At 38.0% G+C, this 67836-nt stretch overlaps 1 protein-coding gene and 1 long non-coding RNA gene across 2 annotated transcripts; both read left to right on the top strand.

The window, feature by feature from the left end:
* The first annotated feature begins 34044 nt into the window (after positions 1-34044).
* Positions 34045-55976, top strand: LOC108751290. The gene is made up of 3 exons (XR_001939476.1): positions 34045-34056; positions 42545-42548; positions 55905-55976. It is a non-coding gene; the product is annotated as an uncharacterized LOC108751290 (long non-coding RNA).
* A 778-nt stretch (positions 55977-56754) lies between these two features.
* LOC108751289 (protein NPC2 homolog) lies at positions 56755-60408 on the top strand. Its single transcript, XM_018491385.1, has 3 exons — positions 56755-56909; positions 59691-59992; positions 60317-60408. Exons 1-3 carry the CDS (start codon positions 56831-56833, stop codon positions 60401-60403), a joined length of 468 nt encoding a protein of 155 aa, XP_018346887.1. The 5' UTR covers positions 56755-56830; the 3' UTR covers positions 60404-60408.
* The last annotated feature ends 7428 nt before the right edge of the window (positions 60409-67836 follow it).

Below are 67836 nucleotides of genomic sequence, written 5' to 3' on the forward strand. Positions count from 1 at the left end.
TGAAGGAATTATATTTTGAGGATGCAAATCCACACCGTCGGTGCGCGCGCGCGAAACACCGCGGAATGTTTCCACCGCGGATGTAGAACGAGAAGAGGAAAAAGGGGGAGGAGAGACCGGAGGGAAAAAAAGATGGAGAGGAGAAGATATTCCGAGACCGCCTTCTATTTCGAAATGTGGCGTAAGCGCTCGGCATCAAAGAAACGCGTGGAAAGCGTATGCGGGGGAAACAAAGCCACGGGGAAACCAGAACGCCGAGGGGAAAAGTTGGAAATTATACGATTACCTCGCAGTCGCTGCACAGGTTCAAGCACTTCCGCCTGTTCTCTCTCACTTGGAATTGGATCCATAGGAAAATATGTCTTATAACAATCACTCAGGTTTATCTGGAAAACGATCAGAGATCGGAAGCGTCTTCGATCATGTCCGATCATCAGTGCATTGTTGCGACTGCTGCACTGTCCAATCGTTCTTTATCGATGCTTTATCGATTGCCATTAACTGACTAATTGATAGATTTTTATCTTTACTTAATTAAATTTTTAAAAATGATTAATGATATAAAGAATAAAAAGTTGTTGGCCCACACAAATGAGAACTGTGGCAGCTAATGAATCAACACTGCGATATCTGCATTTCCATGATTTTCTCTTTATGTAGAAAAGACACCGTAAATGATACTTCGACACCCTTTGGCGATTTTGTTATCGAGATAATTGTTCTACAGTTGTTGACGATAGCGTCGGATGGTGATGGAATTAAAGTCAGTACTTCATATTGTCAAGCATTGTTCAAAGTTCCGAGTTAATTATCAAACTTCACAGTATACTTCTATCATTTGCTACAAGCGAGGAGACGAACGACCTTTGAATGCAAGTTCCGAATTTACTAAGGTTACCAAGTGACTTAATTAACTCGTTACGGTACTTAGTTACGCTTCTTTGAGCTTTTGCCCGCGAGAGAGGCGAGAAACGAGCGAGAAACTTGAAAATTAAAAATGGAATGGGAATTATTATTTTTTGCGTTCGCGCACAACATGAATTGTCTCAAAAAAAGATACCTGTTACACGATTCATTATTGAAATGTTATATACAATTGAAATTACTTTAATATAATGTTTTTTTAATAAGATTTTATCAAATTATATCGCGTAGCATTGTGTCGGCTATTGCAATTTTTATTTGATTGGATGTAGAAACCAAATATTAATTCCCTTTATCGAATCTCAATAAACCAGAGGCAAAATACACTCCTCGTCAATTTACAGCTGGTATCACCGATTACCCGTGAACGTGTACGTTTAAATGTACGCAAAGTTTAGCAACTTTTACCAACTTTTGTCAATTACAAACATATCGATGTTTCGCGATCTTTCACTCAAAAATCCAACGAACCGCAAACGATAATAATTCATCTAGCCGCTTAAAATCTTTTTTTTTTATCTGTTTAAAATTTTCATCAGTCGTTGAATTCTCGATTACTGTCGAACAATATTTGATTCTCATTCATGCACTTTCGCGAGGCGCGCCCGTATGCACAACGTGCGTTTTACGCTATCCAGCACGATAATTCACGCAGGGATTTTCGAAACGAGAATGAAGGGTACGACTAGAGTAAGAAGACAGCGAGAAACGTACGCTGGAAGTTGGCTGCGCCTCGGTAGAACCAGGCGACAAAAAACTGGCGAGTACCGTCGGAAAGTTACGATTTTTCCGCAGCCTAGCCAGCTCACCGCCAAGAGTATAAATTTATGCGGCAACTTTCGCCAGGAACCAAATGCAGAGAGATCCGGATATTATATATCGCCCGTAGAAGTCAGCGAAGGGGTAGTTTATCCTTTGGCGGACACCGTAGAGGTGCTTATGGTCGTTTCTAGAACGTAAGTAGCGTCTCTTTCTTTTTTGACTCTATTTTGAAATTTACCAACTCATATTCCACGCCAAATTGTTCCTGAATAATCTAGAGATCCTCAAGTAAGAGACTGGACACAGTTTAAACAACTTCTAATTGGTCCGCTATATTTTTCACGGCTCGCTTTAAGGTAAATGTATAAGATAGAATGAGATAGCGTGAATATCTTATTCTATCTCATGTATAACCTAGCTCATTCTATTTTAAGCCTAATTTACATTGGTCGTATCGCGGCGTCGCAAGCATCGTGCGACTTTAAAGGGTCCTCTACATAGAAGTCGTAGACGGTCGTGAAGTCTTAAGTCATAGGAAACTGACCAATTCTAATCGAGTATTCTCCTTATATTTGATTGTGATTTGGTTGATTTTCTATGATATTCCCTTAAAATTAACGCATTGGATTGACTGATGCAACAAACTTGCGACTTGTGACGCCTATGATAAGATTAATGTATAATAGAATAAGTCTTTAGCAGGTCCTACAACATATGGCGGACTAAAAACGATGTCCAATCTCTTACTTCGGGATCTTTAGAATAGCCGAGTCTTCAATCTGTCTGTGAAAAAGCGACAGCCAAATCCTGATAGGCGCAAAATCGATTGGTGTATTAATGATTCTGCCTAATTTATTACGCACTTTGACTAATATCCATTTCTACCAATGTAGATTAACTTTAATCTCGGTTTGATTTACTCTTTATCCTTTTCCAATTCATAAAACTAGAAAGGATAAAGAGTAAGTTAAATCATGCAAGATTAAAGTTAATCCACATTTGTAAAAATGGACATAAGTCTATTTACACTCAATGTTTGTGAGCTTCTATAGCCGTATCAAAGGAGAAAAGATATTTAATTCGTATAACTGAAATGCTTTTAAAATTCCAGTCTGGATGTTTTCAAGAATCATTGAAACGTATCTGATCTTCGTCAATATAAGCAATTGAATTGCTTCAACAAGCTTGCTAATACAATACATTTGTTCTTTTGCTTTAAAAAATGTGAATAATTTTGTTCGACTTTTCATTTTTTTTTTCCTTTTTTCTGTTAACTACGAGTACCTCGTTTATTTAGATAAAACTGTTTCCACGGTAAAACGAAGATATGTACGAAACTTTCCCAGAAATTGCGAAACAGAGGCGTTCGTTATTAAACATGAAATTAAGGGCGGTATTTAAACGTAACAGGAGAGTGTTACGCAGAAAATTAATAAATGTTACATGGAAAAATATTTTCATTTTTTTTTTTTAGGAGAAGAGTTTTTATTCTTACACGCAATAATATAATATAAAGAGGAGGAGTAAGTATCGCATAAATATATTTCCGCGAGATATTTTCTCGAATTTACACGTCGCAGATCGCGTACAATCAACGTGAATGGAATTATTCACAATTTTCGGGTGAGAGAAAGAGAGAAGGAGTGTACAACTGAATACTAATATTTCTCGTCGAAGCCACTCAACGTATTATGAAAATTGCGCGAATACGTAAGTGATTCGTGCCACGAAATTTCTTTGAAAACCCTGGACGTAACTTTTCCGTTCGCGACACCCGGCCGGTCGGTACCGATAAGGTTCATTCATTCATTCAGGATCACGTACGTATTCCGGAGAAATCTGTGAAAATTTACAAAGACCTTAACCCGAGTGCACATCTATGAATTAAAGATCGAATGGAGGATCTCTCGCTGGTATCATTCATTTTGCACTCTGAAACGTGTGTACGTAAACACGTTGTATTCGATCCGTTTATTTAAAAAGAATAAAAGGAAAGGCAATAAAAGGATTGTACGATAATTCAAGGAGAGGGCTAGATCAGAAAATATTTCTCGTCAATAGGGGTAGCAAGAAGTATTACACTTGACTTGATGCGAGTTACGCGAGTAAGATACAAAGAGCGGAAAGAATCTAACGCAGGTTTTCTTTATCAAGAAATTACCTTTTAATGCAAAAGGTCAGATATTACGCTCGTTAACGTTTTCACGGGAGCGGGGGGAGGGGGAGTTTGTAATATTCACGGAGACATTTTAAACGTCTCGGCATTTCCTGAACGCCGCGAATGGATTATTACGGAGTCAATGAACGCTCTCGGTGCTTTTAATTAAAGAGCGTATTGCGGCGACGACGGCGATGTTGATGACGATGCGTCTACCGGGTTGCATGAGCCGAGACAATTACCAGTATTTTACCGGCCGATGAGTAATTTGTTTGCTCGCAGCAGGTATCATTTAAAATGTCCGCCCGGATAATCGGAGAATCTGTTAGAGGAGTCGAACGACGCGAGTGGGATGAGGGTATTTTGAAGGCACGCGGGTTGCGCAGTGACGTGACAACCTACAATCGTTTTACATATTCATGATGTAGCTCCACGGACGTGCGCTGCGAAATCACGGAATTCAGCAGCCTCATCGTCCATTCAGAATTATTCCAGAGTCGCTTCCGGTTGATTCGTGTCATCTAGTTTTTTTTAATCGTTTCAAGAGATTCATCGGAATCGTGAATTGCATCTAGTTCGCGTAAACAATTAAAAGAGAGAGAGAAAGAGAGAAAGAGAGAGAGAGAGAAAGGGAAAAACGAGAAAGATTAAACGGGATGCGGAAATATGCAAAATGTCGTGTTTAAATTGATGATGGGATTGGTTAACACAGATAGAAACGTTGAACTTTCGAGCTACATCAGTATCTCATTCGACAGCAATTCGCGTAATGTCGCGTTGACTTTGGGCGTGCGCTATTCGTCGTCGAGACGTACACAAGATTAATGAGAGAGGTATCGAATGCAAGCGAGAGACTGGAGCGTCGCGGAACCCGGTTCCGTTCAACCTCAAACGATCCGGATCGGGAGAGCGAACGGAGGTATCGATTCCGTTCTTAAAGCGTGGAACAGGTCGTCGACTTTCATCCTTTCCCATTCGGCGCTCGGGAATTAGGGTCGACGAATCTTTTCCGAACGAAGGACCCGAGTAGGGCCTGAAAGCCAAGAGGACCCTGGGGGCTCTTTCTTACGATAAATTTCACTGAGTGCCGGGTCAATCTTTCTGTCGACCCCTCCGCCTGTATTTGCCTCTCCCACGATCCGAGTGAGTACGCTTTAGCTGCGCTCAATTATTCCCGGCTAACGGGAATACTTGTTCTAATTACACGCGTTCTTCTTTCGCCTTTTCTTTTAAGTGAGACAGAGAGAGAGAGAGAGAGAGAGAGAGAGAAGAAAAGATGAGAAGAAGGGGATGAGATCGCGAAGCTATATATTCTAGAATTTATAACGCTCTCTTTTATTCGAACGTGCATAATTTTACTACGAATTTCGGATACGTGTTCAACGATCCTACGATGGCGCGGCAAATATTTGTTCGCACAATACTCGTAGTATATCGAACTTGGAAATTCAATATCGCACAAAGAGTGCAGCCGCATAGTGTATCCACGCAATTCGCCCTTTCGCTTTTCGTATACTCGGTTGTGTGAGAAAGAGGTATCTTGAAGGTATCGGCGTGGTTTACGTCACCTTTTGCTCCCGTGACGTACAATGGACTAAATAGCGTGGGATTCTAAAGAGATGCCGCGCGCGATCGGCTAGGATCATTTTAAGAAAGCGCGCGTTTATCCGAACAGGTGCAGGTGCTGTAGAGTAAGAGCATCGTGGGTGAGGGTGGAAATGGAGGGCGCGCGGAGCGCGGCGGACAGTGAAGAAGAATGATAAAAGACGAAGATAGATGGATAGGTTGAAGGGTCGGACGGAAGAAAGATAGGTGGTCGGAGAAGCGGAGGAATAGAAAAGCAACAAAAGAAGAGCCCCGCGCGGGTGGTGCATCTCTCCCTTTCAAAGTATTTCTATGACGTTGCCGCGTTTCGTGGTTCATTAGCGAGAAAGGGTTCGTTCTTTGTTGACGCGGGCGATACGGCGCGGCATGGCGAAATACGGCCACGATTCTGTATCGCGCCAACACGGATTTCGTGGGCTATTAGCCGATTATTCGAAGGCCGGCCTTCCTCCGCTGCCATCACCGGCCGCGCGCTTCGTCAGACGTTCGGGCGATCCACCGCCGACGATAACATCGCCGCGATAACTGCATTCAGTCAGGGCGACGCGACCGGAAGTCCGCGGGGCGAACACCCGACGAGGGTAATTAATCTTATCGAGACTGCTATTCTTGCGCTGGGCGTAAGCTCCGGATTAACGTGCCGCGGCGTAATAATTACCGCGAACGTGACGGAATGAGTACATTCGCGGGAGAAATATTACGCCCCTAACTTCGGCGCGTCTCCTCTTTCTCATGACTCAAGGATTAAAGTTATACCTCTAGTTTCATAGATTTACGAAACTTATAATTACTTTCTCATTATATTGTACGTTCACCGAACGCCGCCGCGACCTCGCAGGCGTGCATTAGTCGTGCGATTTTTGCGCTCCGTCTCACGTTGAAATCGCGGCGAGAAATTCAGCCACGTGAAAAATTTAGAGAAATGCAAAATCTAGAAAAGAAGACCGAGAGACTGGAAAAAGAATCCAGTAATAACTATTAAATGTTAAGTAAAATAATTTCAATTAAATGTTTTGCTAATATAACCAAAAATTATTTTATTTTTCTGAAAAAACATTTAGTATTATCAAACATAAATAGTATAACTAATTATTTAATAATAATTACTAGATATTTGAAAAAATAAAATTACCTTTGGTTATATTAACTGACGTTTGGTAACATTACAAGACTTTTTTTCAGTGAAGGAATATCGAGGCCGCTCCGAATTTTTTGCAATTAGTAAAGTGCCTGGGCCAACGGTAGGCCCATCTGAATATAACCACCTCGCTATTGTGCAACATGGCGCGTTTTACGCTCATTTGCGATCATTTCTAATTCCGTGTACGCGACGGGCTTCATTTCTATTCGCGCGATGCCAGGAGTGGCCCAACGATATCGCGAAACGACGTGAAAGATCGCCGAAACGTCGGCGTTGACATTCCGAACGGGCGCTTTCACGAAAGCGTGAAAGCGCGACAATGTGAGATTGGAAAAGTCAATGGAAGAAAGGACTTGAGCAGGAGAGAAACTCCGAGAATAGGAACATCCTCACAGTGCTATCACCTGAGTGTAGAAGCGAAAAAGAAGGACATGACGCGTGCGCGAGAAATATTGTCGTCCGTGAAAATCTAATATCAAATTCAGAAAGCTCTTTAAATTAATTTGAGAGAACGCAAATGAGTGAAGAGGGCCATAGTCGGTCAATAGTGTATCTTAGTATCTAATAATATATGTATGTGTAAATTTTTACCATTTCCAATTCAAATTAACTGCTGCTGTTCAAACAAACAAGTGCAGTTTGAAACTAGAAATTGTATAAATTCACATAATATAAGCTAAATATAGTGGATATGATTATCCAATTATTGAACGAAATAATATACATTTTAAATATTAGACTATTAATAATACGTATTATTATAATACGTATTAATAATACGTGTGACTGTAAATAAATTCGTCATTAAATTTTTATAAGCAATGAAGTTATTTATAGTTGTACACGTTCATTAAGCTTAGGATAACTCCGGTATATACGCCGCACCTATCAAAAACTTAATTTATTAAGTATTATTTACTATGTTTAAAGTAAACGAACTATATCGGTAAAAACTTTGTACTGTCTATTATTATAAAAAAAATATTGGAAATCCGAAATATTTATATTTCGTATTAAAAATGAATTTTTTGAAACCCTTGTATTTTTGCCCATAGGGATGGGATATATGGCTACTCATAAGGGGGAGGGGGGAAATGTACGGCTCATGAAAAATTTACAAATAATGCAATAAATAAGTCGTAAAATGACACAATAACTTATAAAATGCGTTTATAAAGTTCTATTAAGGAATAAGAATGATAAATATGTATATGAAGTAATAATTACAATCTTCTCACATGTATTACAAGTGTAATGACTGAGCTACATATTTCATGTAATGTGTTTATTGCATTTAGTGCACTGAATTCAATCTGTCCACTTTGTATACTTTGGGCATAAATCCCACCCGCTAAAAATGCCGTATATCCCAAACAGGTGTTATACAAGACAACAAACTAAACAAAGAATACGAAAACAAAACACCTATATTTTGCTACACGACATGCTTTACTATTCCACTACACGTATGTATCACCAAATAACCACTAAATCTTTTACACGCTCTACATTAATCATTTTATGTGGGTTATCATTTATGATGGCGTTATTTATTACAGTGACAAATCGATTCAACTCACAATAAATTCATCAATATTAATAGTAAGAAACTGAAATCATAACACAATACTAATATAACATAAAGGCATATAACAAAGTAGAGTTGCGAGAAAATTACTCTCCTTCTATTTTTCTTGACTTCTGTAGTAAATCCCAGCGCGGCGTATTTGCAGGAGTTACCGTAATGTTTAAAACGTTCAATTGAACTATATTCACTAACTAGTATATTTACCTTATTATTAGGTATTAAGATTCGTCTCTTTATCAAGTATGGCCTTTTTCACTCATGTGTGTTAACTATTTCTCCATACATTTTCACTTAATATTGTTTAATACGAGAGAAAATAAGATAGGAAGAGAAAAAGAGAGAGAAATAGATTTTTCAGGTATGACGATTAATTAATGAAAGACTTTCGTGGCGAGTGTCGATCAAGCAAACCACGAGAGAAGAGGACGCGCAAAAAAGCCGTGGATTCTTTCAAACCGTCGCTTTCGGCATCTATCCAATCCATTTGCGGGCATTTCGGTAGCGCTCGGGCAACAATGGACGCCACTTTCTGGTCGTCGAGTCGTTTCGGGCCGAGTTAATCGGAACTCCGTAAATCGACCGGAGAATTAGGAGAATCCATTTGTCGATGCCGGCTGAGATTAGAGCCAACGCTGTATAAACAGGGGCAAAACGGGGTGTAAACGATGCCAGGACGTCTGCGTAGCGTCGCGCCCGACGCCCCATCATTATTTTACGTCGGTGTGAACCGCCGTCTATTAATCTACTTATGAAATATCGCGGCGCCGATGAACGGTACTAAATTAATTATAAATGATAGATAGAGAAAGCGCATCTGTGTTACTTCTATTATTTTTATTGAGAGTGACGGTATCTGTTAATCAAACGTTAATTCTCTACGAACAAATATTGCGTATTTGCAATGTTTACTTTAAAAGTAAATTCGAAATAAATTCAAAATAAACTCAGAATCTGTGCAGATTATAGATGTACTCAAGAATTGAAAATAAAAATGCATGTAGCATTGACACTGAGAAATATAAGTATTTCTAATCGCCAGAGAAACACTTTGTGCTTATTTCGATAGAATTATATAGCAATAGATTCATTTACAAGATATTTTTCAAGAAAATTAGAAAATTTAAAAGATATTTAAAAAGATTTCTTAATAGCACGATATCTTAGGAGTTAATATCCATTAAAAAGAAACCCAAACTTAACACTCTGCTATTATTATTTTCTCAAAGCGAAAAAATCTATTATTATACATATATCTTGGAAAAGTCAAACAATTCAAGAAAATTAAGTTATTAGAAATGTTGATAAAATTATTTAATATTGCTATAAATTATTCAATTAATTTTAATGTAGCAAACAAGAATGTCAAATGACATTCTGACTGCTTTAAAATATAACTTTATTTGCTAAAATTATGACATCGTCAAATATTTTCGGGTAATTTAATTTTCTCTCTATTTTTGAAAACCAGCTGCAACGAGCGAACGTCTGTATATGAATTTGCAATTTGCTATAAATAAAGTATTATATAATTATGAATAATGTAATCTACAATCGATTCGATGGATGTTGTCGGTTTTAATGTTATAAAACTTAAAATACTGGCCGTAACAATATTACGATACAACGGGCTAGTTAATTATAACTTATTCAAGTAGACGGTGAATGACCGGTGGTTTGTACAACTTACTTAAAAATGCATCATCTGCATCGATCTGTATTTTCTATGATTATCAATGTAATATAAGATCTTTATACCTCGACTTATATATTTTGAGATAAATGTCTTTTTGTATTTGACTTTTAATGTAATCGATAATAAATGTTGTTATTATTAGCAGTAGAAATGCATACATAATTTTCAATAGAAACTTCACATATTGTACAGTTTAGCCACAAACAATTTTGTCAAAATTCTACGAAAGAGGAAGATATTTATACACAATTATAAAGTATCTTAACTTTAACTTGTATCATCTCATTCTACAATCTTAATTAATTAAAAATTATAGAGTGAGATAATAGAAATTAAAACGAAATAGTATATAATAATATTAAAAAAACTTTATTGACGTGCAATGTGCATTAAAGTTTCAGCTTATAACCATGAACGCGATGTAATTTTTGGAGTAACATTTCAAACGATAAAAGCATCAGCAGTGTTGTTTGTAAATCTAGACTTTAATACAATATTATTTATAAATAACAAATATATATAATAGAGAGAGAAGCGTTACAATAGAGTAGAAATTTTGTACTTGTAATGATACAATAATATAACACAATGTATGTGAAGAAAAATATGACAAGATAGGTACGTGTAATGAATACTTTTATGTATGAGAAAAGAAGTACACCTCTTTTTCTCATAGAATTTTGACAAAATCGCTTGCGGCCAGATCGCTCTATTATAGTTTTCAAGATTTTTAGTTTTTACTCATTTCAAACTCCGAGACGAATCGACAGTGCGGTTTATACTAGCTATCGCTTTCTGATTCTCGCAAATTTCCGTAAGTACTTTTCCCGAGAATACAAGTTCGTATGTATAGGGCAACGAGTAAGTCTCTCAGCCAGTTCGAAGGATGTATTTAACTACGCGCGTTTGGAAGAGGAATAACCCTATGAATATCCATGAAAGTGATCTTCCCGATCGGATATTGCGCGGATAGTTTGCCATCGTATTAGAACGCATTTTGCTAAACTATCGATCGATCGAGTCCTCCCTCTCTGTCTCTTCTAGAGCTTTACGCGAAGTTATTACTCCAACGGTTTGATGGAGCTTGTTAATTGCATACTCCAAAAGTCAAATAACTCATGAATATCCATGAAAGACATTGGCTGAGGCTGAAACTTTAAGTTTTTTCAATCTCTCTTCTTTACCGTCTATTATCGTTAGTTATGTATACTTGAAGGAAGTGCAATAGTGTTTACTTTATCGTTTACATTATTAAAATATCTTGTAATAGCAAAAGACAGAGATTCCTCTTTTTTTTTTTTAAATATAAAGTACTAATATAAAATAAGTAATATAAGTTTTTCCGGGTAAAAGTGAAGATATAGTTTCATAAAGATTAATACTGAATCGATTCCGAGAAACTCGGTGGGTGGATATTAGGTATAGCGTGTATAACTAGATTACCGAGTGGTATTTTAGGGAACTCGCGGTGCCCAAATGACGTCTAATCGATAATATCGTCTGGAATAAAGTCGGCCCTTTTGACACGAGAACGACGACTCATAAATATGCATCGCTCGTGCAGGAGCCAATCTCTAAGTAAGCTAGCTTTAACGCGGAACCAGCTGAGTTTTGACGTAGATGACCTCCGCGCGATCTTTGCTCCATGGATGCTTCGACAAGATTGTCGTTGCTCTTCCGGTCCTTATGGACACCATTATCTAATAATATCGATGTCCTTCCGTGACGTTATTTTTAGATGATTCTCTTTATCTTATGTTTAAATAACTTTAATCTTATACTTATGGATCCTTCATTTCCTAATGTGACTGAACCAAAAATAAAGAACGTTGTGAATGGATCTATAAAATTGACACTAAACGAGTCAGGATTTCTTTCAAACTGAAGTATAACCTAAATTTTATTTTTAATCTTTTTGAAAAAATAAAGGAACCTGCAAATTTTACTGAAATCAGAAAAAGCTTATAGAAGACAAAATAATAAATTAATTATGCGCTTAACTATCTTTACTTCATGTATCTGTTTTAGGATTAAAGATTTCATTGACGTGCAATAACACAGAGAAATTCGATCATTTTGGCTTACTGAATTACTCACAGGTGTATGAATGCACGATAAGCCATCATGCCATGATCTCATGACACTGATTTATGTACTGTGTAAGGTATTTCTTATTAATATGTTATTATATCGATATAACGCGCTAATTACCCGGTTAACATCGTTTTGCTTCTATGATGGAGCATGTCTGCCGTCTATTTTCGCGTTTCATCCTCACAAGCAAACTTTAGAGAACATCAGACGTCGATTTTTCTCAAATTTTTTTAAAGTTGTTTTTTATGTCAAAGTATGAAGAAATCATTAATTTTAGTTTAAATTTAGTCTTTTAATTAAAAACAATTTTTTATTTTACACAAATACCTGATTTTACAACACATTTAAAAAATGTTTTGCAAGTGAAACCATTTTTTAATTATTATTTTGATATTTGTATGTATATAAAATTAAAAAACTTTTTTTAATTGAAGAACAATTTAAACTAAAATTAATGATAGATTTTTTTATATTTTGACATAAAAAACTGTAAAAAAATTGAGAAAAATCTGCGTCTAACGTTTTCTAAAGTTTACTTGCTAGGAACAGATTAGGTTTGCAATATCGTTGCAAATTGTGTGTCCGTATTTATTAAATTAAAAACGATTACAACAATAGAGTGAATCTGTATGTTGCGTATCTCACAGGCGTCGTATTTTTCTAACGCACCCATTCGTCCGGCGGTAACGATTGCATATAAAATCATCCATCTCTCTCTCTCTCTCTCTCTCTCTCTCTCTCTCTCTCTCTCTCTCTCTCTCTCTCTTTCTTTTCTCGCTCTATTTCTATGCGCAAAAGTCATCGCTGCGCGGGGCGTACGCAGAAACGCGACGAACATAAAAATATAAGGACGTCGTGGGAATAAAGGGATGAAGAAATCGTAGCGCGCTGTGCTGAGAGAATGCCGGTCCACCTCCGCGCACTACACCCTCGTACTTGCATATGCTTTTGGTCTCGTAACTTATGTATGTGTCGCACCTGGATATGCATTTCGCAGGCGGGAGTTGTGAGTATATCGGAAGGTCCGGTGGCAAGCGATAATGGCACTGCGACCTACTTACTTTTCCCGGCGAAGAAGGCAGAATGATATATTTTCATCGGGGGCGGGGAGCGAACGATTCTAGTCGCGGAGTAGCAACGGAGTGGAAAACGGCATATAGGAAGCACCGACGAAGAATGAAGACGATAGAACGCGTGCTCAGCTGGTACTGATAAAAAAGAGAGACGAGAGGATGGTGCCGATAAATAATTACCTTTTCCATATGATTTTCTCGAGAGATTTTTAACCTTTAAGTAGATAAATGGAGTGTTCAAAATATCCCAAATTCTATTTTCATAGTTATATATTTTTCATAATATGTACATTGAGAAAAATGATTGGATTAAATAATAATTTTGATGGAAAATGGACGAATCAGAATTTTCTGGTTAAATTTATTAGAATTCTAATGGAGATAACTAGAATTGATTGATATAATTATTCTGATAAAAATAAGAATTCTAGTAAATTTTACCAGGAATATTGTATCAACCAGAATTCCGGTTATCTCAACTAGAATTTTAATAAATTTAATCAGAAAAATCTTGACTCGTCCATTTTCAATCAGAAATTTTCTTCGGTGTATAAAGTTAAATTTATATTATTTATATTCTTACAATTAGAGGAATGTAAAAATGATGTTTAAAACTTCTAGACAATTTATTTTCTACTTCGGAACAAGGTTTTTTTAAGATAATTATGTATAGAGTGCTGAGCTGCCTACCTACTTAAAGATTAAGTAAGGAATTGGGCATAAGTTTGACCCGCCATATTATTTTCAGGATCTGTCTTCGAGATAGATTGTGCATAAGATAGAAAGAGATGTGCACGTATCTCATTTTGTCTTATGCATCTATTTCATTCTATCTTAAGCAGAACCTGGGAGACTCACAAATTGTCTAATGGGGTCCCTTACTTGAGGATCATTAATTTTCTCTTTCTTTGCCGTCTTATTCCTTAAATTTTGCGAGTTTCCGCCGGTTTACGCTCTATCCCTTCGACGATCCCCTTTGCGCGCCATTAAGTACAAATGGCACACCGTGTCATGTGTCCGGCTATGCGAATTTTTTGTCGAAACACACCGCCGTTGATAACGACGTTATCGTTAATTGGCGTTAATCGTTACGTGACGATACGCTCGAGCCCAACACGGTGCTATCGCGCGTCCGATCGGACTTTTCCCGGTCGATTCGATTAGCCGATCGATTTTTTCCGGGTTTTGACAGTTTGCGAGAAACCGGCGCTCCGTGAAGCTTCCACCTCTTTCTCTCTCTCTCTCTCTCTCTCTCTCTCTCTCTCTCTCTTTTTAGTTTCATTTGACATCGACGATTCCACAAGCGTTTGAAAACGAGCCACCGGTCGCGGACGGGCGCGCATCCGATTGTCGCCGTAACCGGCGAGAGGGTTATTTGGCACGGGTCCGTCCATGGGGGCTGGTCACGCATTAGTAATTGCCAATTTCCAGGCAAACCCTAAACCAACGTAAACGTAGCGTTGTGCCGCGTCAAGGGAATCGGTACGCCAGACACCGCGGCTGGGCACCGATGACGTAAACACGCGGGGATTCAGGCACTGCCGGCGCCGATAAATTCAATTTCCCGCTCGTTACTCGCGGGATGAAGAACGACGATTACATCGACAACGTGACGCTGCCGCCGGGATTATCGACTGGCCCCCTGCTGCGGCGGTACGTGGCCGGTACGAAATCCGTCCGGGTGTCTTTGCGGACCGCGCGTTTGTTACGCAGTCGAATTGCGAACGTCGCAGATCCGTCGCGGATGTGACGAGATCAGACGAGCGCCGTTGTTTTTTACAAACGCCGCTGATACGCGCGTAGTCGACATTTCGATTTACGCAAAAGCCGTCTTGTAAGAATCTCGGACAACAACGTTATACCACCCGCTCTTATCACGGAACGACCGGCCGGCTTTTATGATTATTCATAAAACTTTGGTCGTGTCGTTGCTCCAAGTTATTTCCGGAGACAGCTTGCAGATAGATTCGCTTTAGACCAAACGGGTTTTTGGAAACATTATAAATACGGCGGGATTCATGAGAGCGGAATTACACGGCACACGATTATAGATGATAGAGGGTAAACGATCCGGTGCATCGTCGATCGCGGAAGTTGCCTCATGGATATTCATAAGTCGCGCACCACGTCCCGGTGTATACCATTAATCCGATGCTTGAACCGCAACGAGTCCTTAATCATGGCGCAAGAAAAAAGTAAACCCAAGAGAAACATTAACTTTCGCACAGCATCATTTATTACACTTTTTTTGAATTTATATTTAATCGCGTTATATTTAAACCATCACTCAGTCATCGTTTGTTAAAGTGTCTTGGCATCATGTTACATATTTTAAGCGTGTAAATTATGATACGCATGGGAGTTATGCATGAGAACGGAAAATTCAAAGCTGTGGAAATAAAGCTGCTATAAAATAATGAAAACATAGAGCGCTGCTTCCTCGCAAATAATTCTCATTGCTGTTTTGTTTAAATAATCAATAATGAATCAGAAAGGGGGCAAAAATTTATCTTCACGTACCTTGTTAAAATATTTATATATATATATATATTGTATAAGGAGATCAATCTTCGAGGATCTTCGGTTACTGACTTTAATATAAGCATTTTAATAAATTTTGTGTGAAGATAAATTTTATGATCTTGTTAATGTATTATTTTTACATGAGAAACTTGCAATCGTACAATATTGAAGCCACTTTTTACACACTTGGATTTGCGTTGAGTGTTGATAAAAGTTAGAAATAACAAAATGTTATTTTACTCGAGGGATTAGGTTATCATTGCTTTGTTTGATATCTAATAGTGCACACTTTCTCTCGAGGGGGTAACCCTTCGAAGCTAGTTGAAATATAATATTGTCCCAGATTGCAAGATTTCATATGATTACAAATAATTTTTTTCACTGTATACGAAGTCATTTGGTAAAATATACGATTTTATTTAATCCTTACTCTACAAGATACAAGTTGATGCCTCATCCATATATAAACAGGGGTCACTAGATCCGTCCGTTTTTTTCACCTATTCAGAATGATTCAAAAAATCTCTAAAAATTCACCAACATCCTTTCAGCTTTCTAGAATAAATATTGGAACTTCATTTTGAAAAATAATAAAATATAGTGTAATTTATAATTACTAAAAGACTCAAAGAAACTTGCACGTACAGGAATTGCTCGTCACTAGCGACCCATCGTGTAGGATAAGGATTAATATTATATGTACAATGATTTCTCGTGGTTGCATATGTAATTATTGAATTATAGAGATTTCACGACTATACATTGAGTGGTTACCTCCTCGCTTTCTCTCCCCAAATATTTTCAACTTCTACACCTATATTATACTTATTAAAGCGCGATACGATATGACAGATCGTCCGGCATGTTTGTAATGGCCAGTGAGAGATGGGCGACAACGGCTCGTATTTATGCAAGAGGGCAAAAACATGGGAGGCCGAACGGGACGAGGATGGAACGAGGCACAATTGTTGCGCGTACGTTGCACGACAGGGGAAAATCTCGTCGGGCCGCCGATACAGTTGACAACGGTTAAGTACCAGGCGTGTACGCGTACGCAAAACCGAATTGTATTAGGAACTTCCCGCGAGCACATGCTCGAATTTGCATAAACGCCGGTGCGCTCGCCTCTGTTACATATTCGCGGCACACGAGCGAGTGTGCGTGTATAATGCGTGTGTGCGTGTCAAGTGCGTTCGGGTAGGTCGCTCGTTGTTACCCCGAAGTGGCTAAATCTATTGGAATGACCCGCGAACACGCGGCGGGATTTCGCCAGAAGAATCGTATCACCAATATCCCCGCGTTCGACGGAACCGGCAAGCGCGACGATTTTACTCTTCTCGTCTTCGTATAGCGATTACAATAAGATTTTAAGGCATAAAACTTAAGCTTTAGGGCTATGGCGTACAAAAAAACTTAAACAGGAAGACGTAAGCAGTAGGGAAATTTAAATTGTTGCTAATACTTATGTTATGGCCTTACCGTTTTTAATATGATTGGCCAATTCAGAGTTGCCATAAATTTCTCATCTTAAAATTCTATAGTTTTTCTCTAATTCCCAAACAAAATTTCATAATTTTCCTTGACTTTCGACAATATTTTGTATTTTCTTCTAGATTTGGAAATATCTACGTTAAATATTTTTGTTGAGAAAGCTATATAGCGTAACGATGTTATGTAAATCACTAGTAATGTTGTTGACACTACTTGCATTTAATGGTTAAGTTAGTAGTGTTCCAAAACTACTCCTACTGCGTAGGTATGAATATTAAACTTCTTTACAAGAATTTGAATTTTCCTGAAAATTTGCAGAAAAGTCCTTGACTTTCTTGATTTCTAGTTCTATAGCAACCATATTATGCTTACACTGAGAAAACATATGTCAATTTTAATAAAATATTTGATTGAATACTACCAACTAAATATTTATTAAATATAAAGATATATTTATTTGGTAGAAGAACCATTAATTTGATTTGATAAACATTCTTTTTATCGAATAAATATTTGTTCACTGTAATTAAATGTTTAATTGGCAATATTGAACTAAATATTTATTAAAATTAACTATATTTTTGTCTCAGTGTATGTTTCATTGTTTAAATTTTTTGTATCGTGGTCTTTAAGCCAGAAAAAAATCAACCAATTACAATCGAATGTGAAGAGAATAATCGACTATGATTGATCAATTTCTTACGGCTTAGAACTTAAGTTTTATGCCTTAAAATTTCATTATAGACTTCACTTACTGATCACTCTCGAGGGACTTCACACACGGCGTCTTATATCTACATAAACGGACATGCCGAAATCGGGGATAGTGCGATAGTTCGTTAAAGTCTGATAGATGGAACGGGTAATACGGTCTTTCGACCTGAGATAATCATTTTCGTGTGGTTTGACCCGCGAGGATCCGGCCCGCACCTTCCAATTAGGACAGGCGATCAAAGCGACGATCAATGCTGTCGTCGGGTATACACCTGTAGACAGTAAACCCCGCATACCAATTAATCTCAAGCGAGACAATCGATTGCTTGCCGCATGCCATCGGCTATCCGTCTTTCCGCGCTACTTCCGGTTTGCGATGTTTGACTATCGGTTGCCTATACCGCGTAGGGAAATATTTTACGCTGCTCCGTCCTACATTTGTCTTCGCTTCTGCAGTACTTAAACCGTGGAATTAATTGTCCACGTCTGAAAATTGAAGTACAAAACGATACTCAGACCAACGACAAAACATTTGTGGCTATTGTCAACTAATTTCTCGACTTAACTGTGAATATATTTTTTTTTCAGTGTTATCCAAGATTTATAATTGTGAGCATCGGCTTGACGTATATTAATGTTCATGTGCCTCTAATTATCTTTTTTTTTTAAATAAAGATAAAAAAGGAAGAGATAACAGGTACGTTGACGTCAAGTCAATGCCCAGAATTACAAATCTTGGATAGCACTACCTTATTTTATGCGGTAAAATATCGTTACTATACAATACGAAAGCGGTAAAAAAAAAAAAAATTTTTTTTTTCTTTTTGAGTCGCCTTTTCGCGTTGTATTGCGATTTGCTAAATACCCTGAGCAAGAATAACATTCTTATCATCAAAATCTATATTTAAAAAAAATTACATTAATTTCATTAGTCAATTTTCTCCAATTAATTTGGAATCCGTTCGTTGATAACGTCGCTGTAATTCTAATCAATCACGTCACAATTGAATCACGAAGGAAGATCTGCAGATGAATGATTTGACCGATGTTCCTTCGTCGTCCTTTTCTCTTTGTTTTTTTTTTTTCTTTTCTCTACATGGACGACCTTATCTGTTGCCTGTGTCGCTAGCAATTCCGTCGCGTTTTCCGTATTTTTGTAGCACGCGATATTGGTCCCGACGGAGAGCTCGATAGTTCGATACCTCGCGATACACCGAGTATTATTGCCATTCCTGTTTACCCCAACAAAACAAAGTGCCCGGGCCCGTGCGTTCCATGGACGAGCGTGTGCCGTGTATATACACGGATAATAGCAAACGCGATGAGAACGTACTGAGGCTGTTTCTTCCTCTTTTAAACGTCGAGTAATTTCGACGGCCACCCATGTATTCCGGAAACGATCGATACGATGGCATTTACCGAGGTTGAAATTAAATTTGGTAGCACACGCCCAAGAGGCATTCCGGTAATATTACAAGCGGTCGAGTCAATAAATCCAGCTGATAGTATTGTACATTCTTGAGATAAACGCTCGTTTATAAGACACGAGAAAAGCTTCGTAGTTCTTTTTTATATCTTGTCGCATTACTGTGAACGTTTTCAAGAAGCTAATAAAATGTGCAACGGAGTCGCATGCTTAACTACGATGGCCGGAATTATCGCACTCACGATTGCTATTTTTCTATTTTTCTATTTTTCTATTTTCCAACTGGTGTTCCACTGGAGATCGATCATTCTCCAGCTAGAGGTTAATAATACTTACACTCAGAGAAAAGGTTGCTTCGATTTAAAGAAATTTTCTTTGCTGTACGGTTAAATAAAAAATTCCTTTGATTTGTGAAAAAATTTCTTTAAACATTATTTTTTTTAATCAAATAAAATTTATTTGATTTAAATCACAATTTGAATCATTTCTTGGATTTGAACATTATTTCTTTAAATCTAATAAAATCTATTCGATTTAAAATAATAATGTTTAATTCAAAGAAATTTTTTCACAAATCAAGGGAATTTTTTCTTTAACAGCAAAAAAAATTACTTTAATCGAAACAACTATTTTTCCGGGTATTCCTTGTATTACTACCAAAATTGTCGAAACTGAAATTTGTTTGTATAAGTGCTATTTCTAAAAGTATCTTTTTATAAATATGAGACCTTCCTACCAGAGACATCTTTAATTAAAAAACGAAGAGAAAAGTGCATGCATTAATGTCTACCTAAAAAAAAGGTTATAAACATTTCCAGCTGTTAGCTGAAAATTTTTCCACGTGTCGGAGAGCCAGAAAATCGGAGAAATAAAACACGGGAGAAGTGACAACTGTAATTCATCATCCTTTAATCTTTTACATCTTTATCTAGAAATGAAAATTACTTCATGTTTTATGCGAGGATCGTGGTGACAAATAAACACATTGAAAAATATATTGCGGTTATTACGAGGCCAAAGCTGACATGCTCTACAGCATCAGATTGCGCGAATGTTACTTATGTCGCGTGCACGTATATCCTACCTGTTCGCAGAACTGCATGACCAATAATACGCCGCCGTAGCAAATCACGTAATAAAATAAACGATGGCGAAATGCATTATCCATAAAATAAGCGCTGGCTACCGGCAGCGCGCCGAGCTATCGCCCTGAATACGACGAGCGACGACTCGCTCGCAGCCTCCTCCCACCGATTTCTTTACGGCAAGTTCCGCTACTTCCATCACGCGCACAACGACATTTGTAGAACATTCGGGGAGAGGGAAAAAAATGCTCTCTCATAAAACTGCCCGTTTGCGACGCGTGTCGCTGCGTCGTGAGAAGGAAACGTATGTAGGGCGTAAAACGATACGTGCGTGTCCATAAAAATGGAACGGGGTGGTATATCTTGGAGGCGAGATCGGTCGCCGCTATGTTATAACATAGCAAACGGGTTCAGGCCGGAATGGACAATCTGTCGAAGTTGACGGTGAAGTCCTCGCAGTTTTCAGAGTTTCCGACATGATGCGATAAAGTTGAAATCGAAATGTTATTTCGCGTATACTTTAGAAGCGGTAAAAAGAAGTACGTGATTTGATTGTTTTACGAGACAGATGCTATGCTTGATAAAGACATTATGACGGAACTTGATTCATGAAATTAATTGGAAAATGAATTTGTTCATGTAAGTATAATGTAAATCATGAATTATCCAGGATTTTGTTCAAGGAGGAGGAATTCTATTATCACAAACAGTAATTTTTTTCCATTAATAAATTGCTTTTTTAGACATTTTAGAGCTTATATCTCTTTTTCATTCCTGATTTTTAATGAGAAAAATATAGTTTCGTAAATCGTAATACTTTTACTTTTTTCCTGAAGAAAACACAGGCAAAATACAGTTATTAAAAATGAAATGTGTGTAGTTATGAATGGAATATTCATTAATATCTCAACGTATATTCTGTTTCAGCTGTAAAAACCTTGCAAAAATTTTCCTTATGTATCAAATATTCTGTGTGTGAAAGCTTTAACTAATAAAGTTTTAGAAATCACTTACATTTTTGGGTAGTTATCCCAATGAGGAGAAAAAAAAATATTTTATGTGACAACAAAAAAATATTCATAGTAAAAGATTGTATTTTTTATAATTAAAAATGAAAAATAAAACAAATATTGGAAGGAGGTGAATCTCTCATTTTCCCTGGATACGCTTATGATGTAAATTCTTACTTATGAATAGCGTTTAAATATATTACAGCTCTAACTTCAGTACAGTTACAAATGCAGCAAAGTTTAGATTATTGTGCTTGTTTGTCTGCAAACCGACATACTGCGTCAATTTCAGAACAATTTCAACGGTGATTTGAGTAACATGAGAGATACAAATTAGAGACGATTTTTTCATATTCATTATTTCGCAAAAGTTTCGCGTATAAGAGAATCGCTATGACAGAAGACAATGGTAAAATTGGTCTTGCGTATGTCTGTAAGATTTTTCTTCTGTTGTTTAGCAAGAAGCTTCAATTGAAGCTCCTTCAAGCGTGACAGTCTGGAGCTCTTTTTATAATATTCTCCCTTTGTATGAGACTTGCGTTAGCCTTTCAATTACTTCCGAGTTTCCTCGCTCTATTAGACTTTAATTTGCTGTACCTCGCTACATAAAGGAGACACTCTTGCGCACGTCTTCAGCTTTGCCTTCAACAAATGATGAAGTTTATAATCTAAATCACGTTTTTAATTTTTCATCCTTGATTCAATTATCAACTGATTTGCAATCCGTTCGGAGGCAACCTCCTTTATATAGATCGATTAAGCATTTATCCTTTAAGTGGGGAGTTTCAGAAAGCTTTTTGTAAAGTAGATTACTTATGAATTACGCATTAAATGCATACTTTCACTCGTACTACTGTTATCTTACTTCATCTTACGTACGAATATGATTTTTGGGATAACACGGGATACAAATGATTTTAAAGTATCTAAAATTTTAACTAGATATAAATCTGAAAATAATTTTGTTTGATCATCAAAAATAAATACGTACAACATTCAAATTAATTCATATTAGATCAGTGCAAAAATTCGTACCCGATTTATTATTAAAAGTTCAAACGGCTGCAATTTTGTTAAAAATAAAATAAAATCTAAGTCTTACTCTATTTGATGAGAGAGTTTAAGAAAATAGATACTTAGATTTTTTAAAATTGTAATAGTTTTGACGGACTTATAAGTAATTTAAATCGACATAACATCGTAATTTATTTATTACCACAGCGAAAATTTGTGGTCCTCAATATCTAATAATTATAATAATCATAATTGCTTGCTGGAAGCATTAATTAATACTCACCGGAAATGCAGAGCTGGGCCATTATATATCGAAATGCGCACGGCAACGACGATTTACTAATTCCGTATACACCTGCGTTTCCCATAAATTTGTCAGACTTTGGACATGTAGCTTTCTGGGCCTAAAGTATGCATTAATATTTCTCTTCGAGCCGCGAGCGGCCAGTTCAGAGGCGGTGGCTTCCGGTACTATCGAACAATGTCCACGTGCTGTTGGTTGTTCGAAGCCAAGCGGACAGAGATGGAGAGGGCAAGAGAAATACAGAAATAGAGAAACACAGAGAGAGAGAGAGAGAGAGAGAGAGAGGGAGAGAGAGGGAGAGACAGAAAGGGTGAGGGAGAACAGCCCGATAGGACAGGCAGTGATTTCGCTGCTTACGCCTGACCCATTTCGCATTCGTACCACTTGCTGGTCGAAATACAGCCTCGTACGCTGTCGTGTGTTTGCGCAGTGACTACGGATGGCCGGTACGGGGTTTGCTAGAGGATGAGGCGGCGGTATGAGGAAAACGGAAGAGGACGGATCGTGGATGTGGAATGTGAGCTGCGAGAGGGAGGGAGAGGGGTGAGCGAACTGGCTCGCGGGGGATGCTCGCAGGACGAGTGCGCCGGATTATATCCGGACCGATTCTACCGAAATGTATCTCCGTCGTTGCGCCTGAGCACGTTCGGATGTGCGTGTGCGTGCCTGTCGCATACACTCGCCCGTGTGATATTGTCGCTATACAACGCGATCCGGAAATAGAGCGTATACAGACGCAGGTAGTAGACACGACGAAAAATCATTGCGTCGATACGGTTAGAAACTCCGGTTGCGAGCTTCGAAGCGTATTTCCTTGCTTTGAATTATATTTCACTCGAAATTATTTTGACAAGATTGAATAATAAAGTCCGAGAGCAAAATATGTTTAAATCATAATTTTTGTAATTGAGTTTTTACGTTTACCTATGTTTTATTCTTTGAATAAATATTAAAAATATAGGTTAAGCTCTTATATGATATTCAGTCACTCGGATGTCAGTAGTTGATGACATATACCGGGATATCAAGTTTCTCTAAACAGATTAATTTATATAAATGTTATGTATATGCTTAAAAGAATATTTTAACGAATATCCCGAGAGAGAGAGAAAGAGAGAGAGAGAAAGAGAGAGAGAGAGAGAGAGAGAGAGCTTCTATATTTTTACCTTAACCAAATTATTGTTCCCTGTTCCATTAGAGTTTAATTTTCGAAATATTTTGATTAAAACGTACATAATCAAAGCGCGAGAATACGCCAAGCAGGTCGATCGAGCAAGTTAGTTAACGAAGTGCCATTCAGTGAAATGAACGGTTACTCGGTGTAAACATTAATTGGCACGATTTAACCTTAAATCTACCAATAACAGAGAGATGTAGGCACATCGAGTTGTGTCAAAGCAAATATGAAATAAATGTCTGAAAAATTAATACTCTAATTTAAGTAGAGACATAATTATTCTTCCGTGCTAGCTTCGATATTATGATAAATACATATGCATCGATAAATTTATTTAAACGCGAATTGTACGTATAATTCAAAAAAGTAATATAAGAAACAATTCCATTTCAATTTCGTTGCAAACGTTGTAATCACCGATGATGAATAAATCCGTAATAATATTTCATACATTTTTCACAGCATTATTTTATATTTCAATCCCTAAATATTATTCTTGAACATAATTTTCTTCTGTATTACGTACGTTTAGCACAAAAAAAGCGGAAATCGAATGGAATTAAAAAAAATATGGAAGAACATTTCTGCACGGACTTTTTTCTCTAACTGCGGTTCTCGGCAGCTGAACTACTTTTCGAGCTGTCGCTCGAACATTTTGATACATGTGTAGGACAAACTGCAGGACGGTGCGCGCGCACGCGCTTACCGAGATTGGCAAGTCGGGTGCGAGCTTTGAACACACTGACAGGAAGTTGGTATTTTGGGGGGTTGGCGCGAAGGATATAGAGAAAGAGAAGGAGAAGGCATACTGTAGAGGAAGAGACGCTTTAAAATTTCACAATCCAGCGGTAAGCGATACTCTGGACTAGGCTCATGAATATTTCAAGGTGTTTCGATACACAGGAAATAGGAACGCCACCTCTCCACCATACGAGCGACAGTCATTCCTTTGTCCCGGTTCAGAGTTTCTCTTTTACGCGAAACGCGGAAGTCATCCTCAAGGTTGGACGAGTGTCAAAGGTATATTCGCCGAAAGCTTTAAGTGAGGATCATCGGATTGCTTTTGGAAATTCTAAAGGAAGATTCATATAGACTAGAAATCCTCACACTGCAAGTGCGTAAAAAGTCACTTCAATGTATATGCAGTGTGATTAGCCTTCTGTATAAAAATAACACACTATACTGCGTACAGAAATAGATTTAAACGTAGGAGTATAGTGCCATTTTTACAAAAAAAAAAAACTAAATCACACGCATATATCAAAGTCACTGCTTACACACTTGGATTTGTAGTGTAAGTAAGAGAATTATACATCATAATGTGTGGTCCGCCATATTTTTCAGGACCCGCTTGAGATAGAATGAGACAGAGTATTCAAATCCATCGCGCATCTCGTTTATCTTATCCACCTATCTCATTCTATCTTAAGCAGATCTTGAAAAATATAGCAGGCCAATCAGAAGCTGCCTAAATACATAGTGTTCAACCTCTTGAGGATCTCCACTATATGCACTGATCGCTAAAATCGACGACCAATCACGCGTATCCCGGTGGATACTGGCTGAAAAAAATCGTCGTGTCGTTTATTTTTTTCCACGTTTCAGTGGTATATATCACGGCGAAGTGTTTTGACATTGGCGCTTGGACTCGATTGCACCGGAAACACATGCGAGCGACCTCTCCCCCTGTGATATGACGACTCCTTCATTATTCATCGACGCTTTCTCTTATCCACTTTATCTTTCCTTTGTCGTCTATCATATATCGATCGGTCGTATGTCACAGGGGTTAAGTTTGTTCGCAAAGCGCCGTATCGATCGTGCCTTGCATCACCGTCCATTGTTTCGCCGCGCGGCGAACAAATTAATAGTTCGACACAATGTTTCCGGCGTCGACGGGGCCTTCGCGTTAAAACACGAGGACGCGTGCCGACATGCGCGCGGAACAAATGCTCATTATACAACGTTATTTATCGCTTTTTATAATCCGGTCGCGCGGATGGAGTGGCTGAGAGGGGTGGGTGGGGAAGGGGATGCAACGTGGAGATATCAGCGGAACCGGAAGAACTCGGGACAAACAAGTGCGCGGGAGGAGTGGGGAGGGGAACGCAAACTTTGCCGTTGGAAATTTAATAATATCCTTCCGCGCCGGGGAATTTAAAGACTTCATAAAGTCGCGCCTTAAATGCCGTCGGCGTGTCTCGACCAGTCTCAAAAATTTCATTACGTTATTTACGACGTTCCTTTCTCGTCTTTCCGTTTTTTCTTTTTCTTCATTTTTACTTTTATTTTCATTTCTGTCGCACGCGTCGTACGCGAGACAGAGGTCCGACATCCGAAAACGGAAGCGACGACGCCGAAAGTGGAAGGAGGTACGAATAAAACGGATCCTTCGCGAGCCATCCGCAGGGTTGATCAAAAATATATTAAAAAAAAAAAACAACATTCAGTTTTTTTTTGTTTAAAACACGTTTTTAATGTTTTATATATGTTTTAAATAGCTTTAGAAAAAAATTGTGTTTAAAAAAAAACACGTTTTAAACACATATTTATTATATTTCATTATAATTCATTTTTACTTTCAAGTATTTTGAAACGTTTCTGAAATACATTTTAGCATTTAATTACACCTACTTCCTCATTTTTCTTAAATATTGTCTTAAATATTTTTCTTAAATATTTTACTCAAATATTGTCAACTTTACAGAAACATTCTAAAAACATTCTTAGAACTCTATGAGAAGAAAATTAACAATTTTTATCTCTTGCAGTTTTGTAAAGTTGATAGTATTTGAGTAAAAAATTATTGAAGATTTCAATTTTCGGCAATTTTTAGCAATTAATATCTTGTTAATTATTAATTAATTATCTATAGTTAATTTTGCGAAAATTGCAAAATGGTAGAGGACTTTTCTTCTCAGTTTAGTCCATTCTATCCCTATGCGAAAGATTTATCATTATTTTCCAAATACCCTGTATACTTAAAGTTTATATGCATACATATGTATGTATATACATTTGTATACATGCACATATTCTGCAATACACTCTACTTTTTTGTTAATTTTGTAACCAAACTACTGTTTTCTAAACAAAACTAACTTTTTAAGACTATTTTTATGGAAAGCTACATTACCATCCATGTTTCTCTTCAATTCGCCATTATGCAATGTCGCCACATTTTTGTTAATAGTGTCCTAAGTAATCAATATTTTGTAATTTTTAAGAATTTTTTTCCAGAATCGATTCAACATTATTTTAATGAATGTAATTGTCAAGTTTTAAACTTAAATATTCATTATTAATCAAGTAAACCAAGTTATCGTGTAAAATGTAACTGGAGTATCACCTTCTTCTCTACTAAATAGCATTAAAAACATATAAAAAGAAATAGTGTTTTAAACATTTGTTTTAAATTGTTTAAAAAAAAAGCATGTTTAATTTAATTCGATGTTTAAAACATGTTTTAAACATTTGTTAAAAAAAAAAAGTTTTAAACGAAACAACCCTGGCCATCCGTTTCTCCCCGCGTCCATCGCGAACTCATCCACCTGAATAATTAAGCGGCGCCGCTCGTTATTCAGTACATTAAATACAAACTCCGAAGTTACGCTATGCATATTGTCCGCCGACTTCCGCCCCTGGGGGTGGCCGAGGTGACGGAGTGCCTCCGACCTTAGGTACCCCGCCAGTCAAGTATAAATGGCGGAATCAGTGAGCTCTACGCATACTGAAGCCAGCCCATCGAGGAGTGGAGGTATCTCAATTCCTAAACAAGGACGCTTTGATGTAAAGAGAGACTTTAATTAATTAAACCTTTAATAAGAGTTTATATACGAGCTGTAATTTTCACTGCAAAGTAGTAATTTTAACAAAATCACGCGAGGAAGAAGGACACATTTACCATTTCTTTCTCTTTCTCATTCTGTTCTATCTTTTTTTTTATCTATTTCTCTTTCTCTCAAGAATTATTAAAATTTAGCGAACCAATCGAAAGTGGCTTTCTTATGTCCAGATTCTTATTATATATATAGAGGATCTCTGATGCATAGATGATACCGTTTTCTTTATCAGGGATGATTGGCTAATGTTGTTTTACTATCACAAGTAGAGAAGAAGTAAGGAATATCAGTAATTGCTTGTTTCCCTTTCTCCGTCGAGCCGCAGTTTTCTATATAGTTTAGTAAAGGAAAAGCTCGTTCCAGTATATTATAGAGCTCACTGGCCAGAATTGGGAACCATCCGCGTTCCCCGTTTGCACGAAAATCGCCATGTATACATAATGCATGCGAAGGGCGGCCGATATTATTTTTCCGCGAGTACTATATCATGCGAGGAAATTACAAGTCCGCTTCAATAAGTAATAAATAACATCACGAGATGGTGGTTGCGGCGAGAGAAAAGGGGAGGGAGAAAGAAAGGGAGAGAAAGGGATGGAGTTGTGCAACGCGAGACACGTACCCTTCCGCCACGGCCTGTCGTCCTACACCCTTATCTTTGCCTCTCTCTTTCTCACGCCCCGCTCTTTCGCCTTCCGCGTTTCGGCCTCTTGTATTTTTCGCCTCCTCCCGCGTATTGTTAGCGTGATGATACATTGGATTTCCCTTAACGTTTTTCACAAGGCAACCCCGAAAGGCATGCACATTTATGCGATACACCGTCATATATGGGACAAGATACACAGAATGGAGTGCGGAATCTTTCGCACTTTCGAATTCTTCCCTCGAGTAAAGAGCTCAATTTTCTCCCAGTTTCTTCTCTCGCGTGTCTCTCCTCCCTTCGCTCGACTTTCACCTTCTATACCGATGCTTCAATGTTTCGCGCTATCCCCGAGAGAGATTTGACGAGAGAACACGATATCAAATAGATAAATATCTACGCAATTAAAAATGAATTTATTGAACGCTATTTCCTTGAAGATAGATAATTTATTCACCGGTTCAAAGTCAATTGTAGATCAGTCGCGAACCTATAGGATTTCTGGGGATAATTTTAGAAACCATAAAAGTAGGAATACCCGAGCAAAATTAATTGGCGTGAAATTGCTTGGAATTCTCTCAGTTTTCCTCAGAGAAAATATCTCGTCTGCATCGAACTATTTGCGAATGCTAAAGCAAAAATGCCAATCAACGGTTCGGCTAAAGAACATTTTTTTCCCCCTTTTTTTTTTTGGTCTCGGCTGTATACAATATGAGAAAGTCGTTGCAAATGGTATTACGGCTGTATGTGTGCCGTGGTAATAATTGCAATTAAATTACAGTAGAAGGTACGAGAGGTGCGGGCGCGCTTCGCGTGCTTTAAAACTCATCGCCGTGATTTATCGTAAAAATTCCGCGTGCAGACGCGTGAGCGAGAACTTTCTTCTTTCCAGTCTCCGTTGCCGATGGTGTACAACTCGATATAACTGGCTGCAGAGCATCCTCCTCGAAGCCGAAGGTGTTGCAGACAGCCAGTTCAATTTCATGGCTTACACTGTTCCTCCATCCGCTGCAGCCTACCACGCGCCATCTTCCTTCCTCCTTTCTTATATCATCCTCCGCTGCATCTTCCCCCGCTGCGTCTTCCAGCGCCCTTTAAAAACTTTTCTACTCGGCATCCTCGAAACTTTCAAATCACTTCCCCGTTTCCCTCGAGCTTTTTAAAAATTCATCCCCCTCCACTCGCACCAATCTCCCCTGTCCTCTTCGACGAATTGCTCGATGGATCGAGCATCGGGGACGACTCGCGACGTGGTTGGCGAACGCTTAATTTGTAATTGAAATGTCAAGGATTTGCGTGGCTTAAATTAAGTTAGTCGTGGCGGGAAAACCAAATGAACAGACTGGCGGAAAGACAAAATCGTCCGGGAGGAAATGATTAAAATTTTCTGTTGAAAGAAATTGGAAGACTGCGTATAATAAATCCCAAAGGATACAATTTTTAGATACTCCAGGCATCAATCGGAATACATTCGTTTCTCGATTGAAATATTATAATCGAGAAATATAAGTGCAATAATTATAACTTCCTTTCATAAACTTAGACACTAAGTTAAATTCATATAATCAAATTATATCCAATTTAAGCTAATTTTAATCATTTTTATAGGTCGCCACTGATGCTACTCTCAATACGATGTTAATTTTATTATAATAAAACAATGAAGTTAATTTGCCTCAAGAAAAATGTATTAAAGACAAATCATATGAAAAAAGTGGCTTCAATTAAATTGGCTGAAATCGTGATATTTTGTTGTAGATTATGAGATGTGTATGTTCATTAAAAGTTTCCTCAAAAATTATAAAAAACGGATAGATTTTGCTGTAGCACCATTTGGAAGTTGCTAATTGGATTAAAAAGTATCTTTATCTGCTAAGCTATATTCATTTTAGTAAACTGCACCTTAATACTGTTGTGCACAGAATAATGAGATGAATCAATTTATATAAAGAAAACAGTTACATTAAAAAAAAAATTATGCAATTTGCTTGCAAACTATATGTATACTTTTTTATAAGTTATTCTATCTTTTTTTTATATATCCTCCGATTATAAAATAACAAAATATTACTTTAATTAACGGGATACCATTGTTTTTTTTTAACTAACGATGTTTAATATGGACACTTGTGAATACTTTTGTATTCTTAATCTTTATGAATTTTTGATATCTACTTGCATCGAGTCGAGTTGCAGTATCTGCCGAATTTTAATTTCGTATCTTTATGAATCTATAAATCCGACACGATTATTTATCGAATCATTGCATAACCCAGTTTCCCATCCAGACCAATCGACTGTACCATATAGATAGATACAGCTTCCGCGGGGAGTCGACTGTGGAGACTCAAATTTGCACGTTCACGGTCGAGCGGGCCGTTCCGCGCGCCTTATTCTCCTTTGCGAATTTAAAATCGCCGTAGACGCACGACGTCGCTCAACCACGAAACGAGTCCGGGAGTAGTAGTTCGCATGATCGATTATCGATAACTCCGGCCGGCTTGAACTTTCAAAAAAGTTCTCACAGTCCGTCCTACCCATCTTCCTCTATTTCCCTTTTCCCCACTTTAACTGTCCGTTCGCCGCTCCGCTCATCGCTATTACCCTTTTCCTTTCTCAACCTCTCTTTTTGTCTCTTCTCTCGTTCGATATCCGCAGCCTGTCTCTCATCCCCTGTTTTACTATCTCGTTCTACCAACTGCTACCCCCCTAAATGGTCACTCTCGAGGATCTACTTTGTGCCGGTACGGAACGACTCGATCGCGAGGGAGCGATTTTTCAGCCGTTTGACTTTCATTTCCTAATTGCCGTCGCAACAAGAGCTGTCGCACTAAGCTACGAACTGAGAACTGAGAATTCATCGTGATTTTCCCGGCTACATCGATCGCCGTCGAATACTTTTTATCACCCGCGGCCATGCGGAAACTCGCGATGGACGGAACGATGGACCAACGCACATCGGAAGTGGATGGTAGAGCTGATTAATTATTATTGCTGTACGATTACTTTCTGTGCGATTATTTCATCTGGTCGTACGCAATTGTGACTGCTCATTTAGATTCGGGATCTGTTTATCTAAATTGTTAAAAGCTGAAAATTTGTAGAGTGACGAGTTCACTCTTGACAAAAAAAAATATCTGTCGAATTCGAGAGAAAATCATTGAAATTAAAATTACGAATTGTGAAACATTCTATGCATTAGTCCAACGTACATTACACATGCATGATATTTTAACTATCGACATAGAAGTCGATACGTGCAAGCTAATGAAAGCGTGGAGACGAGAAATTCTAGCATAGTATCAGACAAAACTGTAGGACGTGAATAGCGCTTTAGATACCTGCATTCGGTTACGAAATGACGGTTACGGGCCGAAACCATCATTCGGCCGAATTAATGCGCCGCCGAGCTCATAAACCAGCTTGAAATGAGCGGCCGACCATGCGGAATACGATACCCTGACGGTGTTTCCTTCCTAGAGATTTCATTGTACGAAACGACTACCGAATGCGTGGTGGGATCTAACGGTATCCCACCGTGAAAGCATTCGGATGCAAGTCTGTCCGTTGCGCGCATCTCTCCCCGTCGTCGACTTTAAAGATTCACGGCCTCTAAATCGACAAACGTGCTCTTTCCGTGTGCGAACATATGGGACGCGCGCAAGAGACGGGAATGTAACGAGAATGAAAATGTGTTGCCTGCAGCAAACCTTGAAACACGTTTTCCTGGTGTCGTGGCTTAAGTGCATGCAGCGTGTCGTAAAACGAACGTACGTTCCATTATCCTAGAACTTGTCAAGGATAACGTCGCCGAGAGTGGTAAATGACAAGAATATATTACGTGTAAAAGCAATTATATCCTTAACAAATAACGGTAGTTAGGAAGAGAGCTCTAAACAACATTAATAAGTTGCTACGTTGAAAACGGAATGAACGATTTCGCTAGAAATTCTGCTGCAGATTTAAAAATAATGTTGTTAGATACTGAAATAATTATGCAATATTGCTCATCATTTTTTTAGTTCCCAACATAATTATTTTCAAATCTGTATCTAGCAAAAATTGAAATCTCTTTCAGCAAAATAATTCTTTCTATATTGACTTCGCATTGTCACGGCTAGAGACTAATTAATGGAAAATAAAAGTCCCGACGCCAAATCGTTTTAATAATAAATTAACAAATCATATTGGGACAAGTTAAATTCCATTTGTGCTGAATTCGTAACAATGCTGTCCAGTTTAACGCCCCGGGATCAATACATTTCAGGGTTAGAGCTGCGGGATAAGCGCGTATAGCGACGGCGCCTATCAGTCGACAGTGGTAAACCCAGCATTCGATCGGACTAGTGAATAGGGACGTTCGGGATCGACGGAGTCAAGGCCCGGCTTACGCGGGGAAGAATCGATCGTACATCTATCTCGCAGTCGTCTCCACGACGGTTTTCGACGTCCTTTGGTTCCGGCTTAATGATGCCTGAATTGAGGCTTAATCGCGGATTAAGTACTATCGAGCAGCATTTCAATGCGATTTAGAAAAAAGGCCAGGGCCGGCACGCAAATAATCACCTTATATCACCCTTTGTCTTTTCTTTTTATAATACACCTCCCTTTTGTGCGCATTATAGTTTAAATATTCTATTCAAACGAATTTAAATAACACGGAGCAGTGAGTCAAGCACGATGTCAATGCGTAATATTACAATTAATGTATTGACAAAATCAGATATAAAATAAAAATCCCAAACGTTTCAGGTCACACTGAACCATTTGTTCGAAATGTTCTACATTATTCGGATTGTTCTACAGTCATACATTACCGTGCTTAATATTTACACAGATAGAACGATTTTGAAATATCAAAAAATTTAGCTAGATACAGATCTGAAAATAATTTTGTTAGATCAATCAAAATCTTTAGGAAACTCAAACCGATAGCGAGAATGTCAACATTCATTGATGGTTTGACAAAATTATTTTCAGATCTGTATCTAACTAAATTTTTGGATATTTCAACAAGATCGTTCTCTCCGGGTATATAATAATTTTTTACGATTCATCCTTTTTTGATTAATTGATGACATATGGCACGAGACAAATGTCGAGATGTATTAAGTAACGGTTTCGGATTTTCTGGTCAAGTAAAAAGTATTGTGTATACCTGAGGTATAACAAAATTAAAAGATCTTATGCAGTAGCGTTATACGGATTTCTTGCTGAATTTATATTATTTTCTTACCCGCGGCTAGATGAACATAAAGAAAGTCCAAGCGAATGACATTTCTGCCACTCTTTGTTAATCAAGCATAATGCTGTTCGTGGCCCTCGTTAATTATAAGCTTTGCCGCATGGTTGACTGGCGTTGCGAACACTAAAGTTGCGTCGAGGTCGACAAATGTATATACGGAATTTATCAAACTTTACTCAGACGAGATTGAGTAACTCGTTAGAAAAGCGAGCGCTGGATTAATCAGCTGTTTTATATGCAGCTGTGTACTCTGCATGCCGCGAACCTACACAGAAAGTTCTAATAATAATCGATAAGTGTTCATAATTGCGGGCTTATGCGCATAGATTATGTGTGTTGTGCGCGAGAAGTTTGTTAAGATACACGCAAGTCTTATTCTCACGAATCGTGTACGCTCTCGAATTATTAATGTGAAACGAGATATTCGGCGGAAAAGCTCGTCATTAAATTTCGATATCTTTCTATAATAAGCGATACACATAAATTCTAATGAGACAAAGAGTTCGACAAATAGTCAAAAATATAACACGAGTAAACAACTTGTTTTGAAGTAATTTGTTGTAATTCAATTATCTAATTACGTTTAATAGTCACATTCGTTATACACCATTCGTGTACACCATTCGAATATTTTTAGTTTTGTCAGCTTAGTTTAAAGCGTAGTTATTTGATTATAATTGGAAATCACATAGATGATATACGAAATTGGTTTCAAACACATAATCTAATTCTAGTAGCAGAGGTTATTTTGACATAATTCCATTTGGATTTATATTCTAAATGTTGTGTTATTATATAAGCCTTGAGGCATTACATATCCCTTTCACTAAATCTGTTACATCGATTGTGCAGAATATGAGATAGATTTATCAATTGAATATTCGACAAACTGTTGTCACATTTTATGTGAATATACGTAGCCAATTATTATAATTTGTCATTTTGATTTGAATATTTAATATATTGTTATTTTGTACAACTTTCATCTTAAAGTGAATGAATGTTTTTTATATTGTTGGAGTAGCTAATTGATATATACGATATGTATAATTTATTTATTTATTTAAATATATATATTTATGTGTGTGTATATATTCAAATTTTATTACAATACATTTTCAATAAATGCTAATTTTCTCATACAAACGTGCCGATAATTCCATCACGAGACAAATATTAATTGAACGCGCATCGATATCGTCGCTTGATACGGGTGTGAATAATCCCAATAGAATTATTACGAGTGAGGTTTCTTCAGCTGTATATTTAACGGATAATCATTTAATTACTTAAACAGATATTGCCGATGCAAACGAGATATTAATTGAATGTAGCGGGATTAATGGGATTAACGTCGCGCGTTTCGCGGCCAGAAGCGCATAAATTCCGCCCGCGATATCCGCTGCCCCAATTTCTTTGAAAGTGTCTCCGAGAATATCACGGTAAGCTCGCGGGATCGAATAGACAGGTAGAGGCGATAAATAGAGGAACCACATTTCAAGTGGCCTTTTTTTTTTCAGGGAAATCGCAAAGTGCCTTTAAAGCAAGGCATATAATTCCTCTCGACGTACATTCACGGTAACTTCCGATTCTTTACCACCGGCCGCGGCGTGATGGCTCTTAATATTGGATTTTTGTGCCGTCTAGACGTAAACACTTGAGCGTGCTTTTCCTTAGAGAGCAAGAGTGCGCGTGTCCTCGCGCACAACATACATACACACAGATTCACACACACGCGCGCGACTACACACACACACGCACACGCACACGCACACGACTGAGCGAGGGATATCGTATACGCAAACACTAAAAGCCGCCCCCAATGTTCTCTATCGTCGCCGCTTTATTCAAACTGCTTGCTTACTCACCTTGCCGCGTTTGTGAGAGTATTATTCGCATAAATCCGTCGTTACCAGTCGGAAGCTGATAATCCGTGTAAACTTGACAGGTCCTGTAACATCAACCAGTATATCCATTTTAAAGTAGCGTAGATTTGTAGAGAAATGTAATCTATGTATAGAATACGCGTATGTTTCTCTTTTACGAACAATATAATATATGAATATGATTATTTTTATTTTAAGGGCAGGTAGGTATCCTAAAGTCACCGATTCAGTAAGACTCACGTACAGTTAGAAAAGTACTCGTTTGAAAAATAATCTGTAAACCAAGACTTTAGAATCCCCTTAACTCTTCGTAAGCACACATATTTTTACTTACTTCATAGGTACTCTTTTTTTTTTGTGCAGACCAAATTTTTCTATTATGTTGTAGGCTTTGAAAAAAATCGAAAAAAATTCAGGATTACTTTTCAACATCTTTGCTACATTGTGCCAAATAATTATTTAATTAAATATTACAACCTTTATTTAATAAAAATTGAAAAATTTGTGCCGAGAAATTTGAGAGCGAAATTTCGCCTGAGTAGAAAAAAAATCCAGTATGCTTATACGAAGGCTTAAGGTCTATCAGGGAAGTGTGTGAAAACAAGTGTTAACATGAAAGTTTCCGTAACGTTTCGCGAAAAGCGAGTTTATTTATCGGTCACCGTCGTTTCCGTTCAACTTCACCATCATCTTCGGGGAGTTAACCTGCGAAATCGAATTTTATATCTTACGGTACTTTCTCGGGAAAACCATCTGGCTTCTTGTTTTCGTATCAGGGAACTGTTAGCGTGCCACGATACCTCAATCCATTTTTCTCTCTCGCGCTGCTATTTATGAAAACGTCTTGGATGAAAAAGCGCGACTTGTAGAAACATCGTCTTCTTCGTTTGGTAAATCGTGTCTGCGCCGTACATTTAATTAATTATCTCGCGCTTTAATCTACCGCGGTGGCTATGTAAAAGTTTTATCTCACAATCAGCTCCGTTATCGCGCGGTATATTCATTAGACTCATCTGTATTTACGCCGTCAAATACGCCGGACGGGTAGACTTGTTTGCAAAACGCTATAACGCCGCTCCAATGATTTTAATATATTTATCTGTTAAACACGCGCCGATGTGCACGTTTTGTTTACAAGTGTGTCAGCGAATTTGCGGAAAATGCCGATAGCATCGATTTCCAGCTGAAAACTCCTCGGGTCTAGTATTTAATTGGTATTAATAGGTCATTGGAATTCGTACTGCGCTCGCCGTTCCCGAATTCGAGCCCATCCCGCGGGGTATCGCATTTCCTTCCGATTCCGATCAATCGATCGAACCGATCGGATCGAAGCGATCCACGCCCGGCGGCACGTCACGCGAAATTACACGGATGTCAGTTTCGGCAGAAAATCCCGAGACGCATCCGCCGATCTTGCATGAACAACGGGTAGTAACGAGGAACGCGCGCGTACGTGAGGGAGGGAAGGAATAAAAAAAAAACGAGAGATTGGCGCAACGAAGGGAAAAGGATGGGGGGGTTGTGGCACGGATGAGCGAGTATCGAGCGATCGTTTCGACGGCGCGGTGCACGTACCAGCCCCGAAATCCCTGATTTACCGCTCGGGAGGACCGCGCCGCTAACCGCTTTGCTATTCCCCAGCCGCTCGCATTGCTCGCAGCCGCGGCGATGCTAATTCGTGTGCGTGCGGCACACGCGTGTATTAATACGAGCGGAACGCGCGCGTAGTATTATGCACTTATGTATGATTTTTTTCCTCCTGTAGGCAGCAGAGAATAGACGCCCACGGCTTGTGTGTGTCACTAGCACGGTGCCTTGCACATGGCACGTGGTACACCCTCACGTTCGCGTTGTATCTAATTGTAAGCGAATTTGTCTCTTTCCCTATCCGTCGCGTTTAGCCGAATGTTTACACGTATTTGTATCCTATCTAACTACCTGTGCCATCCCTCTCTTCTTCCCTAGTGTATATACGCGTATTTAGTCGGGTCCGGATAGTCACGCGCGCGAGAGGTGGAGCAAGTTATGAGTGCAGGGATAGAGAAACGTCTCTGTGGAAGTGGTTTCCGTATGTGTTACGCGCACGTAATATCATTTACACTCAGCGAAATCTACAAATGGCGAGCGACCGCGGCCGCTTGCCGAGCGTCGGTTTATCGCGTTAATATCGTCCCGGATTAATCGGTTACTTTTTAGTTCCCCGAGTTTCCCGATCACATCGCGCGGTAATTTCGTAAATGGCAATCTCGTTAAAACTTTGCGATAACGCAAGATACCACCCGAGCGTCGACGCCGCGGGTTGGAAAAATTCGATGGCTCGTGGATTCCAAGTCGAGCGTCCTTAAACGCGTTGTTAAAATATTGTTCGTAGCGCGCCGTTCATATTCGAATACAGTTCGAATACAGGCGAATATACAAAAGGTCGCGTGAGGGTGCAATAAACATTTCTTTTTGTTCCTTCGCTCGCTACCGTCACAAGGGCATAAATAAATAGCTAACGTTGAGACGCCACGTACCGTTGTGCACGCACGAGCGGCACGATCGCGCGCGATGCAACATAATATCTTCCTCAACAACACATCTCCTTCTTCATATTTATTGCCAGAAGTGCGCGCGAAGAAAAATCCTCGCGCTCAGTTTTCATTTCCACCCTCCGTGCGCGGCACTGTACGCGCTGTTTGCCATGGACTCCTTAAATTTTGCAGAGCTTCCCGCGTGGCGTACTCGGCGAAGACGGGGCAGACGGACAGATCCGAGCTGCTTCCTCCTCTTTCACTCCGTATCTCCACACCCTCCCCCGCCCTTATCCTTCCTTCCCGACGGAAGGAAGGCGGATTCAAAGCCGAGGCGTTGTCACCGCTTTTCCACGGCGTAACGACCCATCCTTCTTCCCTCTTACGCCCTTCCGACACACATAAACGTGCACACAGACACGCATTGCACATACCTTCTCGTTCATTCCCTCTTGGCTCTCTCTCTCTCTCTCTCGTCTTCTCCTACACTATTCCTCCTTCGCCTTTCTCTTCTTGGTCTGAAGATCAGCTCGAGTGGCTCGGCGTTTTGCGTGTTCCGGCAATTATTCCTCGGTAGTCGTTAATCTCCACCCCCGCCATCTCCATTCTACTGGCACCTACGACCCCTGTCGCGTAAATACGCACGCATTCCGGCAATCTCGTTGTCTCACGTGAAAGCACTCGAGGCGCGTTTTTTTTCCCCCCTCGGCGACTTGTTCTGAGTAAATTCGCATGCACATCGGTAAGCGATTAGCAATGAGCAATAAATTGTAAACGACGAGGCAAGAAAATTCATTTATCGTTGTTGTGCTACGTAAAGTTTCTTTGAATTTTATTAACTAACAAAATAGAAAAACTTTGCTTATTTAATGGAGTGATCGACCTCACTCGTTAATTAAATTTTAATCAAACAGACAAGTGTTGGTACATAATTTTAAGAAAAGTAGCCAAATTTTGTACAATTAATTTAATTAATGTTCTTTTTAGACAAAAATATATTATTTAATTTCCCTTCTTTACTTCTTGAATGGTGTCCGAATATTTGTACTGCGTCTAACAAATGCAGGGTGCAGTTTGCACTTGTATTCGTGAATACGAAGCAGAAGAGGGAAATAATTGAGCGAGTAATAGATGTCTTCTGCGACTTCCGTCCCGTGATTACGAACTCCGGAGTTACCGGAATAAAGTGACCGTAAAATTCAACAGGATTTCATGTCCCCAAAAATTTAAGAGCCTACATTCCTATAATTTGAGATCTTAAGTCGGCATTTAAGCTCCACGTGCCGCGAGGCCACCCAGAACGCCCAACATTATTACCGAGCTTAAAGCTCGCGTGCCTTGTAATCTTGAGCAATGGAAAGTATATAATATGGCAATTACCAGCTCGTTTGAACGAACCCTTATGGCGAATCTTTCTTTTTTTCTTCTACTCAGCTCTTTGATCGTAAAATATCAGAGCAGGCTCAGATTGGACCGTAGCTCTCAGAGGATAACGTCGGCCATGTCTTGTGAGGCCTTTAAAGTGCTCGTTGTCGTCCAGAGAGGTGCTTTGCTCTCCTCCCTCCTCCCCATTAAATATTTGTATTACAGGCGCTTTAATTTTATCTGATTACTGATTTTAACTCAATACTACCAAGGGCCGATTCTTTTTCTTTCACTGTATATACCGATCACTTGTATTTGGCATTTCAATTTTATTTTCAATCTCACGTGTAATTGAAATAAGATGGATATTTTATATAAATTTTACTTCGGGTGAGGACATTTGCGATTTAATTTTTAAAATATTGAATTTAGAGCTTATTGAATTGCTTATTCAATTTTACTTTTTATTAATAATGAAAAATACGTGATTGACAATTTTACGAACTTGATTTCGAAAGTAATTTTAGATTAAATATGAATTACATGTCATAAAATTTGCGGAGACTTGTGTAATATAATTTTCTGAAAATTAAACATTGGAATTTTCTTTGAAAAGTCACAGAAATGTCCCAATGAAGAAGGAATTTAGATCTCGAATAATCATGAATTCGTAATCTTGTTAAGAAAGATAGACGACTATGCGCAATCGAATGGTTCTCTTCGTCCAGCAACATAGTTTTATCAGTCGGCAAGAGAAAACATGTGTCGCTGTGAGATACATTATTTCTCCGATTTCTCTCGTCTCTTTAAGGATCATCTTTCCGTTTTCCTGGATCTATCCATGACAGCTAAGAGGACCGATTCGATTTTGCCGTGACAGCGATCGTTTTTCGGACCCTACCCGTTTGGGATCCTGCTTTGCACGCGTAGCACGTAACTTCTCTTCCCTTCGACCGTCGTCCTCGTCTTTCCCTCCCCGACCGTTCTGTACATTTTTCGTATCGCATTCGCGTTTCACGTATCGCACGGCCAACGAAATCTCGTGTCCTGTTTTAAATCTGGTTACAGTGATGTATTGTCCGTCTAGCAATGGCTCTTCTTGGAAAATGATTAAACGAAACAAGCCCGTAGCGCATGAAAAGCCATGCGATGCTTTAAAAGCTCATGCAACGGGAAAGCCCGCGTATCGATATTACAACGCAATATGTAACGCAACCACAGGTTGTGGAGCGACGTGATTTATTTAAAATTGCACGCAAGTTCTAATGCCCTTGTATCATTAGCTTGTTAAAAATTGTAAAACAATTATTTAGCCAAACGATTTTAATAATCAGTATTTCTCATTTAAATTCACGATTTCCAATTTTCTACGAGCGCTTAATTATTAAACATTTAATAATTTTGGTATTAATTCGCGACCTATATAAACTAAATTCAATAGCGATTTAATTAAAACAATTATCTATACATTATATTTATATATTTTAATGAATCAAACTCGACGAGGGCATGGCACTTTTACATTTAAGATTTCGATTTTTCGTTAATCAATTTCTTTTCCAGTCGGAGAATGATTAATTAAATGGTCAAATAAAGTTAGAAAACGTGGAGCTTACGTTTTTCATAATTTGTAGGTAGTCGTTAACGCCACGCGAGACACCGAACGGCTTCCCTACTTGGATGCCTTCTTGAAAGCCTTCGGTATCAATAATTCGGTACTCGATAGTGCTCCTTTCAGAAACGCCGCCGTTCCTCAAGATTCCTCGAGAGCGCCGCTTTTCAGCCTGGAATCTCGAGCTCCACCGCTCCGTGCCGCTTTAAGTCTCGCTCGCCGTAAAAAGACGCGAACGTCGCGCATCGAGGATCCCTCTGATTACACGTGGAGATTCCTCCAGCTGTGAATAGCGTGCGCGTGGAAAGCGGGATCCGTCGGATTCTCAACGCACGCGGAAAAGTACGTTTCGCCGAATGTACGCGGCTCGAGTATTGCCGATCTCGCGTGGCTGAAGTGAAACGATCGCAAAAGCGACCTGTTTATTTTGCACTTTTTTTAAAACAACCATCGTTATGCAGATGTCAGTGCTCGTTCGAATATCGATTCAAAGTCTCGCGAGAAAAACAGTAGTCGCAGCGCGATTAATAATGTGGCGGAATTTCGAGATTTGACGAGACGGAATGGAGTTTGTTTGCAGGGTTGTCACAAAACTATGAAAATTAGGGAATTGAAAACGATCGGTGAAATCAGGAAATTTTGCAGAATTTTATGAAAAACTGAAATTCTGGGCTTTAAAGGAGTTTAGTATATCACGATTAATACAGTTTTCGAATACCAACTTAATAATTAAAGAGCAATTACTAATGCAAGCGGTGTCAACAATAATAGTTTATATTAATAGTTTATATTACCATGTTAAATAAGTAGGATGCTCAGAACGCTTCAAACAAATTTTATTTTTATAGTTTTTTCAATGATATTTTTTAATAGTATAGAATTAAATTTTGACATTATTGATATTCTTATGAGATAGAGAAATATAGAAATAATTAACTTTAAAACTTCTGGGTAATTCTTTTTATTTTCCTTTCTCAAAATAAAGAAAATTTGTTTAAGATAAATAAAATGCGTAGAGTAACCACGTGCCTACTTAAAGGTTAAATTAATTTCTCAACAAAGTACAATATTTAACGGTTTCCAGATTGGATGAAACAGAAAACTAAAAATATTATTGAAAGTCGGGGAAAATCATGAAATTTTGTCCGGAAATCAAGGAAAAGTTACGATATTTTTGGATGATAGGAACTTGTGATAGGACAATTCTGGTTTATGCTACCATGGCAATAGAGTCAATGATTTCTCGCTTAATCCTTCCGACCGAAAGATCGATGTCTTCGATCTCGGGCTCGTGTAAGCGAGAGGAGCGGCCCTCGTAACTTTTTTAACATTCGAATTTACACCCCTCGGTTTGGGCGCAAACCGTACACGGCGCCCGCCCGTGCGCATCATTCGGAACGAGAAAAAAAGACCGAGAAGCGTAACCCGCGCGAGGCCCGGAAAGATTAAATTTTACGGTCCGCGGAAGCGAAACGTAATCGCGCGAGTTCCGCGCCGCGCCGCAAACGCACATACAGCGTCGTCCGTCATGGTGATTGTGGGCATCGGGGGGATGAGGACGAGGAGAAAGGGCAGCATCGTTTGTCGTGCGCGCGCGCGCTCGTACACACCCTTTAATTACAAATTAACGGCTTTAATCAGGAAACTTGCCAGCTCGAGCAGCCTCGTATTTTCGCGTCAACCAACGACGCGTCGTCCTCATCCTCCTCCGCTGCAACGGTATTATCATCGCCGACGCAGCACAGGTACGACGTATATATACGAGACCGCATCGTTCATCGCCACCTTATTGGCCGAACTTACCAACTAATTTTATTAAAACGCCACCGCCATCGCGTCGACAGCGTATCCCCGGCACGTCCGCCCGTTCGTTCGCTCGATCTCGTAATTTCCGCGTAAAAAAAACCTCACCGGCGATCGCGGCAGATAATTAGATCTTTCTCAATATTTTTCTTGTAAATTGACGGCCGCTGACGGTTGCTTTACCGCAGGATACTCTGGAAAAATAAAACCCTCTTGCACGCGCGCGCATAGCAAACGAAAAGTTCAGGGCAAAGTGCATGTCGGCGCGAGTAGCCGCTCGATATCTGTTTAGTCTTCTGTTACTGTGTGTAACACACACCGCCCGGTGGGTACGCGGAATAACGCGGTAAATTACGGTATTTGGGACGTTTATGGCGCGACCGCGCGCTGCGTGTTTCACCGGTAACGATCGGTCCGCCCTAAAATATTCCGCCGCGTATATTTTCACAGTATCTTTTTCAGACGCGCGCGCACGAGTCTCCAGTGTAAATCATCTCGAGAGCAAAGGGACGAGGTAACGTCCTATTGAAAAGATTTAGACGTTCGAGCATCGATCGGGGATGCTCGTTACTGCGCGCCTTGCGTTCCTCTACGCGACGAAATTTATGAAAAACAAAATGACATACTGTAAATAATGGCATTACGCGAAGTGCGCGGAAAGATCTCGTTTCACCCGAGAATGTGAAGGTCATATGAAGTATTTTTATACTCCAATTATAAAATCACTATTATTAGTAGGTATATTATTGTTATATTTGGTATAAAAGTAGTGAAAAAAATATTTACTTGAAAAATAATCGCTAAAACAGGTGACTTTAGGAGTCTCCTTAATGAGTCAACACGACCTACGTCGCGGTGGATTGCTGAGTAATAAGTAGTAACGGACGATTATAAGTCAGCCAGTCGCGTCGTTCTTAATAACGCGCTTGTAGAATGCCAGTGTGAACTGTAGCGCGCATCAACATAATTGTATATTATTATTTTCTGAAAAAAAGTAAGTAAAAGTCAATTATTACATAAAATGGGCATATTGATACTACATGACAATAGTATTTCTAGGAAATAAAAATTTTAATTAATACAACGCTTTTTATTGCGGGTTTTCGATGGAATTACATATTTAAAGGTTCGTAAAGAATAGTTGTTAGGACAAAAATTCTCTTCATGCTAACACAAAGAAGTTACGTGCGAGGCGGTCTGCTGTTGATTTCCTCGATTTATGCACAAAACACATTTCTCTAATAAAGAGCGAGTCATTAATGCTTCCTCTTTTTCCTTTTTCCGTCCTCTACAAATGCGGGAGATATTCTCGCATGCATTTTTTTCATCCGTTTGCCGTCATTTACTACTCACTTAATACGTCTCTCTCGCAAGCTCGTCCGGCAACGTATAAATCGCAGATGACTTTGATGTCGCGTTAACAGTTACGTTGTATCTATTTTTTCTTCTGACGTACGCTCATATATTTCCTCGCAAAAGCCATCTCAAATGTGTGCCTCTCCTCGAGTTTCTTTCACGACACACAGAGATTGCGTTTCCATCAATTCACGCGTATTCGTAAAGCGTTGCAGTTCGCACCGGTGTCCTATAAGCGCGTTATTAAGAACGATGGGACTGGCTGACTTATAATCGTCCGTTACTACTTATTACTCAGCAACCCGCCGCGACGTAGGTCGCGTAGACTCATTAAAGAGGTCCTAAAGTCGCCTGTTTTACCGATTATTTTTCAAGTAAATATTTTTCTAACTACTTTTATACCAAATTTAAAAATTCTTTTCTACAATTAAAGTATAAATTAAAATTTATTATATCTAGCTTGAGATTGCTAAGCAAAATTAGTAGTTAGAAAGATTATCTATAAATTCCGATTAATTTTATAGATAACAAAAGTTTAATTCTTAATGTATGTTGTAATAAACTAGTTTATTTTTAAAGATCCAATAAACGTTGCTCGTGTTTTTTGATCTTTCTAACTATTAATTTTGCTTAGCAATCTCGAGCTAGATATTTTACACTATTTCAGTTTATATTTTAATTGTGCTTTTAACTACTAATTTTGTTTATCAGTTTCTGAAATATGTTGTAAAAATATTTGCTTTATATGAAAGTTTTGTACTTTATACGTATAAATTTTGGTTTGAATTTAGGATTACATGAATAATGTCGAATTCTTAAGATTAGGCTTAGATACCTAATATAAAAGATTAGGAAATTTGTACGTATGTGTGAAAATTATTTACGAATTCTCATTATCTAGTTATTAATATTCTTATAAAGATGCTTATTCGCATCAAAAATTACTTGTCAATTTAATAAGTAATACTACTACTCTGATTTTGCTCATAATTACGTTTCAAGGCCGAAAAAAATTTTGGCGCGCAAATTGCAGAATCAGATATGTATATAAATTCACACAGAAACACTTAAGCACTAAGATCCGCTTTGATCAAATATAAAAATTCTCTTATTTAATTAGATTTACTCTTATCATTTAAATTCGTGTATTATACGTAGGTATGTGTGCATTTTTAGGATCCCCTTAAAGAACGTCGTTATTCTTCGCGGCTATGGAAGAAAAATCGAATGCTCCGATCTTACGAATGTTCCGACATGAATTTTATAACTCGCTGCTTAAATTTCCGACATGAAAAAAAACTCGGATAATACGGTCCGTCGACCGGCTCCTTAATAAATAATTTTGCAAACGTTGCACGCGATCGCACATTTAGGATGACCATTAATCTTATCGGATCTCGGTCGTTAATGTTTTACGTTTGCCAAATATAGAAGGACGGAATCGAGTTTTTACGCCCGTATTGATAAATTGTACTCAGTATTTTTGGAATGATTTAGTTGAAACTATCGTTTCAAATGATACATTTATTATTATTAGTATCATCAGTTTCTTTGTATAGCCGCAAAATATTTATAGTTAAAATGAAAGTTTGGAAAAAAGATATTAAATAGTGAAATTAACTAAATCTGTTTTGTATTGATGACATGGCGAACTTTGTGAATGTATAATTTGAACGGTGAACTTTTTTCTCGTTGTACACATCTCTATTCCGACAAAAAAAAAGCAATTTAAAAAACGATGAAGGAATTTTTCCTGGAATGTAGTGATCGTATAATTGGAACGATAGATACAGAGTGCAGCTGTAAAAGAGTTTAGATGTTACTCGCGGGTCTCGCGTGTGTAACGCAGGTGAACGAACGAGGTTACAGACGCCAGTGATGCTCAACATTTTTAGTCTATCGTTTTGGTTAACGTAAAGGTAGTTACAATATAGAATAATCTAGTTGAACAACACAATTGTTTATATATTTTATTGAATTCAGACTAATGTTAAGCTCAATATCTAGAGATTTAAGAAATTTTACAAAATATATATTCTTTATATAAATATATTAAATATATTTTTTTATTAATAAGAGGTGAAAATTTTGGTAGTTTTAATATATTTTATTATTCGAAATTAGCGACGTAGAAGATATAATTTTTGTTTTTTCTTTTAACAATTATCTTTTAACGTAAACATTATAGATATTTACAAATATTTTCGATGTTTGTGTATAGGAATATTACATATGTTAAGAATGAAAACGGCAATATGTCACTTGGAAAAATTACTACAGAGTTGATAGAACAATTAAACTTACTGACACGGAAATGACAGTGAATCAACATGGGAACGTATCGCCGACGTTTGTAATTTGTGCGATGTTACCTTCGCTTGCCTGAGTGATCTTGAAGGCGCATTTGACAGGATTAGTTGATTGCGGCACTTGTAATTAACAGCACTTATCTAAACGAGTTCGGGGGCGCCGCGAGCGAAGGGATTAAATTAGATTCGCGCAATCTATTACGTCCGGAAGAAACAATAGTTGCAACTACACGTTGCGCTATGCCAAGCAGTCATGCGCAACTACGCCAGTTAAAAAGGTCGACGTGGAAATCATCCCGCTACGAGATCGTACACCGTGCTCTTGTTTCAGAACTGAGCGCACATGGACCGCAACACAGATTTAGATGCAACTGGGATTATTCAGCAGTGACTCTCACTCGTTTCATTGAAATTCTATAAGGACAAATATCTTTTCTTTTAAAAAAATATCAATATTTACGCAACATTACCGTTGAAAATTTTAACAGATTTATGATGAAGATTCAGGAAACTTCTACAAAAATATATTATACTTTTACTTCAAAAGTGACACAACTCAAAAAGTTAACTTTTCCAGAAAAAAAAGAATATATTCTTAACATGATTAAGTGTCATTTTTGTCATTTTTTGTCATTTTGTCGTTTTACAATTAAAAAAAAAAATCTTAACAAAATTTTTTAAATCATTCTTTAAGTTGTGACCATTTTTTTGAAACCACTCTTTCTGAGTGACAGTTTCTTAATTAATTAGTTTACTTTTAGTGAGATTGATAGAGTAATGATTAATATTTAACTCATTTATGGTAATAACCTGAAAATCACGTTTTTTTTAGTTTGTGCCATTTTTTACGAGCGATATTAAACGAATTTAGGTTATTATCATTTTTCATATTGTATTTTAACGATTTTTATAATATTTAAGAAGTTAAATGAGTTGATTTTTGACGATTAATAGGATAACGCGTTTACTTAATTCATGGTGACAATTCGAAAATTACATTTTCTTAGTTGTATTATTTTTGAAAAAAGGGAACGATATAGGTCAGTTTTGCTGAATGGCTGGTATAAATCGTAACTTACAATCGTCGATTTACGTTAAAATTATCTAATATTATATCGCGCGCAAGCGGAAAGGAGGAAATCATTTTCGTGAAAGGATGGGCTTTTCCAAAGCGATGTACAGAATCGCGACTACAATGGTGAAGATGGAGTTGATCCAAATATTGGAACTTTGCCGCAACGAGCACGATTAAAATCACCAACGCGACGTGCGTCTCGTATATACGACTCGAGCGCTTTGTCTCCGTGTTCATAGCACGGTCGCTCTCGACTCGAACAAGCGGCAACCTCGTCGACCTCCCTTTAATAATTCAGCAGCACTGCCTTCTGGCCGCGAATCCCGTTCGTAAGGGGTGCGATAGGGGTAGAACGACAATATACCTCAAGTGCTACGAGTGCCCTGAAAATTTCTTGTCGCGAAGGTGTCGAACCTCGGCGACACGTACCCTACACCGTCAGTGAAAATATACGACATTGTCGATGGGGCGGATAAAGCGGATCTAAAAGAAATGAACGAACCCAAACTTTATCAACGCCATCACAACGCGATAGGGTAAACTCAATCGAAAAATCAATTTACTGTGAAAAATACGAACGGAAGATAACAGTACCTAACCCAAATCCATTTAATATATCGCTCTCTCTCTTTTGCTATAAAAGTGGCACAACTCAAGAAACGTGATTTTATTATCACGAATAAATTAAGTGCATATATATTACAAGCATTGCTCTATCAGTCATAAAAAATGAATTAACGTAATAAAAAAGTTTGTCTCAAAAAAGATTTTTTTTTTAAATCGTGAAACAAAAATGACAAAAGCAATATTTGATCATATTAAGAGAATATATTCTTTTTGCCAATATTAATTGATTAGTCAATAATTTTTCTATCAAGTTGAAAAATAGTTTTTCCCCTTTTCTACAAAATTCGTTTTTTAAATAGTGTCACCGTTGTAATAATTAAATAAAGGAGCAATATATTAAGAAATAGCTTATGGTCCTATTTGTTTTTCTTTTATTTCTAATCTGTTCGATTTTTTTATGCAAAGGAATATCACTGTACTACCGAATTTATATTAAATATTCTCTCTGTTAAAACATATATCTTCAGCTGATTTCATTGAAGGTTTGGAGAATATGTAATCATCACATCGAATATTAGATGAATAAATGCAATTTACGTCTATTTCGAATCAAATGGAAATTTGATGTGTGTAATATCATGTAATCAATCTTGCAATGCGAACTAAAGATTATACAGCACGATTATTAAATCGCGGTCGTCAAATTCGAATTTCGCAGATAATTAGGGCGCACGAATCTGTCGAAAATAAATACCGATGAAAAGTATTATATCAAATAGATATTTTGATGTGATACGGAATGAATATGACTTAACGTATGCAATTACGTGAACAGAATAAATGAATGGATTCAATACTTTGCTTTTAAAGAGTTATTTTTTTTTTAACCTCTTCCGCAGGAAAGCACCACCGATATTTGCTGATTGGCCAGACGTAACCATTTTTCCAAAATTAATTTGCAACGCGCGATACGTAACCAGTCAAAAGCGCAGCAGTTATTTGTACGCTAAAGTGGCTAATTATGCTGGGATGAATTTTGGAGCGTCAACGTGGACGTGCATAAAATACCGTGGTATTTGATATGAAAATCGATTACGCAGACTGCACTTTATCGCAACGTTCCGATGACGAGCGAATGTATTTGATCTCCGGCATTCGTTCCATGTTTAGCCTGCGGTATCTGTATTTAATTGCCAGTGCATTGCACGCCTCGTTATTTCCATCACGCGAATCGGCAATATTTAAATAAGCTCAACACAAATGTGCTTTCAATCCTGACAATTAATCGATTCGGTCGCTTCGTATTCCGTAATCACGGACGTTGCGTTTGTCCACGCGAGTGACTTGAGAAGTCGGCTGTGGCAGATCGGCAAAATTCCCGTCATTATTCTCTCGATCCGGCTAAATTAATTAAGGGAGACAGAGATGTTTTTTCGGTTGACAACGTCATCATCGAATTGCGGGACAGTACGCGTGTCACGTGTTTTTCAAACTTCGAATGCACTCGAAAACTTTTACGCGCGCACAGACCAACTTGGTATCTCATAATTCGACGTGTAATGCTAGAAACCTCAGCCGCGTGCGCGGAAAAAGTTACAAATTCGCGGAGACAGTTGGAGAATCGTAAGTGGAAACTGGACGGAACGGGGTCGTTTAAAACCGTACGAGCCATTGTATTTTTCTTGATTTCCGCCGGAAGTTGAACTCGTCAAGATCGAAGTCGACGGGGATAAGAATAGCCGTACGATGAAACGGAAATATCTGCGCGCTAATCTGTGTGCGCGAGGTTGAAATTATAGCCCACCGCTGAGGGGCGGGATCTCGTCAAATAGAAGACAAACTCGAGCCGAGTATATGGCTGCCGAGTATAATTTACTTTCAAATCCAATTATACAGTAGCGAAGGATCTTTAGTCTCTGTTTCTCTCTCTCTCTCTCTCTATTCATCTACCTTTCACCTGTTCCACTTTAAAATAAAGTACGTCTTCCGATTCTGGGGAGATCATCCAATCCTTCCGCTCAGCTTTAATGGTTCATTACAACGCTTGTGCTTCTCCAGCTGGCCGCAAGTGCTCCGGGCTTATTAGAAGTCCCGGCTGGCCGTTTCGTATATACAGGGCGATACGGGAGATATGAAAATGAAAAAAAGTGCAGATATACGCCAGTTGGGGACGTTGCATACGCGCTGGATGCGCCTAATTGAAACCGGCGTTTTAATACGAGCGAGGGCCGCTCGATGAGAGGGAATCTTTTCTCGCGCAGAGGAGATACGAGTACAGAGTACGCTGAACAGAGAACGCGTGGAAATAAAAAGACCTCGTCCGGGACGACGTCGGAGTCGAGAGAAAACAGTCATGCCAGACGTACACAATAACGAGAAGTAAATTGAGAGGATTACCGACGTAGGACACGCCGCGGTAAGCTTTAAACTGTCCGTTGCGACGAGCCAACTCGCTCGCAAGCTGCTGGCGGGCTGAAAACGCGTCAGAAGCTCTCAGGGGTCGGTCACATATGCCTGACACGTTTCACCAGGAGTCTCATGTACGCGGAGTATAAATGGTGACGAAACTGCCGGAACCCGCGAGCGTTTTAATCTACCGGCCAGCGGAGCTATTACTCGCCACCCGGTGGAAGTCGTTTTGAGACGACGTATATGCATGTAAAGGTATATATGCGGGCACCTGGCTTCCTCCGCGATTCTACCGTTCCCAGGAACAATAGAAATTAGAGCTCTACCTATCTCCATGAATCATGGCTCTTTAAATTTCCATTCGGAGGCGAGGGACAGGGAGGGGAAGGGTATTATTTCTGCCCGACGCGAAATTACGCGTTGAATTTTTCCCATCGGACTCAGCCCCGGACCCCATCGCAAACGTTCGCGGCCAATCTTGCTTTTTCCACCCCCGAACTTGCCGCGCGCGCGCAAGCTTCAGTATTTTACGTCGTGCACAGATTGGTAAAAAATGTATTACCATCGAGAGATCACGTAACGTGCATATATATTCTACGACTCGGCTCGAAGAAAGGCCGAGCGGTCGCGCTTGATAAAAAGCTGCGAGAAAACTGCGTGAAGATGGGAGGGGCAGCACGTCGCCATAGGATGCATGGGGTCATGAACTCTTCCGGCGGATTTATCGCTTTATTTAAAGGCCACTACAAGCTAACGAGACGGTTGACATATCCACTTTTCCACCGCGGGTACAATTTAGTGGCACGTTACACGCCAGCGCGCCGCCCCTTCTATGAGTTATCATCCTTTGAAAGCCCCCGCGCATCTTCCGAAGCATTAATCTTGCTTGGAATCCCTTGCACCTTGGGCACCACCTGGTACATGATAACGTGGAATGAAGCTTCCCCTATTCGTAGACAGAAAGTAATTTGTTTCGGTTAACAACACTATTTGTAGCTTTGTTCGTGGCGGGATCGAAACAACTTCCATCGGCGATATCTCACGTGGAATACCGGCTGTTGGCTGGGTATTAAGAGCGAGATTGAGAAACCTTGGAAGGCGGAGAGATTACGCGGCGCGAAATAATGCTCTAAGTAATTATTACAGTCGGAAAATGTCAGGACGTTGCACGCTAATGAAGATAATACTCGCGCTGTAAATCGTGCCCGCATTAAAATGCACTCTCTCCCGCCCCTCTTTTCTCATTCTCTCTCTCTCTCTCTCTCTCTCTCTCTCTCTCTCTCCCTCTCCCTCTCTCGGACAAGGAAAGGTGAGATTGGTGGTTGTAAGGAAGAAAACAGGCGCTTCTCTCCTGCAGCAAAAAGGATTATCCACCGTGAAACTATTTACTGATTTAAACGTCGCATAAATCTTCCCTTCTAGTTCAACGGAGATTTTACTTAAAGGCCAAGGAGAGCCAGGCGCCTACCCTCTTCTGACTAAATTCATCGCTTTATTTAAAGCCCTATACGAACGTAACCGGGCGGGACGCGTATCGCGTTTTACGTTCCGCGGGAAATATTTACTGTCTTCACGCACGCCAGTGTGTTCTCCACGTTGCCTTATCGCACCGTCCCCGTACACGAGGAGAGAAAAGGTTGCCACGGAGGGGCAACTTTACCTAATCAAGTATTTACGAGGCCGATACCTGACGCTATCGAACATAATTCGAACATAATTGCAACCGCAAGCTGGAGCGACGAAACGATCATCATTTTCACGTAATGCCTTCGTAAACAAAAGGTTTGCTTTTTATTTCTGCATTAGACTGCACTAGAGAACTCTCTTTCTCGCTTTCACCAAATGTCAAACCTATCTCACTTTAAGTTCCAAGAGTGTATACTCTTTCAATTGTAAAATAAAATAGACATAAAAATTCCTTCGTTGGAATCTCTGCGCTAGAATTTCTCACCCTTTTACTCACTTTTCTATTTTCTTTGGATAGCCACGCTATCCAGAAATATCTGGCGGCAACGGCAATGGTGTCAAGAGCAAACATTAATTTCGTCGAAATTATACGCACGACCTACCACTAAAATATCGTTCCTTTCCTGTCACGCGATGTCCAGACGTACGGCGAATTCTCTTTGTAATTGTCGAGTAATCTGGCGCACAGTAAAGCAGCCGGCCCTAAAAATTCCCGCAATACGATCCGCTTGTAACCGGATCGCCATATTGGGATTGTAAGTCACGCGAAGAGCATCCGCTTTGAACACTTAACGCCAGACTTTGTCGGCGGCCGTAGACGTCGTAATCGTCGAGTCTCCTTCGCGTTCCTTTACGAGCTCGTACGTAGTAAAAAAAGGAACGTGTCCGCGCCATTTTGAAGACTCTTCCCGCCCGCAAGTACTGACGAAAAGTGTTCGTCTATAAAGCTGCATTTTCTGCCGGCTCTCAAAACCTTACTTCACACCCGGCTATTACGAGGAACTATTACGAGGAACGAAACACTGGCGGACAATGACCCAGAAATATTTTTAGACGTCCTATAAAAGCGAGCACCGATATACGATGTCTACTTTTGACGTATCTAGGAGATAAAAGGTACGAAAGCCGAGGGATGATAAACGGGATTTCCGGAATCGATCGAATGCAAACGGTGCAAATTTTTAGGATGCGATTTTTCCGTTTTTTTTTTTTTCCAACTAACGACGGTAAGATAGCGTTCGATTTGAATTTTCTGAAGGAAATTTCTCCAACTATCAGTTTCACGTGCATCACAGACGGTTCTCAAAGTTGTTTGTTATTTACTGCAAAGTGCAGCCTTGTTTATTTTATTATTTACGCGATTCGCGGCCATTAGCGATATTGCAGACCGAGCGGATCTTTCCACCATCGCGCGTAATCTCGACCGCAGACCGTGACGCATCGTGTAATTTAACGGCGCACCACTCCGCAGTTTTCCTGCAAAAAAAAAAATAATAAAAGAGGAGAGAGGTAAGAAAAAGAGAGAAAGAGAGAGAAAACGGAAGCAGAGTCCTGGTTTTATCTCTGTCGCAGGTGGCCGTCCATCTCCTGAGGGATGGCCACCTTAAAGTAGTCGATCAAAAATACGCGTGCAACTCGGGTCAGGTTGCGGGGGCCAATTTCTCGCTGGCTGTAATCCAGGCTCATAAACGTCCCCGATAAAGGCGAGCCATATATTTCTTCGCGTATACACCGCAGACGCATCCGCTACCATTCGCAATAAATAACCGTATTGTTTTAGGATCGCACGCGCATCTTTCCGATTGTCTGACGTCATTCGGTTTTTACTACCCGCCATTTAACAGTTTCTCGCGCATCCTCCCGCAGTATCTGTTAAGTTATTTATATCTCACCTCAAATGCAGGTTTGTATAAGATGGTCTCGCACTCGTTTGAAGCGCCGCAAGAATAGAATACCTCGAAGTAGTCTAATCGAATGAAATGGTAGAATAAGAAAGTAAAACTATTTATAAAAGTAAATGTATCTCTCTGCAGCAGTTCTGTTATTTCCAATTAAGTATAGAAAATAGTCCCTATCCTTCTGGTATCGTCTTCATTTTTTCGTCAACTTTCATGTAAATAAAATTCAATCTGACTTTAACTCTCTTCCTGCAATGTGTCAAGATTGTTTCTTCCTCTTTCTCTATTACGATTCTTCTACTACAAGATTTCTCGCATATGCTTGAACTGTAAATCACAACAATACTAAATCGCGTGCGACATTCTCTAAACGAACTAAATCGCAAGGGACACGCTTTCTGCTTCTATTAGGATTTCCGCAGGAAATATCGCGGAGTTATTTGTTTTTTCGCTTGCGGTCGCAGCGGTTTCCGCGAGCGGTTCAACTGGATACTCCACGGAGACCACGCTCGTCTCCGAACTAAAAACGAACGCTGAGATCTCCTTATCGGATGACCGGTCAAAAGAGTGAATGCTCGGCAATGCTACGAAAGAAAACTTAAGGAGCACGATTTCGTTCGTTCCAGTTTCCGGCTTTCCCACATGTTTTCCCACAGGTCTCTCTCTCTCTCTCTCTCTCTCCCCCCCTCTCCCCCTCTTTTCCACCCTCTCTCCCACCCCCTTTCTCTCTTTCCTTCTCTCTTCCTCCATTTTTCTTTTCCGCCCTTTATTTTGTTCTTTACATCAGCGTTCACGTCCATGGGAAAACTCTTTGAGCGAACGCGTGCCGCGTCACGTTTTCGTCGTACGGACGTAGGTGAAGAAGTCCCCTTTATACTCGGACCATGTCGAAAGAGATCGGGAGAGTGAGGACGAAGAAAGAACGCGCCGGGTGTGTAGCTGGTAAATGTCACGCGACTATAATTTATTTATGGACCCCGAAGGGGTGATGGATGCGACGTTGTGCGGACGGCGCAGGTAGATAGGTCGAATCAATCGATGCCGCGGGACGGCTTGGCCGATGATACTCCTGTGATACTTTTCGGATATCCACGAGAAATTACTTGAGATCGCACAGCGGAAACACGATAGGTCAGAGTATCACGAAATAAAAACAAGAAATCGAGACGGATGTGAAATAAAACGATAAAGTTAGACAATAGTAATACCATTTAATAAATTCGAGAAATCGGCATGAATGATACATTCTTTCCTTCGATTTTCCATTCTTTCCTCGCACGAGTGTAAGTGACGGTACACTTTATATTCGTATTTTATTGTTATGCAATTATTTTTCACACGGAAAAGATGGTTTTCCTGAAATATATAGAAATTCAGCTAGATATAGATGAATATAATCTGAAAATATAATTCTGTTGGGCAAAATAATTGTGTAGAAAGCTTAAATGTGTTGCTAAAAGTTTTTTGATCATACTTGAGTTTCCTATATAATTATTTTGATAGTCCAACAAAATTATTTTTGGATCTATATCTACTTACATTTTTAGATACTTTAACAAATTCTTCCATATTAAAAGCATATTATAAACTTGTATGTTAAAAACTTAAAAATAATTTAATAATGGATCGTATTAAAAGATACGGTAGTGTTAAAAGACCGCCACGTGTTTTTACGCGAGTCGACGAGTTACGAGCATCTGAGATTATCGGATCATTGAGATCGGAAGTTGATCGATTTCGAGTAGTCTCAATGGACAACTCGGGTTTAAATTATATAATTTATGTGCTTTTATTGCCTACGTGCTTTACAAACGGAGATATCGCGATGCGAAGTCCAAAATGTCAAATTTTTAAGGTACGTCATCATCACCGCCCTCGGAAATGTTATCCGTTTTATATTTTAAACGACAGATAACGTTCGCCTGTTGCGATACTATTTATCTACGGTTTCGCTAGCATTGTATCAATATATCGATAGAAAGCTAGATCGCTGGTCATTCGTGGCATCGCTTCGTGAAAATATATCGTTATCGTAATGGCTGCAGTACAAATTGCATAACGCCTAATGCGTAGCGCATAAGAAAATCAATCAATCAATCTTTATTAGATTTTATATTTTATTTTGTAATATATATGAGTTATACGAGGTCTACAATAGAAGTCGTAGTGGTCGTAGGGTTTTAAGTCGTAGAAAATTGACCAATCATAGTCGATTATTCTTCTCATATTTGGATTACTTTAGTTTCTATATTGTTAATATTTTTGTATGAAAAAGAGAGAATATATTATATTCACATTGGGTACACATTTTGTTAAGGTGCCCCAAATGTTACCTTTCTTTTGAATTTCTACTGCATCTATATAAATATATTATATAAATATAATTTATTTCAATATTCACCAATGTTCCCTCTTTCGAATGTGACCATTAATTTTCAATTCTGACCTCAGCAAAAAATTTAAAAAATTCTCAAAGCTTAGGGGACCCAAAATTTGTTATCTTATTAATAATTTTAATAGATTCCTTATTAATAATAAGCTGACTCACTTACAATTAATCTATTTGCCGTGAGACTTATGTATTATATGAGATTATGCTATTATATTTTAACTGTGTTTTCATTTTTTTTTTATCAATTCCTTTAATTATTAAGTCTTTGATTACAATTATAGATTTACGAGAACAGTCTTTGAAAACATACGCTTTTTTAAAAATCAATATACAAACTTTGATATTTTATTTTCTTATCTTTTTCCTTAATGAGGATACCTAATGATTTCACGCGACATCCGATATACGACGATATGATATCCAATAAGATAATTCGGTTCTAGTTAGCAACATTTTTGTCTTCAGGAAACAAATTTTATGTCGAATATGCTACGTTGAATGTCATGCGCTGTATGAATACATAAGCAAGAGTTTCACATACAGCGCAACGATATAGGCACCTGTCACCGCGAGTTAGTTATCAGTCGAAAGCCAGAATTGAGTCTGATCAGACTCACAGCACTCTGACAAAGTTTCTTGAACGGAAAAGTAGAAACACTTTCACCGCACGAGATGCTGAGAGAAAGGATTCTCATTTTCGCGGCGCTCATTGTGCTTGCCAGTGCCACGCTAGTTAATCACTGTGATTCTGGTAAATTAATTATTGAATAAAAATATATAAATATTATAAAAACATACATTAACCTATTAAAAGAGTTTTTAATTTTTAATAAATCACATTTAAAATGCGAACTATTTCTGCAACATAATAATTCATTGCTTTTTCTATAATTTTGTAAGTTGACTTATTTATTCACGTAACACCGTTACGTAAATATTAGTAATATACAGATGAGTTGACAAACGAAAATTTTCTGGATTAACTAAATAACTAAATAATCAACAATAATATTGTTATTTCAAACATGCGTAAGAGAATTTTCGGATAAAGTATTATATATAAAAAGTTGCGATAAATAATTATTAAATTTGCTTTTAATGTATTGAGAGCTATGATCGTTTTTTGATGTCACTGGCAAAGTTACAGATCTAAGATACTTATTTTAAAATTAAAACTGCTTCTCTTTACATGAAAAGATTTGTTGATATCATTAAGTACTTTCATGAAACTCTCTCGGCGTTGCATTGCATCAAAATTTTATTATACAGAATATTCTAAAACATTTGGTCAAAGTTTATCGATTTATTTTTCTATTTGCATTCTTAAAAATGTTATAACTCTATAAGTATGTGAACGGTTTTATTCTAAGTTTCCAAAAAGAACAAATAATTCTTTATTTTTAAAATTTGATCAAAAATTAAATATGATTTAGCTTTAAGATAATTAATGTGTGTTTTGAAGAAATTGATGTATTGAAGAAAATTCTTACGAATATAGAGATAAAAGTAGAAAAAAAATAAAACAATCTGGTCATAGTTTGTTATCAAGGCAAACTAAAATATATCTAAAAAGTATATCTTGTCTATAGATACGTACACATATCCATGTACATATTGTACATGCATTCTAAATTACGCATCTCGATTTTACTTGATAAGTGTATTTTTAGATTTCATTACTAATTCATGTCTAAGTAATAAATGTATTTATACAATATTTTTATTTATTTAAATGGAAATGTTTTTTTTAATGTTTAACTCTTAATTAATATGTAACTTGTAAATGAAATAAATTTTACATATACTTGCACAATTTTTCCATAAAATAGATTGGCAAAATTTTATACTTTACATATTTTAAAATATTCTGATGTAAATGAGGGACTTTTGATATATTTTCAATATTTAAAATTCTTCTTGTGACATATTGTATACTATATTGAACGTATTAATTTCGTTTTGTTATTTTTTCAAGGATTGTACAAGTATTTATCAACAGGAATGTATTATTCGTAATCATGTGGCAAATTACTGAAGTAGAATTTTGTTCTTAAAAAGTCAAGCAGATTATTTTTAAGATTATCATATAAGTGAAACATTGAACGATTATATCAAAGAGCTCGAGCTCATGCTTGTGGCAAAAATTATAATTAGTGTTTTCATAACCTTATCGTCAAATAATAATATTTAATGACTCTTAATTATTAAAGATATGTAAACGAGACAACGAATATAGTTTTATTATTAATACGTATATAATTGCTTATAAGAAATATAATTAATACATGATGAAAGTAATAAGCGAAATACTAATTTATACATTAATTTACGATCGACTTGTTTTACCGTTAGATTTTCAATGCTAATTTAGAAACGTCGATTAAAGTAAAAAATAAATATCGTGATTCGTACAAGTACATAAACAAAGTCTTTTCTTTGTACGTTCAAAGCATAGCGAACAAAATCAGCAGGAAAGAATATACTATACGGATCAACCTTCAAAATTGTAGTCAAAACCAGTTAAAACTGGAATTTCTCTAAAAAGATATTGTACTACTGATACCACTAAATGCGACAGTTATGCGTACTGATAACACGTTTATTTCGTGCATTTTCAATGTGAACGTACAAACTAGTAAAATATACTTTTATCGAATCATATTTTTAGCTTTCTTCCTGTTCGATTTACTGCATGCTTAAATGGATTGTTGCATCGCAATAATGTAAATAACTGTATATGATTTAAAAAATTACATTTACAAAAGGATAATTTTAAAAATGCATAAGAAAAATTAAAATCACACTGTCATGTTTGCGTGAGTACAATTTACATTCGTCTTATTGTACTAGGATTTCTTGCTAAACGGCTGTCTAGCCATTTTAACAATAACCTTCAGAATCATGATCATGAAAAGCAAGAAGCACGTGTCATCATCTTTCAATCTGAATAAACTTATATTTTTTTTCTTACGACATTGAGGAAAATTTATTATTAATGTCGATTTATTTATTGACGTAATTTTCTGCTTTTTATGAAATGACATTAATCTAGCACTTTAATAAAAATTACTACCAATGTCTGATAAATTAAAAAAAATTTTTAATAATTAATCGGTCATTATCTATTAGCGCGAATAGAAATTGTACAATAATTATACAATACGTTCGTTTTCATATATTCTACTTTTTTTTCTAATTTCTCTTATTTTAAATTCTCAGACACTGTAATAGGCTCTCTGAAGATCAAATATTTCAAAGCAATCAACTTTATAAAAATCTCATAATTTTTTCTCATTCATCCTCTATTTTTTTTACTCTAATGTGTATATAGGCATATTCTTTGAACAAAGAACGTGCGATGTATTACTTTAATGTTAATTTAAATTGCTTTTTATGAATAAAATAATCATGTGGTTTGATTAATGTATGTGTTTATGATTTACATAATCAAATAATTTGAAATCGAACTGTGTGGAGACACAACAAGCACAAATTATATCCACATTGTTCAAATTACGATTTATGATTTTAGACACCCCGTTAGAAGATGCTAATCAGGTCACGATATCCAACTGCGACGAGCCTGTGTGTCTGTTAAAACAAGGAACGACCGTCCTTATAAAAATAAATCTTGTGCCTAACAAAGATATTCAGAGATTAAAAAATAACGTGAAGGGAATTATCGGCATACCCATATCGTTCGTAGGAGTTGATGGAACAAATGCCTGTGATAATATTTACAACGCTGATGGTAGCAAAGCCGGTTGTCCCTTAAAGAAAGGCGAACAATATATATACAAAAACAGTTTCCCTATTTTATCAATATATCCCAGGGTAATTTTACAAATTTTAAAATTTAAAGAAGACTCATAATTGCGCATATTTATCAATTAAATATATGTATATAATAAATATATATAAATTACAACGTTAATTTAAGATTAAATGGAATTTAATCAATTAGAAAAACCAACATTGAGTTAACTTTGTTGTAATTGATCAAATTCTAATCCAATCTCAATCTCTAGTCTGATATCAGTTTAAGAATAACTTAATAATGATATATATATTTTCTTTTTAATTATGCGCAATTTGTTTCTTTCGTAACTTTATTTCAACTTGATTGTCAATAAATGTTTGTTATAACTTTGCTTACAGGTTTTACTAATCGTACGTTACGCATTGCGAGAAGAAAATGACGATGTAGTTTTTTGCTTCAAAGTACCAGTGAAAATTACGGAATAAAGTGCTTCGTTTTGTTGATTTCGGCATATTATAATTAAAAGTCTAGTACATGTAGTCAATATGACTCTGAGTTTATATAATTGGCTAATATTATGTAATACTGTATTGAAAAATTATTTTATTTAAAAAAATGTATTTTTAATAGTTAATCTAAGATAATCATATTTCCAAATTGCGAGAATACATTTTGTTGAAAAATAGATGAAAATAAGAGCATCTAGTTAAAATAAAACAAATTTAGTGTAAAAAAACTTGGCGCTGTTAGATCAAGTCAAGCTTTGCCGCTTTGCTAGCGGTACCAGTTTTTTAATATTAAATTTTTTTATTTCAACTAGTTGCTCTTATTTTCATGTATTTTTGCTTAAAAGAGATTTATATATATATATATATATATATATATATATATATATATACGTATATATAAAACATTAGTGTCTCAACAAAATGTATTTTCTGTTTATAATTTAAGGATTTCACATATTTTTTGAAAAAAATTATTATATACTTTTATAATTTGGAAAATAGGTTTGGAATAGAAAGTCATTTTTTTCTTCAAAGAGCACACATACAAGAGCGTAATAATACGAGAATTTATGTAACAATTTTTTCTGGGAGGAGCACGCACACTTAGTGTCTTTTTTTTACTTTTTTTTTTAAATTCGTTATGATCGGAGATGTTTTATAATATATTTTGTAATTCTGAATTCTTTTGAAGTAAAACCTGTATTTAAAAATTCAGACGTATATTTGCGGAAAGCCGCAGACGGAGTTGTAAAGATTTGCAAATGGGTCGAGATAGCGAAGAACGTGCCTTTAATTTCGTCCACGACGATTCGCGCCGCACCCGTCAAACAATAAGCGAATAAAGGCTTTATCTCTACAATGAAACTATGTGCGTAGGTAGCTCTTAGCCATCTCTCACGCGACTCGTCCATGAAGACACAATAAAACCTTTTATATCGTACGACTCGCGCAAACTTATCCGCGTGTGTCTTCGTGACTCGTTCTCGGACATGGAGAATCACCCACCTGCTTTTTGTCGTCGCCTCACAGGTATATCCTCCGTTACGGAGCACTCGCGTGACTTCCTCAGACATAATAAAACCCCTTTATCCATCCGCCCTAACTACCAACCCCATCGTGCTTGCAAACATCCTCCATTACCGCGCCTTCATCCGCTCCTCAGTTCGGTTAGGTTCTTTGGAGTCTCCTTCTTTTCTTCCTTTTTCGACGACAACGACGACGACAACTAGGATGACGTCAACGATGACGCTCGTTTCCCGGACGATCGCGAGAAAGCCTGCATTCGTGAGCACGAGTGCGGTGTGTCAAGAGTACATCGCGACGTCGACGAGGAGCATGACGAGTGGCGTACCCGCAGAGAGGTGAAACGAGAACGGGGAAATGAACGGTACCATCCGTAATGGAGGTGCAGCGTCGTTCGGGAAACATAAGCGGATGTTCAACGGTGGCGGATGCCGAATCCGCCTCGAATGCGAAACAGAAACGTTCGGTCGGATCGCAGAATTACTTGCTGCAGCAGTGAAATCGCTCTTGGTTACCTGAACTTGTATCGAAATGTACAGTGATACCGACGAGACATCAAGATAGTTCGCAATAAGATACAGTTATGTACACATTGAACGAGCGAGTGAATAAGCTCTACGTCGACAACTAAGAGGACCGGCGTCAATGATGTACTGCAGCACAAACAACTGCATCTTCGGTTTTATTTCATCGAGTTTATATAACGCTTTACATGTATTGTTTCAACTATTATTTTGTCATAAACAGATGCAAAAGAAACTCGTTTATTATAGTGCCATCTTTTTACGATGATATGTGTCCTCGAAAAAAAATGAAGAGATAAAAGAACAATTTTAAAGTAAAGTATCTAAAAATTTAGCTAGATATACAGATCTGAAAATAATTTGGTTGGATCATCAAAATAATTGCGGAAGAATTTTAAGCAATGCAACAAAAAGTTTGAATATTCTAACAACCAATTGCGCCTATTCTACATAATTATTTATCAATTAATGTAAAAAATATATATGTAGTTTAAAAAAAAATGTAATATGCATATTGTATAATTTTTTTAAAAGCAACTAGGTGTTTTTTTTTTTTTATTATTTTGATTTATCTCATTATTCTGTGTCTAAAAGTATTAAAGAGCAGTTACCAAAACTGAAGATAAAGATATTTAATTTTTAGTTCAGTTAAAATGATCAGATCCAAAGTAGCAACTTTAAAATGCTGCTACAGCTAAATCTCCATTTTTTATAGTTTTGCATATGGAAACTTTCGATCAGCATCTCATATACAAATATCGCAGTTCCAACCAATATATTTGATCATTTTTAGATACATCAGACTTTCCTTGAAGGAATAATTATCGACATCTGTTGTGCTGTTCCACGCGTAATGAAGACAAACTCATGCAATCGGCTTCCATAAGATGTCCGACAATGCTTGTGAGACGGTACATGAAATAGGTTAATGGCAGTTGCATATCAAGGAGCGATACGCGGGGAACATCATAAGATATCGCAGCTCGTAATTTTTAACGACGACCACCACTCGTTTAAACGCTTTTGCGAAACGGCGGTTAGTTCGAGGAAGACAGACAAAACGGCAGACCAAGAGATGAGAAACCGGATGGTGGCGGGATACGGTGATGGCAACCCGCGGTGGCATCTGACGACGTCTAATGACTTCGCATTATACGCGGCGGAAAACTTGCTTTAATTAAAGATTATAACGTGTGAAATATGAATTCGAGCAACGTTACGCGATGCGTTCCCTCTAGAAATCTTCAAGTAAGAGATTGGACACCGTACGTTGGTCCACCATATTTTTCAGGACCTGCTCCCACGCATCTCACTCTATCTTAGGCATCTAGCTCATTCTAGCTTAAGCAGAAAAATATAGTGAATCAATCAGAAGTTGTCTAAACGATGTCCAAATCTCTTACTTAAGAATCTCTAGTTTCCTCGTCTTTCAAGTAACCGAAAGGGAACGTGTAAATGGCGGATGATCGCGGGGGATAAGCCGCTCGCTTTCGAAAGAGTTTCGAAAGCGGAAATGGCGGATACGAGGATTGTGGGAATCTGCTCGTAGAAAATTTCACCAGAAGATTTCCATTCCGACCTCATTTTTCGTTTCTCTCTCTTTCTCTCTCTCTCTCTCTCTCTCTCTCTCTCTCTCTCTCTCTCACAAATTTCGCTTTTTATCAAAAAATCCGACTGAATGTAGAAAGAAAATTCTTATCTTTCCCCTTATCGAGAAATATCCATTTATCTGATTTTAAAGCGTTGCTTCGGATATTACAATGTGAATAATAAATAACGAATAGATGACGAGAGCTTCGAACGTATAAATACGGATTAAACCTTCCCCACGCGGAAAACTCATTGCAGATTTATTCAAAGAATATCGCTTGCAACACGTGTGCCGTTCATATCGATGACGGTCTCCCGGCTTTTCCCGTAGCCGCATTCTTATACATATAATAATGTTATATTCAGCTCAGCGAAAAAAGACGATCTCGCGCGCGACGTAACTGTTATGATCACTGCCGGCGGAGACGATTATTGGGTGCGCGGCTGCCAGGGAAACGACTGTACGGCTTTCTAGGACGTTGATACTTTTTTTTTCCCTCCCTTTCTTTTTATCTTCATCCCGGAATCGTGCACAGTGGAAATGTAGCGCGATCCTCGGCTCGTATTCTGATTCCGTACGGTACGCGATCTCTTCATCGAGAATTCCGTGCTATAAGTGCCCGTCTTAACTAGATCACCTCAATTCTTATGCGGTGCAGATTATCTATTCCGTTACAGTATCTGTTAATTTTAAACCTTTAGGTAGGTAAGTGGGATGCTCACGGAACATCTTAAACAAATTTAATTTTTTTTAATTCTATTTTGTAATAGTATTATAGAATAAATTTAAATTTACATTATTTATATTTTTATGAGGTAGAAGAATGTGAAAATAGTGAACTTTAAGACTTCTGGGCAATTCTTTTTATTTCCCTTTTCCATAACAAGGTTTTTAAAATAACTACGCTTAGAGTGCTATAGTCACCTACTTAAAGGTTTACTTAAAGCGTTAGCGTCCCGTGGCAGCAGCCAAAAGCTACAGAGTTCAACCGAAAAGTGTGTTTATCTCACATTATCAAATATGCTAATTGACTTTATAATTTGTATTTCAAATTGAGCGACTTATGAATTGATTAGCAATTGACGTCACGTTTGTCGATTGAAAATGAAAAGTTATAAAAAATGTAACCGTACAGTCGTATTTTGCGGCTATATTTGCGACAATGCAGAAATCAATTTGTGTCGTTTATAAAACGTATTGGAAATTCTCGTCTAATTATGAGCGACGCTCTAGTTGTTTTATTAGTTGAGCGACATGAACTTCGATTAACTTGGGAAGTTTACTCAATAAACTGTACTGTCAATTAGGTTATAAATGCAGTCTTTTGTCCCCGCGAATTGTGTGGCAGCTAAATCTGCTATACGAGCGCTGTACCTTCCGCTCTCTATCCGTAGAACGACACATCGGTAATTCTGACCTAACTGGGACAATGGAAGCTTTGTCGATAGCGGCGAGGTGAGCCCCGTGTCTGACAAGAGTGTAACTACTACTACTTGCGAGAGGATGGGATTTTCCGCAAGCAGACCGATTAAGTGCCAGGTGTTGTTACACGATTAATCTTCGCCCGCACAGACAGCGGGGACCATGAGAACGATAGCGGAAATAGGGAGTTTGAGCGGGGGGGGGGAGGGGGGGGATAAGGGAGAGACGAGGAAGAATTGAAGCTTTTCTCTTATTATCAAACAAACAGAGAGCTTTCTCCAACACTTTTAAAAGCACTCTCCTATGTGTAGAAAATATGTGGCGAACTTACTCTCGGCAAAGAGAGACAGCAGGTGTTCCATTAATATTCCATTCCACACTAGCCTGGACAATGCACTATGGCTGCTGCCATTAACGGGAAAACCTAAACAGCGTTTTTACACGAGAACTTCATCAAATCGAGTTTTGCGAGTAGTCGCAACAAACAACTGACGAGTCCCGTGCGGCTTACTATCGTATTTTCGCGTTGACAGTATTATCGTTCGTACTCCAAAAGTAAATAATAGGAAAAAAAAATATATTTATATATATTCAGATCAAGAGAGGTAAAACAGGTAAAACTTTTTTTACAGTTGCTTTTACACATTGAACAGAATATACTTTAATATCAGAAATATCTAATTAGTGTCATAGTCTATTAAGATTAATTTCACATAAGAATGAATCGTAAAGACGTTTGATCGTATAAATAACATTAGCCAGCGCGAACAACCGATAAATCTTCGTATCAAATAATTCCGGAACTTCTAGAACAATCGATCTTATTTCCGGGCGTCTACGTTATTCGACGCCAAACTTAGCTCCGCCGTAAGAAAGAAAAGAATCGAATTTATCTCAAAGTGAGATTGTTTGCAGGCACTTGTTAATTGTAGAAAACTTTGTTAGTTAGCTCCTCAGTTTCACGTCACGTCAGAGGAATGACTCACAATTATCGTTCTCACGCATTTTCGGGAACAGCAACAGGGGAACGTAGCGTCGAGTATGCGACGGTCACTCTAGTTCCATTTCCGGTTGAATAAATCAACCGTGTCTGCCGCACGCCATACGGCATGACAGCAGTATCAAATATAGGTAGAATGTGTGTGTGTGTGTGTGTGTGTGTGTGTGTGTGTGTGTGTGTGTGTGTGTGTGTGTGTGTGTGTGTGTGTGTAATTTTCCATCTCTGGACGTATCATCTTTCATGTGTCTTTCTACTTCGTACTTCTTCTTTGACCATTCACCCTAGAACGCCGATCTCTCGTCGACTCTTATATACCGTACCTCGCATGGTTTTTCTTTCCGCTCTTGCCTCTTCAACCCGATGTTCCAGACATCGAGTGTTACTACTGAAAATATTGGCGGCCCATCCGTCCGACACTTTTGTTCGTGGAACGTCTGTATCTTCCCATAAAGCAAGACAAGAAGCGTAAAATAATATTTCATATGAGCATAAGTGCCTTTCAGCGAAGTGAGTGGCAGTCGAATCAACATACGTTATGTTCTAAATACGCTACGTTCAAATTTCTATTCTTAAATGAGAAACGAGCGCGCATAGATGTAATACGTGAATGGAAATTTTGAGCAAATTATAATTAACGAATTATATCCGAATGAGATTTTTGGGAGCAAAATTTAGATATTCCATAATTCATCATTTAATTGAACCGAAGCTAAAACTTTCTTTAGAAATTATTGTGTACTATTTTACATTTTTTGTGATTACTTTATGTGTAATAAGTATGTGGAAGAATTAGAGAAATATACGCATATATCAAATGTATATTACATAATGTACACCTTAATTCTCCGTAATTCTCTGATTCTCCATAAATGTATATATACATACACACATACACACACACACACACACACACACACACACAAAATGCAGCATTTAAAATCATAAATAGAATCACAGTCTGAAATCTGATGAATTATATAATAAATCATCTGAAGTCAGCTTTTTAGAGTTTAGGTCCGTAAAATAAATCTTATTTGTCTATTCTTGCAACATTCGAGAAACTTCGTGCTAAGGATCAATTATCTGCCCGATTTCGCATGAACATCAAGTGTTGGCGTTTGTAAGCTTGTTACGGACGTAAACTCACGCGCGTTACAGGCTTGCATCTAAGCCTCATAACTTTCTTACGGCTAGCATCATAGTTTCCGTCTGTATCGCAAATACACGCGTTATACACGCGCGTGCACGTGTATGGAAATACGTGTCGAGAAAAGCTGGATAATGTTCGTAACCCTGGGGAAATACAAATAATGTTTCCGTCTGTTAAATTCGCGATAATTGGAGAAATATGAAATAGTCCCACCTCGACGTATCCGAACGATACAGCAAGGCAGATCTTTATTCTTGCTGCTTATACTTACTATCTTACGAAAATAATGAAGTAAATCTTAAATGATATTCGTTTTTGTTCAATTTTGTACGCGAGAGAGATACAACTGAATACTTCATAAGTTATCATCTTAGAACAAATATTATCCTATATTCTTAGGGCCGATATTTCATCTTCGGATAAACTATGATAATTTATCCAATGGATAAACAAAAAAGTGAAAAAAGAGAGTGAGCTGAAGATTATTGAAAGGTGGAACAATCAAACCGTAATTTTTCAGAACACACAAAAGACATTCAAGCTATCATTCAGGCTATCATTACAATTTTTCTTCAAGAGAATATTTTATTACTATTACAATTTATTATTACTTTTGTATCAGCTGGAAAACATAATATATTATATGCGTATATATATTCATCTGTACATATACATATATATATATATACAATATATATA

The sequence above is a fragment of the Trachymyrmex septentrionalis genome, unplaced genomic scaffold, assembly GCF_001594115.1.
Source record: "Trachymyrmex septentrionalis isolate Tsep2-gDNA-1 unplaced genomic scaffold, Tsep1.0 scaffold43, whole genome shotgun sequence".
In the NCBI taxonomy this organism is placed as follows: Eukaryota; Metazoa; Arthropoda; class Insecta; order Hymenoptera; family Formicidae; genus Trachymyrmex; species Trachymyrmex septentrionalis.

Bases quoted from the DNA above. Each gene is read 5' to 3' on its own strand.
- LOC108751289 (XM_018491385.1), top strand. From the start codon at position 56,831: ATGCTGAGAGAAAGGATTCTCATTTTCGCGGCGCTCATTGTGCTTGCC. The intron at 56,910-59,690 runs GTAAATTAATTA...TTATGATTTTAG, and splicing joins AGTTAATCACTGTGATTCTG to ACACCCCGTTAGAAGATGCT. The intron at 59,993-60,316 runs GTAATTTTACAA...CTTTGCTTACAG, and splicing joins TTTTATCAATATATCCCAGG to GTTTTACTAATCGTACGTTA.